This window comes from Pteropus alecto, unplaced genomic scaffold (assembly GCF_000325575.1).
Source record: "Pteropus alecto unplaced genomic scaffold, ASM32557v1 scaffold131, whole genome shotgun sequence".
NCBI classification, from domain to species: Eukaryota; Metazoa; Chordata; class Mammalia; order Chiroptera; family Pteropodidae; genus Pteropus; species Pteropus alecto.
In genome coordinates, this window is record NW_006434709.1 from 2,974,603 (window position 1) to 3,046,691 (window position 72,089).

The following is a 72,089-nucleotide window of genomic DNA, read 5'->3' on the forward strand; positions in this document are numbered from 1 at the left end:
TCTCATTCTCTGCCTCTGTGAGGAGACCACACTCTGTAGAGTGTTATCCCTTTTCCAATAAACTTTTCTTTTGACTCTAACTTTGACGTGCATGTTGAATTCTTTCTAGACTCCCCGCCAAAAGACCCTTTTCTCGGTGCAGGGCTTGGTCTCCCTCCCACTCGGGGAAAATTGCCCTGTCCTGCATCACTCCAGTGAGGATACTGGATCGTCAGAGGTGGCTCAGGGAATTGTGAGCTTCCGAGTTTATTCAGTCATGCTCTCTTTCTACCCCACCCCCACCCAGCCTTTCGTTCTCAAAAGTGCTTAATAAAATGTATCCATTTGGACTTATTCTGGGGTGTGTATTTTTCCTTCAGAGGTCCCACTGGGTTTGAATAAAGAACAAAGTCTCCTTATTCAGACCAGGAAAGTTTTTCATTTGCTTCTCAGCAATGGCTCACCAGGTATAAAACCTTTTACTCATTTTCTCATATTGAAAAATAATTAACAGCAAATCACCATGCTCAGAAAATGCAATGCCCCAGTTAAGCACAAGTGCTATAGAAGATTCAAAGACCTAAAACAACCAGTGCTCATACTCCAAGATCCTGAAATCTATATGAGAGACAGGCCTCTGTGACCAGCGTAGCCACATGGGGCTTCCCCTTAGAAGAGAGTCCCATACTGGACGAGTTTAATGCTTTGTGGGAGCCATCTTGAAATTCTTAATAATTTTATTGTTAAATTTGTGTTTTTGAAGTGAAGTTCAATGGGATAATAGAACATGAACTGGGGGCTTGCTGTTATGGCTCATGTGAGGCCCCACCTCCTGCCTCTCCCCACCTCCCCGGATGGGCTCTTGAAGACCCACCCTCTACCTCCACTGGTGGGGCCTAGGTACAGGTGCAGGAAGGCTCAAGGTCAGGCACCTACACCTGTGTACAGAGTCACAGGGTGGGGCCTCAGGTGACTTTAAGGATCTGCACTTACCTTGTAAGTATCTCCATACCCAAGGGAGTATGATAGTAAATAGCAAATCAAAAATACTATCATAAGTTGAGAGAAAGAGAAATTATAGAAGAAAAGAAAGAGTTTTTCCTGCTTTTTGAAGAAGGGGTTTCATATTTTTATTTTACACTGGGCTTTGCTTATTTGTGGTTGGCTCTGATGGGAAGCAAGACACATACGTAGTATAGATACACCAAAATAAAGTAAGAAGAAGGTGAGGTTCTAAGGGGCTTTGCAACTTGTCTAAGGTCACATGGTGAGAATGGAATCGTTTTCATGTAATCCTGAAGCCTGTGTTCTTTCTCTTATGCCTTGCAACTTCTCCAAATGAGCAGTGGAGACAGAACATTTAGAGGAGTGTGAGCTCTTTAAGCTGGAGTAGCTACAGAGGCTTCATGCAGAAAATGGAGCTTTAGTTATGCCCTATGGGACAGCCTGGACATAGACATATAGGGGTAAAGGGTAAAGCTACTTTCACCTAGGGGAGCAGCAGAGCTAGGTGGTATAACTGGAGGTTCAGTGACTGTGAGAAAACCAGTTTATAACATTCATAACACTCTCAGATTCACTTTTATGGTTCCAAAATATCTCATTTAATCTCTATTGGATAGAGAAAAATTGAGTCAGAATTTTTTCACCTATCAAGAACCTACATTTTGCTATACACTGAGCTTGAGATATTATATGGATTCAATCCTCACCGATAGCCATTGAAACTACTCTTTTGCCCTGGCCTTTATGCTCAGGTTATATCCCTGCATGTCTGAGGTTCCTTTCTCCTTCTCACACCTATAAATTCCAACACCCTGAGCTCCTCCCAGTAAATTAATATTTTAGTTAGTGGCCATGGGCGTTTCTCTAAAAAAAGCAATCACTTGATTATTATTATTATTATTTTGTAATTGACACACCTTTAAATTTGATTTGGTCTCTTCATAAAGGGATATAAGGCACATATAAAAGGAGATATCCAAACAAACATGTATATTTAAGAAATGTAGATACCATTTATTGTTTAGGATTTCATGACTCACCTTCAAATAGATTGAAGGTATATATGGATGATGTGTAATGACATCTTGCGTATCTGTCAGGCTATGAATCTTTTATGATAGAACTTATATTCCTTGTGTCTAGCATAGTTCCTGCCACATGATTAGGGCTCAATTGAGGATATCTCAACTGAAATTCAGGTACAAAATAGATTCCACTAATTTTGGCCACTTTCTTCAAATTTGGATAAAGCCAAACGATTTCCTTTCTCTTCTTGAACGGGAGATTAAAAAAAGAAAAAGAATTTAAATGCAAAAACAATCCCCCTTGGACTTGTGACAGTATCAATGGAATTCAGCTTTCATTGTCTGTAGCAAGGTTCTTTCCTCTTTCAGTAACTGTTCAAAACTTTTGGCAGTCTACCCAAGTCCTCTTTGTCAGCTCTACTGTTAACCTAACTGCCTACTATACCCAGAAAATAGAAAGTATCAGGCTTCTTGAACTGTTATCCTCCATTGCTCAATCTCTATCTTCACACATTCTTCATTCTGTCTTATCTTGGAAGAATGTTCTCTTAACAGATTCCAAGACTGAAATTTCCATGTCTGATGATCACCTTCCTTCATCAGATGGTTGTTCTTTTCTCAAAACTCAATGTCTTCCTGTTAATTTGATACTTCTTTTTGGCTCGCATGGGCAAATCTCTCCAATGCTAAAAACAAAACAAAACAAAACAAACGAGCAACTCAAAACAAACATAAAAACCTTTCCTTAACTCTACCTTCTTCATACAGAGAGCTTATAACTCTCCTTCCCTTTACATCTCTCAAAAGTATCATGTAGATTTTCTGATTCTACTTCACCTCCCAGTCATATCTCAACCCACTGTAGTTTGGCTTCATGTTCAAAGGATAACTGGTGATGCTGAGACTCAAAGTGACCAAGGCAAGGAGCCTAACCTTGCAGTACTCCTGACTTGGCTCTGTGCTTTTTAACCCTGATAATCTCTTCTTTAACTTCTGTTTATTTCAGTGGCATTTTTAACAAGTAGTCAATCAAGATAGGCACTTGAGTCATTCTCAGCTCTGATTCCTCACCCCTTCTTCCTCTCTTACACAAGTGGTTACCACAGCCAGTACATTGTACCTTTTAAATATTTCTTTAAAAAATATCCTAATTCTTTTTCTGATCAGAAAAGTAACTCATAGGAAATTGTAGAAAACATGGAAAATAACCAAATAAATTGATTGACACATTATTCTACTAAATAGAAATAATCACTGTTAACTTTTTAGTACATTTCCTTTTCATTTCTTTTGAGATTTCTTTGATTTATATGTTATGTAAAAACATATTATTTCGTCTCCAGATATTTTGGCATTTCCAGTTATCTTTCTGTTATTGATTTCTAATTTAATTACATTGTAGTCTGAAAACATACTTTGTATGATTTCTATTCTTTTAAATTGTTAAGGTATGTTTGATGGCCTAGAATGTGGTTTATTGGTGAATGTTTCACATGAGCTTGAGAAGTATGTATATTCTGCCATTGCCGACTGAAGTGTCCTATGCACTGATCAGGTCCAATTGATTAATGGTGCTGTTCAGTTCAACTATGCCCTTACTGATTTTATGCCTACTTGATCTATTAATTACTGTTCAGGGGTATTGAAGTCTTCAGCTAAAATAGTAGGTTTAGCTATTTCTCTTTGTAGTTCTATCAGTTTTTGCCTCATATTTTATGATATTCTGTTGTTAGGTGCATATATGTTAAAATAGTTATATCTCCTGGAGGATTGGTACCTTTATCACGATGTGATGCCTCTCTTTATCCTGATAATTTTTCTTGTCCTAAAGTTTGTTTTGTCTGAAATTTATATAGGTACTCCAGCTTTTTAAAAAATTTATGTTAGGTGACATATCTTTTTTACATCTTTACTTTGAACCTATCTGTGTCTCTATATTTACTATTTATTTATGTATTTATTTATTTATTTATTTTGTGTGTGTGTGTGTATGTGTGTCTATATTTAAAGTGGGTTTCTTGTATAATATGTCCCTCAGTTTTCAATTTGTTTTTACATTTTGCTTATTTTTTTATATTTAATGAATATTATTTTCCTAATCAGGTTTATTAAAATATAATTTAGAAACAGCAAAGTTTATCCTTATGACTCTGCAGTTCTATGAATTTTGAAAATGTATACAGTCATAAAACCACCAGCAAAAGCAATATAGAACATTGCCATTCCTCCCCAAAAGTTCTCTGTGTCCCTTTATGGGCAACCTTACCCCTCATCCCTAGGCCCTGCCAAACACTAAACTGTTTTCTGTCCTTTTAGTTTTATATTTCTAAAATGTCATGTAAATGGAATTATACAGTAGGCAATCTTTTGATTCTGGCTGCTTTCACTCAGTGTAATAGATTTGAGATTCACCTGTGTTGTGTGTCAGTGGGTCGATCCTTTCTTCTTGCTAAGTAGTATTTCATTACATAAATGTATCACAATTTATGTATTCAATCATCATTGAAATGCATTTGGGTCTATGGCTATGCTACCCTGAACAAGGCCGATCCCGTCTGATCTCGAAAGCTAAGCAGGGTTGGGCCTGGTTAGTACTTGGATGAGAGACCACCTAGGAAGACCAGGTGCTGTAGGTGTAAAAAATAAAAAAATTAGGGATTGTAAACTGACAAGGTCCTTGCAATCTGTGAGGTCAACCAAGGGTTGCCTCGCCTAAAAAAAAAAAAATAAAAAGGCATTTGGGTTAATTTCCTATTTCTGGTGATTACAAATAAAACCATTATAAATATTCACATACAGGTTCTAATGTACACATATACTTTTATTTCCCTTGAGTAAATACCTAGGAGTGGGATTTCTGGATCACATGATAATTACAATGAACTTTTATGAAAAATTGCCAAACTGTTTTCCAAAGTGAGTGTAGCATCTTGAATTCCCACCAGCAATGTATGATTGTTCCAGTTGCCCCATGTCTTTGACAACAATTGGAATTTTCAGTTGTGTTTGCTTGTTGTTTTTAGCCTTTCTAATATGTGTGTAGTGGTTTTAATTTGCATATTCCTAACTACCAAAGAGGTTCAACATCTTTTTATAGACTTATTCATCATCTGCATATCTTCTTTAGTAAGCCACCTTTTCAAATATTTTGCCTATTTTTAAAACTGAAATGTACGTTTTCTTATTTTTAGTATGAAAGTTCTTTATGTATTTTAGCTATAAGTTCTTTATTAAAATACATCTTTTGTAAATATTTTCTCTCAGTCTGTCTTTTATTTTCATAAACTTTTCATAAATAAAGTTTCTTTCGAAGAGAGAAACTTTTAACTTTATTGAAGTCTAATTTATTAATTTTTCTTTTATGAATTTTTAATTATGATGTTAGCTGAAGGTTTTTTATAAATGACTTTTATCAGAATGAAGAAATTCCTTTTTATTCCTAGTTTGCTTAGAGTTATTGTGAGTATATAAATTTAGAGAGAAATGTATAGCATTAAATACTCAGAGAAAAGAAATGCTTTTCTATCAAGATGATCATATGGCTTTTTATTTTTACAGTAAATATGTTGAATGATATTGATTGATTTTTCACATATTAAAGGAATTTTGAATTCCCAGGAAAACCTTCACTTGGTCATGATGCATTATTATTTTTATATATTGCTGTGTTTAATATGCTAATGTTTTTGAAGATTGTTTTCATCCATGTTCATGAGAAATATTGGTCTGTACTTTCTTTTCTCATAATATCTTTGTTTTTGGTATCAGTGCAATATTGGCCTCATAAAATAAGCTGGTATGTGTTAGTTTCTCTCCTATTTTCTGGGAGAATTTGTATAGAATTGATATTAATTTCCTCAAATATTGGGTTGAATTTGCCCATGAAACCATCTGGACCTTGAATTTTCTTTGTGAGAAAGTTTTAAAATACAAATTTAGTTTCTTTCATTGATATAAGGCCATTCAAGGTATTTCTTTCTTCTTGAGTGAACTTGTGTAGTTTGTCTTTTTTAAGAATTTTGCCCATTTCATTTAGGTTGTTGAATATAAAGTTGTTTCTAATATTTCCTTATTCTTTTAATGGGTGTAAAATCAGTGAGGTGGTGATATCCTCTTTTTATTGGTGACATTAACAATTCATGTCTTTTTTTTTCTTGAACAGTCTGGAGATTTATCGATTTGACTGAATATTTAAAAGAAACCATTGGTGCTTTTCATTAATTTTTTTCTGTTTTTTCTATATCCAATTTCATTGATTTTTGCTCTTTATTATTTCTTTTTTTGTGCTTGCTTTGAGTTTAATTCAATATTAAACCCAAATCTGTTTTCAGCTTTCTTAAGATGAATACTTAGATCATTTATTTGAGACCTTTCTTTTTTCTATTATAAGTATTTAATGTTACAAATTTTTCTGTAAGCACTGCTTAAGGAACTTCATCCCACAAATTTCTATATGTTGTATTTTTAATTCTATTCAATTAAAATTATTTTCCAATTTCTTTGACTTCCTTTTTAATCTATGGCTTATTTAGAGGTGGTTTTTTTTAAAAAAAAAAACATTCAAATAATTAGGGACTTTCCAAATACCTTAGTTTCATTTACATTTGATTTAATAACGCTGATTGAATTTGCAATTCTCTAAAAATTTACAAGGTTGAAATGTTTCATTTACAATAAATAATCATAATAATATTAGGTAAATTTTATTGAGAGCTTACTCTGTGACAGTGACTGTTGAATTTTATGTATGTGAGCCCATCAGTGTTCACAAGGATGCTTTGAGGGGGCACTTTGTTATCATTTTTTTCACATGAAGATTTTGTATGAGAAAGTATGTGTGAGAAATTGGAGACGTTGAATTTCAAATACAGGTGGGATGTTTCTGAAGCTTCAACCATTCACCATCTTTTGTTATCACTTCATCTTTCTCTAATCAGGTTTTTTGCCCATTAAAAAGATGTGTGTGTTCATTATTTTCCTGTGGATTTATGAAAACTTTTTGTAAGTTAAAAATATTACCCTTTGGAGATTTTTAATAAGCACTTGACTGTCTATTAATTATAAAAATAAAGAATTCATTCTTAAGGAAAAACATAGAAAATATTGTCATTTGTTTCTCATAAGTGTTAAAAGTATTTTTCTGAGTTTTAAATTTGCCTTTAAATTTTGCCAGTTTAAAAACAATTATCTTTTATATTTTATGCAGTTAAGCTTATATATATATCTTTCTTCTTGTAATTTATTCTATACCGTTAGGCTTAGAAAATCTTTTGCATTACTAAAATCAGATCAAAGTTTACTTATATTTTTTCCTTGTGTTTTTCTTATTTGCTTCTTTTACATCATGTACATAGTTTACATGTATTTTTTAAATTGAAATTAATATTTTCAAATGATAGAACCTACATTAGCTTGCCCAAATAACTATACCCTCATCCCAGGGCCATTTAGATTGAATTTTTTCCCCTCCTAACAGCAAGTTTGAGCTCTTTCTTGGGTATGGCAAAAAATGACATGAAAATGAATTCATAGGCTGACTGTACCATATCAAAGTGGAACTTTGGGAGAGTTGGGGAACAGAGGAGGGAATATGTTATGACCTCAGTATGTGAATTTAGGGTCATTAAATAAAAGACATTAGCTAAATTTAGGACCATTAAAGGAAAGGAATGATTAGTTACATAATGAAGAAAACGATGAAGAATATAAATAAATTTTTTGCTTATCATTGACAGGTATGGCCAATACAATTTGTACTTTGGATCATTATATTCTACTCATGCCTCTCCTCTGATACTTAACATTTATTATATTTTAATAGTTATTTGTGTTTTATAATAGACAGCAAGTTCTCTGAGAGCAGAGACTCTTTGTGTCTAGTTCATCCTTCTATCCCTTTCAGAAGGTTCTTCCAGTGATTTCCATAAGGTAGAAAGTCAATAAGAATAGAAGGAAGAAGAGAAGGAGGAAGAAAAACAAAATGGATAAAGGTAGTATAAAAGGAATAAAAAATGGGGAGTTTAGGATACAAAATGAGGAGTTTAGAAGACAGGGAAATTATAGTCAAATGGATTGAGTGTCTTTTGTGACAATTGTGTACATGAACCTCTTTCTACTTTTATGATCACATCTTTTTTCCTTCATTTATAATATTTTCTCACTCGTACCACTTGGGGACGTTGGTTTAGAAGAACACTGTAGAGTGAGTTAAAACCCAAGCTAAGAGTCTTCAACTTTGTCCTAGAGTTGATGGAGAATTTTAAAAAGTTTTTGAACACAAGAGCAATGAAGGCAAAGTAGTGCTTTAAAGCCATAGATGTTGCATAGTGATGTTGAGGATGGAAGAATGGGCAGCCTGGAAGAAGAAAGAAAATTTTGGTCTTTTGGCATAGACAGGCTTCCTCTTCTTGGCTTCATTTCCCTCGCATCTAGATATGGTCACATGACTGCTCCTTACCATGGATAACAAACAGATGTGGTCATTTTCTATCTGAAGAAGTGAAAGCAGATGTGTCTTCTCATGCTGTTGATCTAAACTCCCATTTGCTAGCTCGATGATTTCGGAATAACCATGAAGCTACATAGGGAAGACAGGGAAGCTACATAAGGAAAAAGCTGGAATCCATAAATCAGCACTTGGCCAGCCACTCACCATGAAGTTATCTGTATTGGACTTTATGTGAGTGAGAAATAAAAGTTCCTTTTGTCAAATCACTGAGCTTTAGGTGTTGCTTGTTACAGCAGCTCGTGCCAATTATTCTGACTATTAAAGTCATTATAACAGGGACAGTGTGTAGTGGTGAGGACAAGGAATCGAGTATGAGTCGACAGATGAAAAGAAAGGTACAAATAGGAGAGGCATTATAGAGGGAAAATGGCAGAAGAAGCAAGGATGACTTTAAAGTGAACCTGAAGATGTGGAGAAATTGTCAAAGGAAATAACAAAGTAAAAAAAACCCCAAAACTGCTTTTGGGAAAAAAAATGCAACTTTTATTTTAGACATGTTGAGTCTGATATATTATGGCACATTGTGATATATCCAGATGTAATGGAAATGCCTGCAAAATAAAAAAGAAGAGTTAAAAAAATAAATTGTGTATAAGAGAGAGAAAAGAAAGGGAAGAGGGGCGAAAGAGAGGAAACAGAAAAATAGAGAATTTAGGTCTCATAATAAAAAAGGTAGCAGTTAAAATAGGTTTAAACGTATGTGAATAAAGGCAACAAACCAAGTGAATTTACTATTTTGTTTGAGCACTAGAGTAGCAAGCAAAAGTCTTATCTTTGCCGCTAACTATATATATGACCTTGGCCACATTTTTTAACCTGCTCGAGTCTTAGTTTCATCATGAGGGGTTTGAACAGGTTCTGAAACAGCTCTTTCAATCAGAACCACCCGTGGAGGTTTAAAAGTCCACATGTCTGTGCCCTTTCTCAGACCGTCTGCATCAGTGTCCAAGGTGCAGGTACAGCCAGCATGAGGCCCTTCCGTGTTAGCGATTTCACCCCCTCAGTGGGAGCTGGGCAGCTGAGCCATGAATTTCACTTACAACAACTTTTACAAACGGTGTCTCTTTCTCTCTGTTTAAAAGTGTTCACCACTAAGTTATGGGTAGGCATGATTTTTCCAAGCCAGTATTTCAGTCAAGAAACATTCTAGTAGCAGAAGCCTCCTTACTAATGCCCCCACACCCTATCTCAGCAAGGCAAGAAGTTACACTTACCAGCAACTGCAGAGGGAGGTCACGCAGTACTAGTAGTTAAGAGTGTGGACTATGGAGTCAGATTGGCTCAGATTCCCACTTGCTCTGAGAAGCTGTGTAACGCTGAGGAATCATTTAACTTAGTTTTCTTGTCTGTAAAATGAGATGTACAAAAGGTAACCTATAGCATTGTTATGAGAATCAAATGAATCGATATATGCAAAGTGCTTAAAAAGTGCTAGAGCATATCGAGTGCTCCATAAATGCTAACTATCATCATGATCAAACCTATAGACTCAGAACTCCTGGGAACAGGCAGGGAACAAAGTAGAGGGGAGAGGATAATACCTCCATCTGCCCTCATGTCTATAGGTGAGGGAATTTGGGGGGACTTTGGAGTCAGATATGAGAGAAAATTGGCAGAGGTACCACAAAACTGTAATCCTTCTGGCTACTGCTATCTCAGAAAGATTTTTGAAAGCAGAACATTTTACACCCACCGCAACCGAATAGCCAGTGTAGTGGAATTCCAGTGAACTAGGTAAGCCCCAAACTGCCCAAACGACTGCTTTTTAAAAGCCCCGTTTAAAAAAAGCTGCAGTTAGGAAGTCACTGTAGTTGTAGATCAAGGACTTCATTTATGTTATTTCTTTGCTTGCTGTAGTGATTCTCAATATTTAACAATTTTGCAATTTCTTATTCGTTTTTGTATTTCCCCACCTGAGTTCGCGATCCCCTCCTAAAACTGGCTAGCCTTTTCTGATTGTGGCATTATAAAGATTACACAAATTAAACTTTATTCTCTCTCTCTTTTTTAATCTGAGAATTTCTTGATGTACTTCAAGATAAGCAGAGATATATAAATCGTAGTTTTCACAGTGTTTTGAGTAAGGTTTACTGTAAAAATTTGATTAAGCCTGGTAATTAGGCAGGGAAATCTCTGAGCCTCGTTCCTCATAAAGCCCTGAAAATTGGCACCAACTCTAAAGGGAAGGAGAAATAAAGTCACAAGGCTATTTGTTTCGAAGCAGGCTCCCTCAGCCACTGTTCTTGCCTCCAGTCTCAGGTCCATTCCTTGAGAGCAGGGCAGGGATGAAAAGATACTGAATGAAGATCCAGCTCAGGTCTAAAGGGAGGACTTTACCATCAGGGGAGATATTAGGAATATGTTCTTATACGTCTATAAGATGTTTGTGTAAAATAAGCGTCTTGCAATGTTTTTAAAGGGTGGAAATTGAACTCTCAAGTGTAACATGGAGCAGATAAGCGAGGAATATTTACAGAATGACCAAGTGGTGAAATTTCATTACTGACTAATGAACTTCATTGATATTAGGTTATGTGGCTGGGTCTCGATTCTGATAAAGGAGTTTGCTGGGGTGTGTCGGAGATATGACATGGTCTTTTTCAAAGAGATCAGTCTGAGAAGATTTCCACACCTGAAAGCCAATATAAAGGGTACAAGCTGCACCGAGCAGCCTCACTCGCTCCAGCACCTCCTTCCCATCAGACAAAATGAAAATCCTTGTGAGTATTTGTTTGTGTTTCTTTATACTCTTGTGGTGGTTTCTTGCAGAGAGTGTTCATATCCAATATGCGCTGTATTTCAGGGTTCTTAGACAAACATTGTGTATGCGTTTAAGTTTCTGTGATTGAATTAATGATGTTTTGGGCAGGAACAATGTTGAATATTAAGTAGGATAGTTATATGTCCATTGTGTATTTTTTGAGATGTTTACTAAAATATTATAAAGAAAAAAATTGGAAATATTTAAGAATGTTAATTTGGAGGATTTTTAATAATAATTCTTATGGTGAGCTTCGGAGGGGATTTAGGCATTTTAGTACAAATGCATTTACTATCCAAAAGGGAAGTGAATTTTAAAATAATATTAGTAACATCAATAATAATAATAATAATAACAGTAGCAGCAGTCATTTCCCAAGTGCATTCTAGGCCCTATGATAAACACCTTACATGAATAATTTCATCTATTCACATCAACAGCTCTATGAGTAGTATTACTCCATTCCACGGATGAGGAGCCTGAGGCCCAGAGAAATGTGATTTTCCCAAGGTAGTAAATGTGGGATTTAGACTTGACATTTACCCATTTTAGGCCCCACTTACAGGAGCAGTAGTAGCAAAACATCCCTGCCATGATCTCCCTTTTCCCTCCATCTGACCCCAGCCCTGATCCCAGTCTCCCGTGCCGCCCTGCAGTGCTGCATGGGCTGTAGGCCATGTTCTGAGGCAGAGTGGCACTCCTTCCCCCAGCCTCTGTTTCTTATTCTCATTTAGCTGCTGGCGGAGAAAGCAAATGACAAGTACCTCCCCATAAGGTGTTCAAGAGTCAGCTTAAAGAGTTCCGTGCCCTAAGAGTCTCTTGATTTTCCAAGAAGAGACCTAACCCGGTAACACAAACCTATACCATTGTGTATTCATCACGATGTTGGTGGGTGGTTGTTTGGGGGCGGGAACACCTCCCTAGTTCTTTCTAATCATATCACTAAGGTGATCAGTTCTCCAGTCATCTGTAAAAACCTCTATATTAGATCCATAAAATAGAATACATAGACGTGTCAGAGATTACTAGAAGCCTGAAGTCAAGCTGACACATCCCTAGGTAAGTAGGCAGATTAGATATCTGCATACAGGTTTTTGTTGGACGTTCCACACGCAGTCACCAGGAGAGAAATGTTATTGGCTATATGGAAAATGAAGGAGAAAATCCTACTGATGGTTCTTCAAAATGTCTGCCTTCCTGCAGACCCCCGCCACCAGCAGTTTTCAATGACAGTGCGGCACACTGTGATGTTCAGAAGAGACAGCACGAAACCAGGATCGGCTCGTTGGATCAGACTTTACATAACTACAGAAAACTGTCAGAACTGCCTCAGTGCCTCAGTGTCAGTCTCACGGCCTGCTGGCCTAACACGTGTCTGATGGTGTCGCTAAGGCATGGGTTAGTAGGAGAATAGGGAGATTTCCTTGGTGTCAGCCTCAAAAGTCAATCATGCCCCCAAGCATCTTATTTTCATAGTTTCCTTTAGGAATCCATTGTGTCTGTTGCCCGTGAATCATTTTCAATCTGTTTAACCTTCTCACTCTCAAGGAATTAAATAATTCTTTTCTTTTTACGAGTAAATGCAAATTAATCTCTTGTAATTCAAAACCAGTGTGAGTCTTACCAAGGTATTCTCAGAGTAAAATCAGTCCTTCCTCACTGCCCACCTGCCCTAAGTTCTTCCCGGCATAGGAGCACATGCTGTGTAGGTTTTGATGTTGGGAAGGGCTGGGAATTGGTTGACAAAAGTAGAAACCTGTGTCTGAAAAATATCACGAACTCAATAAATACCTTTCAAAAGGGTGAATGTGTGTGTTTCATACTTTAGAAATGGATCGGTGACCACCCATGATGACTCACCATTGTCCCTCAGTGTGCATTTTCTGAGATATTTACACTTTTCCTGTCTAGTGTCCCCTTCAGTGATTACCCTACAAGGAATGGAAGTGACTGCTCTGTTTTTCAGGTGATATTTCTGGTGGCGCTGGCCATCTTTGGAACACAATCTCATGGATACGATGTGAGTCGATTCATTATGGACTTTATAGCTTGATAGTGTGGGGAGAGGAAAAGGAAGATACAAGATAATTTGAAGGACAGTAGAGTGTCCATGTGGTCTATTTTGGAGAGAATCCCGGAAATGGCCAATAATGGAAACAATGCCATAATTTATTTCCAATTGCAATACCTTAAAAAATGTAACCTATTGCTTTCAAATGTCACCAGTCTCATTTCTCCTGTGTTGTCGTTGATTCTCCCATACAATATGTAGTAAACTATGAGGAAGAGTTTTGCATCTTTATTTTAGTACGTACTTTTGGTCTGGGATCCCAGCGGAAAGGTTTCAGGCTTCAATTTCTTGGTCATAGCAGGTGGACGGCTTTATTTTGCTGGGAGGGATCCTTTCAAATGCATGTGATTAATGGAAAAACCATTATGTCTTTGTTCTCAATCTAGGTTTATAACATCATTAGCCCAAACAACAAAGGTGGCAATGTGCAAGAGACAATGACAATTGACAATGAAAAAAATACCGCTATCATTAACATTCATTCAGGATCGTGCTCCTCTACGACGATTTTTGACTATAAGCATGTAAGCAGCGAGGAAATTTTTATATTCTATAAGACTGGGTTTCTGAAGGGCAGAAGGTAGTCATTTAGTACATATTTGAATTCCAAAATCTACTCTTTCGATTTCATCAGAATTTTCTTACTTCTATTTTTTCCCTTTAAATAATCAAACTACTGATTAAAAACCAAAACAAAACAAAATCACTTCTAAGAAAAAAACATAACAAGAAACATACACGTTTACTTGACCTCTGCAAGCAGAAACTGGGCATGTGACGATGTCTCATTACAGGCTCAGAGAGAGTGACCGAAGCCCTAAATAGTGTCTGGCACACAGACTCTTAAAAATATTTGTTGAATGAGTAAGTTAATGAATTAGGGCTTCTCATACAAAAAAATTATGCAGAAAAAAATCATGAAAAGTTGCAAAATAGCAGAAATCTAGAACAGCTATACACGTTTAACTATGTATGTGGTATATGCAATAAGTCATTCTTCTTCTGTAAGAAGGAAAGTGTGTTACTTAAAAAATACCAAACTATCTCCAAGATTTAGTTACTATTATTAACAATAAGTCTCAGAAACCTGCTCAGAAAACTTATTCTGTCCTTTATCTATTTATTTATTTGTTTGTTTTCCATTTGTTTCACCGATAATAGTTATAAACCTGCTTTAACTTAGGGGCAGAGGATATGAGCACTGTGGATATAAGTAGGTCATCTGAATGTGCTTTTCTTCTTCTTTTCGTCTAGAAACCTCCTCACAAGCTTCCTCCTCATGGGTATTGGGAGTTCCAGAACACAGTTGAAAGTAGAGAGTCTTTGAAAGATACAGGTTAAAAGGAAGTTATTGTGAAACGGTTTTTAAGCAGTTGTCAGGAAAATCCCACAACTATCTTTTAAAAATTGAAGTGGTGAAGATTTAGTTCATGCATTTTCCACTATCATCAGGCTTGGTCTCTGTCTATTTTTGAATTTTAGGAACTTGCAATTTGAAAGAATTGAAAAACAGGAAGTAGAAGGGTTTATGTTATATACAGTCTTATAGGCTACCTGAGTATTTGGAATTCTGTAGAGAAAAGTCTACTCTAGATGAAAATGAGGTGGAGATAATCTCCTTCTGGCTCCAACGTCCTCACCCTCCACTGCTCTTCCAATCTCAACTTCCTTCAACCCATCCCTATCCAGTCAGCTTGAATTTGAGGCAGAGAAAAGATGGAGAGAAGATGGTAAAGGAGGGAAGAATAGATGAAGCATGTATGTGTGTGTTGGGGTGGGCGTGGGGATGTTAAGGAGAGTTTCTGAAGTAACACTGTCCAATAGAACTTTCTGAAACTGTGTTTTCCAGAAAGAAGCAGCCACTGTGTATACTGAGCACTTGAAATGTGTGACAGAGGAAGTACATTTTAAATTTTATTTAGTTTGAGTTTAAATTTAAATAGCTACATGTGGCTAATAACTAACATATTGGAAAGCATGGTTCTAAAGATTATGGAATTTACTCTAAATTGAGGAAGAGGCTGGACAAAGTCTATAGAAAGCAACAGAGACCTGCTGCTTCTCAGTCTTTCAAATCGCAAACTGCAAACCCTGGTTCTGTCACATAAAACGTAGGGCACAGTCATGGGTTTTCAAAATTTCAGAGATAGACATGACAAATGAAAAAATAAAAATACTATGAAAAAGAAGTCAGATGGATAGAACTGATTGCAGATTGAAAAGCAATCACATGTCCTCACTGTGCATACTCAAGGCTTCTCAAGGTTCAGATGTCATCCTCACCAAGTGCAGAACCCAGGGAATCGGGAGAGGCAATAACTGTACTTTTGGTGCCTCAGGGTTACATCGTATCTAGGGTGCTGTCCCGAAGAGCCTGCTACGTCCTGAAAATGAACCATAAAGCCATCCCTGCTCTGGACCAACTCAAACGGTACATCTATGAGAGGAAGGTAATTCTGGAGTACGCTTAACTACTCCCTGTTCTTGAGGCAGCGAATACTGGTGCCTATAAAGAAATGAAGAGGGTGAGGGGGAAGATAATATTACACCTTATAGTAGATGTGATACCCTCCACTTATTAAAGTGTTTTCACATGTATTGTTTTTGAGGCAGGAGTACATCTCTTAGCTTGATTTCCACCATGCAGTCCCAAATACAAAAACTTATAATAAGTTCCAGTGTCTCTGTAGAAAGAATTGAACAGCCTCTGTTCTCAGAGCAGGGCTCTAAGAAATACTGACTGGCAGGAAAATGAGTGGTTATAATATCTGAGGACACAAGGTGCAAAGAAACTATACAGTGTAGTGAAGATAAACACTGTATGAAGCTAGAAATTTGGGATTTAATTCTCCCTCTGTAATTTTCCATTTTTGCCACCTTTGGCATGAGTTTCACCCTCTCTGGGTTTCATTGTCACCAGAGCAGACTAACACTGGAAATAATGGCGCTTCTCTGATGACCTAGTGGTCAGAAGGAGATGACATCTTGAGATCCCTGACTGCCTTCGATGTAATAATCTGAAAGAGGAAAAGTCACAATTTAGAATAAGATATGCCAGCTCATGTCACTTTATTTTATCCAATTCCATTCTAACATCTGATCTAGGTTTTGAACAAAATGTTCTCTGACAAATATACCTGGGTCAAGTACAACCCTCTGCAGTCTCTGATCATAGATGTGGACTGGTTCCTGTTCGGGTCACCCATTGAGCAGCTCTGCAGACATGTCCCTTTGTATAAAGGGGAAGTGGTTGAAAAGACAGGTGAGTACCAACAAATCTTTTCTTCACCAAATATTTTCTGAAAGCTCCGATATGCTTACCTGACACTGCGAGGTGTTGTGTGAAACACACACACACACACACACACACAAAAGTGAAACAAGACTCAGTTTGGTTTACTTTGGGAATTAGATACTGACCATGTATGGAAATTTTGCTAAATGTTAGGGGGATAGAGAAATGAATAAAACTCTGCCCCCAAGGAACACATAATCTGGTGGAGAAATAATCTGGGTGCCAAGAAAAAACTATTGGGTTCTTTAATGTACAGCATGATGACTAGTTAATAATACATATTGCATATTTGCAAATTGCTGAGAGCAAATTTTAAGCATTCTCACCACGTATGCAAAAAAGTTACCTATGTTAACTATGTGAGGTGATGGTTGTATTTTCTTGATCTTGGTAATCATTCTACAATGTATATGTATGTGAAATCATCATGTCATATACTTTAAATATATACAAATATATTTGTTAATTATTCCTCAAAGATGTTTAAAAAAGATATATTCTCAGAATCTAGGATAAAGTTGGTCCAAGAAAAGAGCAGGCAAGTGCACTAACAGAGAAGGAATAAAAGGCCTGGTTTATCCAGGTAACATATGTCACTGCAGTCATCACTGGTATTTTTACATAGAGTTTCTAAATATGGCAAAGAGGCCAGAGTAAAAGACAGGTGGAGCCACTAATGTTGAACGCAACAACGACAAACAACGGCAACAACAACAACAACAAAAATTCCTCAGAGTAGTGGAGAGTAGATGAAGATGAAAAAAATTAGCGTTCGACACATTTCTACTGCCCAGAAAAAATTTTTACTTAAGACTTTTTGGTATAAGATCATTATTACTTATAAGTTAAGACACATAGGCGTGGCATCAATGCAGAGTGTCATAGGATCAACTAGATTGAGACGTACAGTATTCACAGGAATTGTCATTCTATTTAAGCTAATACATCATTATCCTTTGCAAAACAAGTACAGCTAAAATCTTAGGCAACATGAAATTACATGTACAACCCCTAGTCAAGATATTTACAAAAATAAATTGGTTTGCTGCATTCTAATAATATATTCCTTAACGCTCTTTCTTTGAAACTGTTCCTCTTTTTCAGATAATGTCGGTGCTAAAGGCTGTGCAAAGGCTGGACTCCTGGGTATCTTTGGGATTTCCATCTGTGCAGACATTCGTGTTTAGGCATCAGCCCACTGGTTTCATCTTTTCAAAGAAATACACCCTTTGGTTTCCACTCAGCAGCCAAATTAAATTCTTTCTAAATATCCCAACTAGTTTTGAGATTCAGTAGTAAAACTTAAATACTATATTTACAGACTGGGTGTTTGCTGTTTGTTTTATAAGTAGCAAAGCGATGCCAAATGTTGTTTATGTCAATTGCCAGGATATCAAGTAAAGTACATAAAGTGTAAAAATTCCCAGATAAGGGGTCATCCCACTTTCGGGTACCCCCTCTCGCAAGAGAACTGTAGCTCTGCACTTCAATAAACCTATTACTCTACCTCTTAAAAAAAAATTCCAGATAATATAGCTGGGTCACACACAGGCTGATCAGTTGGAGGGAGGAACACTACCCATCACCTAGAAAAAGAGGCACCTCACTGAAGATCTTAACAGGAGGGAGGACCTATCTAGGAAACCCAAATCAACAGATAGATGGAAAACAATTTCTAATATTTCAAATAAATTGCATAATATGGGCAAATTCCTAGGTCAATGGCTGATTCTCACGTGAACTAGTTAGCTGGGTGCAGGTTCGGAGCAAAGAGAAACTACTGTAACAAGCTCAGCCCTGGGGTGGGTACGCTGCAGGAAGGGGCCCCAGGATGAACTACCACAGTCAAGAAAGTTATTTTCTTGTTGAGGAAATGAGATATTTGTATAAAAACACTTGTGATAATAGTAAAAGAGTGTACAATAAAGTGCCAAATGAATGATAGACCTTGGTGTTTGCAAGCAATGGAACCCAATCTAATTAACGAAGGCTAAGATGGGGAGGATTATTCTCTCAGCTTACCATAGAAGGTTATGAATACTCTAGTTGAGTGGCCGGAACTTGGTACTCGAAGGTGACCAGACTCTCTTCCTCCTGTCCCAAGCCTCCTCTCACCATGCCAGCCTCAGCATCTTACATCGGCTTTCTCCATGAAAGTTTTCACCAGCTTCCCAGTATCATCGTTGGAGAGGAAGCCATGTTTTAGTTTTAATTTTAAATAAGTCTTAACTTAAAAAAATCTCTGGAAAAGACCCTAATTGAATCACTTGGGGCACTCTTGTGGCCAGGACTGCTGGGAATAGGAATGGGGGCAGCGAGAAGCGATGTTATGATTGGCAGTCTCTTTTGGAATCTACTCCTCAGAGATGTGTTATGACGATTAATTTTTATAAAGTTATTCCCATTTTAAAGGTAGAACTTTGAGTTCTGCTTTTCCCTAACTCTACTTTCTTTAAGTCAGTTATCCCTGCTGAGTGCTGGTGTCATATCGAATACCTGTGAGGAGCAATATGTGGAGTGGGCCACGGCTGTAGGTAGCCCACAGCAGCACTGAAAGACTTGTGCTCCAGCCATGCACACACGGTGCCTGGAGGAGGCCAGAGGGCCAAGTGCTGTGGGGGAATGTGGACCCAGGATAGCAACGACCCTGCTCAAGGAGGCTGCCTGGGGGACTGCCTGTGTGAGGAGCCTCGCTGGGGGGCTGCCAGGGTAGAAAGCACTACAGAAACTGACATGGACCAATGAAAAGCCTCCACAGAAACCATTGCCACGGTACAGAATAAACTCCACCCCATGCAGGCAGCAGAGTAAGGAGAAACAGCATATTCTAGGCAGGCTAAAGGTCCCTGCTCCTGATCCTTTGGGAAACTGAGAACGTGGACTGGGCAGGGAGCAAGACGATAAGCACCGGGAAGCTACTACCCTTGGCCGGTGAGCCAGCCCACCTGTCCCCACAGACCCAGGCTCAGGAGCAGTTGGTTCCTCCCTGAGGCTGCAGAGAAGCAGGAGTGATGGGGAGAGTTAGGAATGCTCCTATCTAGTGAGGAAGGAACTAGAGAAGGGAGCATGACTTTCCCCTCAAAGGAAAGTCTGTCAATGGAATGTCATTCTCTGAACAAGGAGGCTGGGGAACTTGACCTCTATCTTGGATCTCCTTTCTCTTAGAAGATCCTCTTGGGCAAGGGTAAAATTTTTGCAGGAGTCTCAGAGGGAGGGTTTTGTGTGAGTCCAAGCTGGGATTTAGACCTGATGAAGGACTGATGGTGATGTCCTTGAGTGTATGTTTGCAGGAGGATAAGGACAAAGCCGAAGGAGATCTGGGGCATGTCCCTAACCCAACAAGAAATCCTGGAAGGGAGGAACAATACCAAGCACATTGTGACATCTCATGGTTGGATTTGACCTGTTTAGCTCTCAGTGAGTGGGCTCATGCTTCAGGCCTCAGAGTGGTGGGTGGGGACTCTGCTTTAAGAAACCAGGGCATATGTTGCAGCAATGTGTATGATTGACACCATAGGAGGAGACACAGTTTCCTATTTCTGCACTGAGTCCAGAGGGCCGTGCTCCTCTGATCCCCTGAGGCTCCCCAATCAGTAGCAGAGATAATGGCAGTCTCTGACCCGAGCCCATTGTCAGCAGAGGGGCAGTAGGCAGTGAAGACTGCTCAGCTGTAGGTTCTCAGTCCTCTTCTCCCGTCTCTAAGAGGCAGCATTGGAGATGTCATCAGAGGTCAATGACAGTAGCTGCCCCAAGGAAGAAAAAAAATAAGAAAAGAAAATAGAAGATTTCCCTCCTAGGAAGATCATGGGCTAATTTTTCATCACTTCTTAGGCACTTTCAGGGAGACTCAAAAATTAGTACAATAGACTCAGCAAGAAGCTTAAACTCTTCAATTAGGGGTGGAGGACAGTCTGTTATTAGTATTAGTGTGATTGTATTTTAAACAGAAGGCTCGTGGCCCTGACAAACATGGAATATGTTTGGGTTGGGATCAGGAGCACTGGTTTGAGGTTCAAATATGGTAAACTGTTTTATGAGCCCTGGATTAGGTAAACTTGGTGAATTAACGTTAGCAGTGGTCATCCATAGGGATGTGCTAGAGACTGGATGTTTGTGTCCCCTCCAAATTCACATTTGAAACCTAATCTCAAATGTGAAGGAATTGGTGCCGTCATTAAAAAGGCCCCAGAGAGTTCCTTTTTCCCTTCTGCCATATGAGGGGGCAGGGAGAAGATGGCCAGGCCATCTACGAACCAGGAAGAGAGCTCTCACCAGACACAGAACCTCCTGGTGCTTTGATCTTGGACTTCCCAGCCTCCAGAACTATGAGAAATAAGTGTTGTTTATGAGCCATCCAGTCTACGGAATTTTAAAATTTTGCCCTCCCAATCTCAATTCCTAAAGGACCTAAATCCTGATGCATGGGTGGAAGATTCTTTATAAGGTCAAGATTGAACTTGTAACCTGAAGGAACAAAATCTACCTCAACAATCTCTGTGAGGTCTAGAGGACTGTGCTTGCTGTTTCTCAGGACAGCTATTACAGCCCAACTGGGGACAGCCAGGAGTGATGAAGCATGGAGGCAATAGGCCTTGAACCCAAACTTTTTGAGAGGAAACTGACCTAGCCAGCAGAGTATCTGCAGGGATGGTAACAGATAAAGACAAACATGGTGGGTACATGGGGGTCTTGAAATCTCCAGAAGTAACAAAGATGTTATAATAGCCAGGTGGAGCCTTGAGGTGATGGGAAATTCAGGAACAGCCGAAGCTCAGAAATTGGGGATGGGGAAAGGGGAAGATCTTGTAAGAGCAGTCAGTAGGCAACAGCTCTAGTACCTTCACAGAGGGCTAGGAAGCAGGGGTCCAGGCAGTCATAACAGGGACTTGGGAACATGGGACAAGACAGGGGCTGGCTCCCAGAGCTGTGATGAAGATGAAGTGTCAGGGACAAGGTGTATACAGGTTGGGGTGGACTGACAGCTGTGATAATTTAACTCTGGGGGTTCATGGAGCCAGGTCCTGCTTCGTGGTCCTCTCAGGGTCTCTGACCCACCAAGCCTTGGCCTGTCACATCAGATACTTCCTCCCTGAGTGTGTTTATGCACATATCTCCACTATCCTTGTCCTTGGTAAGCCATATGTGACCAAATCCACAGGTTCTGAGCCTTTGGCCTGCCCATCATACCTTATTTAAGCCCAGCTAAAGGTTTATCTTGGGCCTTTGCCATATAATCGTCTTTCCATTCACGACTGTAGGTAGCCACGCCACATCGTGACTCTACAGAGCTGGTGCTCAGCTCCGTTTCCTGCAGATTGGCGCCGAGGTAACCTGAGTCCTCCCACTCCATGCACATGCGCTATTGAGCACTCCCCTCTTGCACCCTGCTCCAGCCCCGCCCCGCTTAAAGTTCTTCAAACTCCAACACGGCCTTCCTTGGACATCTGTGTTGGTATCTCCAGTACTCCCTCCTGTTTATTCTTGCTTCTAAGGTAAGACAAGTCAGAGATGTTCCATGTGGCATGGGTAGGGCTGTCTCTGCCCCTCCTAACTATAGGAATGGACAGTTAAGAACCAGAGCTAAGAGGCCAGGCTCCTTATTCATTTGTAGCAGAGAGAAAGGACTGGAAGTTAACACTAAGGCCTTCAGACCAGTTCCAGAGAGAGGTCTGGGAGGCCCAATTTCACTTGGATCTCTCAGGGATTTTCATGGGCCACCACACTGAATGGCTTCCATAGAATCTCAGCACCAATTTGCAGGAGACAGAGATGTGGCCTCAGACCTGACAGCTTGTCTGTGCCATGGCTGGTGTCTTTTGTTACTTATTGCCAAAATCTTCAAGGGATTCTTCAAGGGACATCCCAAAGAGGAGCCCTTAGAAATAAGATGCTCTAGGAGAGGCCCTTCTTCCTTTTCACCATGCAGGTATGAGATACTGTAGACTGCACGTGGATGGAAATACCAGTACCTAGAGAGGACGGTGCGGGCAGGGAGGGCAGGACCATCATCTGCTAGACCAGGGAGGCAAGAAACTTTTATTGCTCTAAGCCAGAAGGAGAAATTGTATCCAATTTTCTAGATTACAAAGCTGGATCTTGTGTTGAAAGGTAGAGCGTAGAAATGAGGAGCTGGGCCCTAAGTGCTGGTTTCAGGCCAGTAGCTCTGTCTAAGCGAGTTCATCTTCCACATGGCCGGCATGGAGCTTCAGAGCCCAGGGATCTCACCACAGATGGAGAGACCCATTAAGGACAGGAGTTGGACTTCAGAACATGAATGAGGGTCAACTGCCAGTGCAGTACCTTTAAGAAGAAAGAGAAAAACTTTACAAAAATATTACGTAATTGCTTTAAGACCCCAAAGTAGAGTGGATTTCTTATGACGTGCACCTAAATCAGATGTGATGCTCGGGAGAGACCGTGGGACTAAAATGTGAGGTCTCCCCAGTGCTGCAATAATTGGCTTCACATCCTCTCTTTCTATTTCTTTTACTGACCTTTAATCATCCTCCTTAACCACCAGCCCCTCAAGTTCTCCCTGCTGGATCCTCTTGTTATGAAGAAGCTTCGTTTATTGGATTAATTTATACTAAGATATAAGTGACAGGTAACAGCCTAATAGGAAGAAATTACTGACTATATCTATAATAGCAGGCAGATTCTGAAGTCTTATCTGGATCACCACTGATACTCCACCATGTCCCCAGCAGGGGTGCCAGCCACTGAGATGTTCCTTCCCCAGTGCGGTCTATAACTACGAAGTCTCTATTTTCTAACTGCTGTACAGCCTGAGAAACAGGAGGACTGAGAATCCCAAAACAATGGACCTCTAACACTGGGATGCCAGGCACTGTGCTGCTTGGACTGGGGCGATGAAGCTTTGGGTCAGGTGAAGGTATCCATTGACTGTTAAATCCCATTGATCTATCTTCAATCCTCTGGTAAAACTAAGTTAGTTCTGCTCTCAGCGAGCTCTGATGTCAGGAAATCATCTCTGCCACCCCCAGGTAATAGATCTCAGGCAACATTATTTTCATACCCAGTAGCAAAGAAATGGAATAGATCTGAAAATTGTCATTAGAATTATTAGCCAATGACCTAAAAATCATATTGCACTTTTGTCTCACTCATGGTCTTAGGTTTCTAGCTAAGTTATCGTTAGAATTAGCCAATGACCTAAAAATCATATTACACTTTTGTCTCACTCATGGTCTTAGGTTTCTAGTTAAGTTATTCACACATGGTTTTTTTTTTTTTCCTGCTGGGCAAATTAGGTGGGGACTTCTCGGCACATGTCCTTGATGGGCATTCTATACTGGACTAAGTTCTTGAGGCGGCTGGGGAAAATAACGTAGATAAGGCCATGAATGAGTGGATAATGCTTTAAAGCCAGGAAAGGACGACATTTCAAAATGATGAGACAGCATCGAGAGGTAGTACAGCAAGAAGGAGGCAGGGAGAAACATATTCCAGTGAGCCTGGGCAATTCAATTTACAAAAAAAATTGTGAACCCAAACTTGTCCTCATTTGGTCTCTGGCTGCAATATCCTGTCTGGCCACAAGGTGATGACATTACTCCAGAAAACCCTGTGCGTGAGCCTATGTGTCTTCTAACAGTCTATATTCCTTTAATCTCTCTTAATTTCTCAACTCTTTCATCCTCCAGTGCTTTTTCCCCACCATCTCTGATGATAATATAGAATAGTTTTAAAATTATTTATTGCATTTATATTTTGTTTTTGCTTGTTATAAATCAGATGAATGTAATATTGTATATTTCTATTGAAAAAATTTAATAAATTGTTTTATTTTTATGTGACCTGAAGTGCATTCTTTTTCCCCCAAGAATCAGTGACCCTCTGGCAATGGACATTAATATTGCCCAAATGTCCTGGGCAGGTTATGTAAGTAAATGACAGCAGATTTCAACAGCTTGCCAAGGACTTCATGCTGATTTTTAATTTATTTGACTCTCCTCATCATTTAAGAGCCTGAAGGGAAGAGCATTTCAGCAGTTCTGGGCTTATTTTTAACTAAAGATAATATGTGTCTATGTGTTTGGGGGATGTGCAAGGGAGGAGAGAAGGCATGGGGTTGCTAGTACTCTTACTAGTTCACTCAATAGATTCAACAATTATACATTCAGTACGTTCAGCAATTAATATTCATTAACATGTAGCTCACACTCTTTTGGAATACATAAAAACTATGTCATCACATGGAATTTTCATTGATCTAATTATTATTTGACTTAAATGAGCCTTGGGGTCCTTTGCATGACAGAGGGATTTCATGGGCATTAAGAACAAGCATGAACTGAATTCCCCCTGTGTGTATAGCATCATCCTAGAAGGGTGCAGTGCAGAGTTGGAAAACACTAGACTAGGAGGGGACCACAGTGAGCTGGTCTCACTTACCTGATGATCTAGGGCCTTGTTAATGTCATCTAAAGTGGGAAGGAAGTTTGGTTCATCTTGGTCAAGACACAGGCCATCTTGCTATACAGCTTAGCCACCAAGAGGGCCTTAAAGCAACACAGTGGAACCATGTCATTCATTTAGTCATGATATTAGTGGGCTCCTAATTGCCATCAGTGCTGGCAAGTAGCTGTTCTTTATTCTGAGAAGTAGAGCACCCAGGAAAAGTGCAGCTCTGGGCACTGGAGTGAAGGGCCAGCAGCAGGACTGGCAATGCACTGTAGAGCCCTGCTAGCCCTGAGGGCCTTGTGGCACTGTCCACTGCTGCAGGCCCAGGAAGAAATCCCCCCGGGTGCTCTGCACACCACTGATGGACTGGTGGGACAGGAGGCAAGCTAGGCAATGAAGCTGACTTTAAGGTTCTATTCTGGCACTTAGCAGCCATCATGGTCTTCGGCTGCCTCCATGATCCTCAGCTTCCCAATCTGTGAAGAAGGAATGATAGGCCCTCTCCCTTAGGGTTGTCATGAGGATGAGAAGATGAGATGAGATACTTACCACTTGTGAAAGTATCTTCCAAGTTACAGAGAGCTCTCTGAATAGATAGGGTGATTAGGATCCTTGTGTCCGGCTCTCTAGACTCAGATTCTAGGCCTGGGTCTGCCACTGACCTCCCCTCTGTATGGCCTTGGGCCTGTCACACGGCCTCTCTCGGCTGTGGATCAGAGTAGCGGTTCTTCAGCTGTGCCTGACTTAGCCAAAGGACCCTTCACCCACATCTCCCTCCTCCAGCTAGAACAGTTCCGACTTCTGTTCTATATGGTGGAATTCTGTGGAATATTTTGTTTAAAGAAAGTTTCTATGGATTGAAACAAAGTTGGAAACCACTAGACTTCATGCTGTCCAGGAAGATTCGAGAGATGTCGCCTTGAGGAAGTCAGGGAGAAGTTATTTGGGGAAGAGAACATGGCAGGTACAAGTGGAAGCAGAGACAAAGCCTGTGTTTGAGGCGTCTGTCCTAAGATATCCAGGGTTGAGGTGGACAGAATGGCTTCCAACCAGCAGGAGCTGGATGGCCAAGAATCTTCTGGGCCAGAGTGAGGAGTGTGGGCTTTTATACTTCATTTAATCCTCAGTCTTTTCAGGTGAGAAGAGCAGCTATTGATGCTGTTTTGTGGATGAGGAAACTGAGGCACAGAAAGCTTGAGTGATGTCTCTATGGTTATAGAGCTCTTCTATCAATGAGCCAGGCCAAAGATATAGGCAGTTGTTCCCCAGTCCTGCATCTTTCTGCTAGGTCTTACTATCTAAGGATATGAAAAAGTTGAGGCAAGATTTCTCAAAATGAAAAGAAATCATCCTTCTTTGGTAATAAACTGGTTAAAATCTGAGATCAAGACAAAATAACTTCTTTAGCACACACCAGTTATAAGAAATAGGTTTCTTTAAACGGCTCTCTTATATCGGAGACCGCAGGAACCATGTGAAATCAACGCCTCACAGGGACTCAAAGCGATGTGGGATCCTTACAGACCACAGAAGTTCCTCCGACAGTCGCTGGTTCGAAAATAAATCAGGCAACTACAGGAAAGTTGGTCCCTTACCTAGAGATAAGGATTCCCATTGAGAGCCCAAACCTAGAGAAGACAAATGTCACAGTATCCTTTTCTCTCTGGAAAAGCATAAAACTAAATTTTGGAACAGACCAGCCTTCTTCTTCTTCTTTTTTTTTGGCATCCGTAATGAAAGTGTTCCACATCTTCCATTCTTGTAGTCCAAGATTCCATCCCATTTACTCAAAGCATCGTTGTCACGATGCTGACCATACCTTGGAAGGCATTGACGTGGATGCCCTGGGTTCCAACAGATCCATCCAGAGGATGGATGTCGCTGAGGTTCTGGAGAAAACCAAGCAACAGGGATAAAAGTTCAAAGTCCAGAGTTTCTGCTTTGCCCATATCTGGCAGGTTTAAAGGGGTGCTCACAGAAATTTGAGGAAAATCATCCTGGATTATCGCCTATGAAGTACTTCTGCTAAAGGAAGACTAGACAGGTTGGATGCCCTCCATCCTCACTCATCATCAGAGCCAGAGAGGGAATTAGGGAGAAGACCACAAGGATAGAAGACGCAGTCTGAAATGAAAACAAATGTCAGTGCACCTTGTCTCCTTTAGTCTCAGATGAGCCCAGAGTCTGGAAACAAATGAGGCTTCCTCATTTATTAAAAGGCTCTCTTGGGATTGGAGCCTTCTTAAGATGATCTATAACTTCACAGTCTCTTGTGCCCCTGGGCCCCCAAATGTGTCAGGAGACTGTTTGGTGTGATTGGTAGGGAGTGTGCTGGCTGCTCAGAAGGCAAAGCTCTATCATTTGCTCAAGAACGTCTTTTGTTTTGCTCTACATCTACTGTCAATCACTGGGTTGAAAATTAGGCAACCTGACCAATCACTTGATCTGCCCATTGGGCTGGACCATCTGAAATCAGATTATAAAATAAGTGCCAATTAAGGTTCTCAGTCTTCTCTTTCTTCACCTTCCTCTCTCCTCCCAATCACAGGGACCTCTCTGTCCCCTCTGGAACCTCATATCCTCTTGCTTTCCTTTCCTCTAGATTTTCCCACCTTGCCTGGGAAACGTGGCACTTATTCACACCTTATTTGGAAATAGAGTTTGCCTAAATGTTACTTGTTCTTGATATATTTTCAGTGAATTATTTTCTTGGTGTAACCTGCCTTTCCTGTTGAGGGAATTTCAGGCATCAGAGAGTAAATGAAAGAGGATTAGTGGGGCAGGAACAGGCTAGGATAAGAAAGTGTGACAGTTAGCCTTTCCCTTCACCCCATAGTTCATTATCTGGTCTACTTAAGGCTCCCTCAGCTCAAGTGCACTTACAACATAAGCAAAAATTGACAGGCCACCTCCCTCTCCCCCATCCCTATGATATCCTATGCAATATTCCACGTACGATGACACCATAAAAGTGAGATTCATCTTCCATGGAAACTAGCTATTATCTGAACAATAATCATAATGTAATGAGATTAATCAAGGAGATACATGAGATGCAGATAGTGATAATATTTTATTAAACTATTCTGAGAGTTGATGCCATATATTAAACATATCTGAAACTTTCCTTCACTGGTTATTTGTAAATAAGATGAATCAAGGAAGCGAGAATCCTAAAATATGACTGTCTCCTCAATACTCAGAGATTCTTGACCTTTTAAGAAATCCATCATTCAGATGTTCTAAAACAGAGAGGTTACATATCAAATTAATATTCGGAAATTCTATTTGGGTTTAATTTGAAGAGTTCATGGGGGCAGGAAAAAGAACTGTTCCCTGGCAATTTTGGCTCAGATAACATAATCACATTTGAAATCAGAAAATATACTTACAAGGTGTTTCATATTGCCTGTCTCTCAGACACCATGCAACTGCATGCACAATAGAATTTTCCATGTCTCATTTATTTTCTAAATCTGGTTTGTATAGTCTTAGACCTAGACCTTTCAACTACTGCCTTGATAAAGTACTCTGGGGCAGTTAATCCAGATACCATTCAGGGGAAAGAAAGGCAAGTTTATGTAATCACAGTTATCACTTTTTTTAAAACTACTTCTAAATATTTTCCCTTTACTGTGATACCTCTGCTGGTTCCAAGGAAAACATGGCAAATGAACAAGCCTTTGTGGGCCGGCATGCTCATGACCTTAACGACTAAGGTAAGGATTGCAAAAAGCAAATCCTGCAAAAAGGTCCTGACACAAAATCAATGAGTTAATTGTTTCTACTTCTCAATTCCAGAAAAGTTCTTTACTAACAGTGCAGGGTTGAGAAAAACCTTATGAAGCCAAAAGAGAGGGATTGGAATTACAAGATGAGATTGAAAATCAATATGATTAGCTCTTCATCCGAACCCCAAATCGCATAAATGGTCCTTCAATGCCTCTGCCTAACCACCAAGCTGGCCTCATTTTGCCTCTTCAAACATCCGGATATTCCGACTTTTCTGATATTCTGATATTTTGCTTTTACTGTATGGTTTGTCTTTCTCCTGCTAGCTTCATTTCAGGGTGCTTTTTTTTCATAAAGGACGGTTTGACCAGCCCCGGAACTCCTGAGACAATGACAACACCTTCTTGCGATGAACCAAGCACTAATTCAAGCCTTTTCATACATTATCTTATTTTTTCTCAAACCCTTGGCTGGTAGTGACCCAGATTTTTTTTTTTTTCGTCAAGCACTAATTCAAGCCTTTTCTCAAACCCTTGGCTGGTAGTGACTCAGATTTTTTTTTTTCCTCAGAGAAGATGAAACATATGGATGAGTTTAGGCACTGAAATCATCAAAGAGGAAAGACAGACAGCCAAGTCCTTACAGTCCTTAATGTAAATTGGCTGTGGGAAACTGAAGTAGACAGGCTCTGGGGATAATAAGCTCAGACAATATTATATTCATATTTCCATTATTGTCAGTACTTTGAAAAAAACCATTCATAGTGCACAAATTCAATTTATTGACTGAATAAGCAAAATGTATTAGAAGAATGACTTTCCTTCTTTTGCATGTGGATATCCAGTTTTCCCAACATTATTTATTGAGGAGACTTTTTTTTTATCCATTGTGTGTTCCTGGCACCATTGTCGACAATATATATTTGGGCTTTCTATTCTGTTCCACAGGTCCATGTGCCTGTTTTTATGCTGGTACCACACTGTTTTGATTACTATAGCTTTGTAATATAGTTTGAAACAGGAAGTGTGATGCTTCCATCTTTGTTCTTTTTTCTCAGGATTGTTTTGGCTGTTCGGATCAAAAATTTAAATGTAAGACTTGAAACTGTAAAAGTCCTAGAAGAAAACATAGGGAAACATATCCTTGACATTGATCTTGGCAATGATTTCTTGGATAAGACATCAAAAGCATAGGCAAAAAGTTAAAATAAACAAGTAGGACTTTATCAAACTAAAGAGCTTTTGCAGAGCAAAGAAAACAATCAATAAATTGAAAAGGCAACCTACAGATTGAGAGAAAAATTCACAAACAATATGTTTCTAATAAGAGGTTATTATTTAAAATATATAAAGAACACATACAACTCAAGAGCAAAAGAGCAAATAATCCAATCAAAAAGTGAGCAAAGGACCTGAATAGACATTTTTCCAAAGAAGACATACAAGTAGCCAATAAGTATATAAAAATATGCTCGACATCATTAATCATCAGATAAATACAAATTAAAACTACAATGAGATATCACCTCACACCTATTAGAATGGTTATTATAAAAAAAGACAAGAGACAACAAATGCTGTGAGAAACCCTTGTACACTGTTGGTGGGAATGTAATTGGGATAGCCAGTACGGAAAATAGAATGGTGGTTCTTCAAAAAATTAAAAATTGAACTACCATATGATCCAGCAATCCTACTCCTGAGGATATATCCAAAGGAATTGAAAACTGTATCTTGGAGAGATATCTGTACAACTATATTTATTAAAACACTATTCACAATAGTTAAGATATGGAAACAAACTCAGTGTCATTTCACAGATGAAGCAATAAGATGTAATTACACATACACACACAGAGGAATATTATTCAGTCATAGAAAAAAAAGTCCTGACATTTGCAATAACATGAATGAATCTGGAGAGCATTATATTAAGTGAAATAAGCCATATGCAGAAAGACAAATCTTGTTTGGTAACACTTATATGTGGAATCTTAAAAAAAAAAAAAAAGTCAGTTTCATAGAAACAGAGAATAAAATGGTAAATGGTGGTTCCAGAAGCTGAAAGAGGGGAAAATGGGGTGATGTAAGTCAAAGGGTATAAATTTTCCAAGGTAAGAATAAGTTCGGAGGATCTCGTATACAGTGTGGTGGCTATAGTTAATAATACAGTATTGCATATTTGGAAGTTTCTGAGAATAGATAAGTATTCTCATGACACACAAAAAAGTTAACTGTATTAACTATGTGAGGTGATGAATATGTTGATTACCTTGATCTTGGTAATCATTCTACAATGTACATGTATATCAAATCATCACATTGTACACTTTGAATACATATAGTTATATTTGTCAATTATTCCTTGGTAGAGTTAAAAATAAGAGTAACTTTCAAGGACAAATGAAATGTCAAGCTTTGTCTCTAAGTAGGTGGTGAAAATGAGGAAGAACTAAAAGTTAAACCTTTTGTTTTGAGGGCCAGGGAGTTTGTGAGAAGCTTCATGGAAGCAATTGAATTTGCAGCCAGAAGAGATCTTAAAATCCAATGTGAATTCTCTAATGAAAATATAGAAATCAGGAGAGAAAACAGGAAGGACTATGAGTTGTAGAATATCAAAAGGAAACATAATTGTATATATTAGTAAGACACTATCACCTCATTGTTAGAAATTCGTTTGCTTCTTATTATCAACTATGAGGTAGAAGCAGCAACAATTGTCAACTCATTTTATAGATGAGGACGTGGAGTCCATAGATTCTCACTGAGCAAGGCCAAATCCTAGCTCTAGTAACCATGTCTCTCAGTGTAATGTTAAAATTTGAACCCGAGACTATGGACTTCAAAGGCTCCTACTACACGCATTTTCCTCAACAGTGCGCTGCCTTCTGGGACGCATTAACTTCAAGCTAGGGATTAACAGAGCAAGGGGCCCGAGGAATAAATGTTCTCCTTTCATTCCCTCATCTATAGTTGCTTGCTTTTCGGATAACCATGCTGAGCAAATAATTTTTTTGGAGTCTCTCCCCAGGCAAACAGGGGCCAGGAGTCATTCAAGTCCCAGATAGCCGAGCACCACTCCTCCTATCCCTATGTCCAGGTTTGAGGAGCTTGGGGACCAAAAACAAAGGCAACGGTGTCATAGAGGCAGAGGCAGAACCAGAGATGATTCCAAATGTGTTTCTAATCATGGACCTATCAGAAAAAGAAGGGGCACTTAAATAGGAATGCAAACAGATAAAAGATTGGAGGCAGAAAGAGACAGAAGCTAAAGATCAGGCCCCAACAAATCACAAAGCCAGGAGGTGGACAAACTCTGTCACTTCTAAGTTCCCCACCCATCAGCATCTGGCAGGAAAGAAGGTGTGGATGTCTGGAGTACAGTCGCCCAATCCCCACCCCCACCCCAATCCAACCCAATATTCTGTAGAACTAGGCTCTAGGGTCAAACTCCTCGATTTGTTTTATTCTCTTCTAGCTCTACTATCTCATATTTAGAACAGTACCTGATAAAGCAGGTACTCAAAAAATATGTTAAGTGAGTGAATGAATGATTGCACTGATGGTGTATTATCCATCCCTGTGTCTCCTGGGATACTTAGCAGTGTCTGGTACATAGTGAGTGCACAGTAAATAATTGTTGAATTTAATAACAAATCATGGAATCAAATATTTAATAATAATGTGAAGGAGGCAGACAATTAAAATCTGAACAGAATAGCACGTACAGCAAGGAAAAATGGCCCTCTTTATAAACTCCAATTATAGTGCAATTATAAGGTTAGCAGAGAGACTTTAATATGTTTGTCCCTGAGCTTGAGGGTAAGAGTGGAGAAAAAGGAAATTGAAAGCCAGGCATCTGGCAAAAGTTGTTTGTCTTTTACCTTATATCCTGGAAACTCTCACAAGAGCAAGACTCCTTTGCCCAGATTCCTTGTCCTGCTTGGTGTTTGCTAAACACCCTTTGATTTCTCTGTAATGTACCTACCACCTGCCGTAAACAGAAACTTCCTCATCTTTATTTTATTTTCTAGTTTTGTCTTGGAATGCAGACTTCTCTATTCATCCCTATAAAGGTGTTGATGATATTTAACTAATCTTTCCAACTTTGCAGAACTCAGTGGACGTCACAACTAAGGTATTTCTTTTTTTAATTTGTAAAACTTTGCTCATGCCCTCAATACTTGTCTTTATTCTTAATCTCTAAGAAAATGAAAAATATAAATCAATAATCAATCATGTAATTTTGGCCGCAAACCAACTCTCCTTCTGCTATTCTTGTTTTGCTTGGCTTGGTTGTTGTTGTTGTTAATTGTTCTTTCTAGAGTTCAATACACCATGTATCTGGACTTCGTTTGGGTGCCATTTGTTTTATATACCTATATTCAATTAGGATTATATTTATTTGTTTCCTATGGCCCACACCCTCTCTTTTCTTTCTCTGCCCTGCAGGTTTTCTCCCTTCTCCCTTCAGTCCCCTTTACTTCCTGTATTTCTTGAAACTTAGGTCTGGCCTTCTAGGACATTGACTGTCTAACTCCAATCTGTTCCTGTTATCTCTTTCCTTTCTGCCTCAGTTCCCCAAATGTTCTCTCTGCCACTTCTTTTGTCTTCCCTGAATCCCAGACCTAAATATTTTCTCCAAAGCAGGCACCCTTGAGTTTGCATTTCCTGAGCAGGCAAACGTTATCTTGCTGCATCTTGTATCTACCTTGAGTTACTTATCTCTGTGTCTACCCAACTTGCAATTGCTTGATTGCTCCCACTTCTTCTTAAAGTTCATTTCAGATAAATTGGCAGCAAGGGTCCAGTGTACTCTACCTTGAGAGGCAGCTGACATTGTCTTTTACAAAGTTAAATTTTACAATAGAGCTTTTCTTAAAGCAAGGATTTTTATCTAGGCCCACGATTTGTAGATGGTACTAAATTAAGCCTCCTGAAATTTCATGTAAAACTTTATATGTGGATACATATAAGGTTTGTTCCTCCTAGGGAGAAGAGCCATACTCTTCTCAATTTTTTCAAGGAGACTTATTTTAAAATGTTTAAGAATCACTGCCTTGAAGATCTTCTTTTCTCCATAGAAAATACATATTTCTTTAATTTATTTTCTTATCTCCTAGTTTAGTTCACTTGAGAAAACTTCAGAAGTGGAGAATAGTAAGGAAGGTTGATGTTAGGTGGTAAAATCATTTTGGAGGTGGAGATAGTAGAGTCTGCCTATCTTATAGATGTGGAAACTGAGACCCAGAGAAGTAAGGAGAATGTTTGGCTTAAGGTCTTACAACAAATTAGTGACAGAATTGGGACCTGTGTGCATTGGCTGCTGGTCCCAGGCCCTTTCTACTAGGCTCACATCTTCCTTCCAGGTTCTGCATTATCCCTGTTGAAGATTTCCCTTCTCTTTAACCCTAAGACAGATCTTGTTATTTTATGATCAAAACCGGTTATGGCTTCCATTTCATTCAATGTAAAAGCCTCACGAGTGACAGGAACCTACCAGGACCTATAGGGTCAGTCTTCCATTACCTTTGTGCCTTCACCTCTTGCTGTTGCTTCTCTCACCCCTCAGCTCAAGCCACTCTGGCTTCTTTGCCTTGGGGCCTTTGCATAGTCTGTTCCATCTGTCTGGAACTTTCTCTCCCAGGAATCCTTGTTTTCTCCCTCATCGTTTAGGATCAAGATGTAACATCAATTAGGCCTTCCCCAGGTGCCCTTTCTACAACTGCACTCTGCATTTCCACTCCTGGCACTCTCAATCCCCTCCTGCTTTATCTTTCTCTACATGCTGATCACACCTTAACATACTCTGTAGTTTACCTGTGTAATCAGACCCTGTTCTTCCACTTGAAAGTAAGCTCTGTGAAGTTAGAGACTATTGTCTGCTTCATTTAGAGTTCTATCCCCAGCCCATAACACAATGCATAGCATCCAGGAGGGACTCAATCACTGATTGTGAATGAAGTAGTAAATCATTCATATAAGTGCCTCAGCAAAGAAAACAGTTTCATGAGAGAAAATAGCAATGAAGACCCACTTTAGATGCAGGGGGAATAGGAGGTAAGGAGTCAGGCCACTTTGAGATGTGACTTTTGGGCTAAGACCTACCAGAAGCATGACCAGGTTAGGAGTGTGGGTTGGGTGGGGAAGGAGCCTGGTCAACTGTTTTGGTTTGCTCAAAACTGAGAGATCTCCTTAGTGTTAAAAAGAAAGTGCCATATAAATTGAGACTGGTTGGTCAATCTAGAGAAAGAGGAAGAGGCTGTCCCCAGCAGAAGCTGGGACAAGTGCATATGCTCTGCCAGAGGTGCCAGCAGAGCCAGGCTGGGCAGGGCCTTATAGGCTGGGCCAGGGAGTGTTTTTTATTGTGTGTCTGAAGGAAAGTCATCAGAGAGTCTTCTAAAAGACCTTTCTAGCTCTGGGTGGAGAATGAGCTAGAGGCCGATAAGAGTGAAATATGATTTATCTCCAGGGTTATGAAAGGAGGTCTGGGTTTTATGTGTTTCAGCTCAGATTCATTTCAGGCCCTTGGAGTGGGGTTGGGGACAAGCTTAAGTTATTGCTACCTAGACTATTGAGATTGAACACAGTGAGCAGATTGGGGCCTACCTAATTTCAGTTAATATAGGCACTTACTGTGAATTGTTAAGTGGGTGAGATCGGAGTGAATTCTTGATAAAGAGAGAGCTTGTCAAGGGGGATTTCTGAGCCATTTTCTATATCAAATCAATAGAGGTGTTAATCCTCAATCTCGATAACAGAATAATTCAATTGCAGACTTTGGCTTTAAACCCCACTGAAGATTAACCAACTGTCAAGGACCTCAGCCGCCAGCTGACAGGCCTTGATGATGAAGAATGCCAGATTCACATGGCAGGGTCCGTGGACTTTCTAGGCCTGACTTCTGCCATGGGCACAGGGGCAGTGTCCAAGAGCTCCTGGAGGGCCCGGGGTGCTTTGTGGCCTTCTGTCTTCACATCCCAGGGGCAGGAAGAAACCTATTCTGTGCCAGGCTGTAGGGTGGGATCTCTGGCCCAGAATCTTTAAGACAGGAACTAGAATCTAGGAAAAGTGACTGGCAGACAGGCAAGCATCATAAAACAGTTTTGCCCTTTTAAAAATAAATTTTTAAACAGGATGAGAACATTACTAAGCATCTTGAAAACAAAGTTGACCCTAACACTCTCTCAAAGTTATGATTATTCTTGCATAAGCCCTCCTAATATTTTTCATGGAAATTTATCTATTACCATAATTTCTATAAATAAATGTGTGGCCCGAATTTTTTTATAATTATATATTTCAATTAATCATTCAAAGAGGCTAACAAAGTTGGGGGTATACAAATCCAGGATAAACAAAGAGTTTTTTAAAAAAAATTATATGCTTAATGTTGCAATGAACATGTTTGTGTGCAAACATTTCATAATATAAGATAAACTCACAGAAGTAAACCAAAATCAAAACATTTGAAACACATTATGATTCATGGTCTGAACTGCCAAATTGCTTTCCAAAGTATTGTGTTAATTTGTACTTCCACTCATAATGTATGAGTATACAAATTTTATAGCAAGAAATATTATCCTTTAGTTTTTTTTACTTTTGTGGTTTAATAAGTATGACATGTCTTTGTTTTAATTTAATTTTATTGATTATTAATGAGATAATCGAATATTTTTCCGTAAGATATTTTTTCTTTTACTTTTTTCCCTAGCTGCATGCTATTTATAATTTCTGTATGATCTTAGCTTCTTCTTCTATAAACTGATGATATCAGCAGTATTACCTCATAAGATTGTTGTAAGGATTAATTAATCAGAGCAGTGTTGGATAGTGATTATAGGCTTAGCTTGGATGTCATTAGACTGTCTGGCTTTGGATGCTGACTCTGATATTTAAAAGTTGATGGTGGTAAGTGCACATTGCCAAGAGCAAGGAGGATTGGGGATATTGTAGCCATCTTTGGAAAATTCATCTGTTGCATTAATCATTTTTTTAAAAAAATACATCTCTAATTACACAAATAAAACATGAAAGGCAAGGCTAAAGTCCCTTTTTGGTCAGCACCTCAATTTTAATTTCCTCTCCCAAGGTGACCACCATATTCTGTTTGGTGGGCATCTAACAGAATCTTTTGTATGTAAAGACATACATCCACATACACACATCCATAGAAAATTTTCTGTTTCTATTTTCACACATATAGTATCATATTATATGTATTTTATTTTGATGTGTTTTTTACTCAATATATCCAGAGATTGTACTATGCTATGCACTGAGATCTCTTTTCTTTTGCATTGTGCATAATATAGATATAACATAGTTTATTGAACAATTCCCCTATTCACCAGCAGAGAATGAGTGTCCTTAGCCCAGACTCTTTCTGACAGATATAGAAAATGCTTTCAATTTTTGCCAATCAGATTGGTTAACATGATGTGATAATTGTTTTACTTTGAATTTCTTTAGCTAATGAATATTATATCTTTTCATACATTCATGGACCATTTGATTTTCTTCTGTGAATTGATTATTTTTATACTTTGCTCCTATTCAGTAGGGTCATTTAAAAATTAATTTATGGGAGTTTCTTTATATATTGTTTTTTTCACTACGAAATTCTTCTCTAAGACTTCGTTATCTTTTTAGCTCTGTTTATGGTCTTTTATTGCACAAAATTTTCTTATTTTGATGTAATATATTTTATCATATGTTTCAGGCTTAGTGTTGTGTTTTTTAAAAAACTTAAAAAAAAATCTTTCCTACCCCCAAGATATTTCCCTTTAACACTATGTAGTTGCATTTTCTAAATTTAGATTAACAATTCGTTTAGGATTTAGTTTTAGGAATGTGTGACTTAGGTTTTAATGAACAGTCAGTTGTTCCAAAACCATTTATTGAATTCTTTCCCCATTGATATGAAATAGTGTCTTTACTGTATGCTAAGTTTCTATATGTATAGATATACTTCTAGATTATCCATTGTGTTACATTGATTCAATGGTTTACTCTTATGACAATATCACAGTTTTTATAACTATAGCTTTCTAATATATTCTCCTCTCCTTCTTTATTCTTTTTTAAAATTTACAACTACTTATTGCATATTGATTTGTGACAGGCATTTTACTAGGTCATAATTACAGCTCTTCCCCCAACCTTATTTTTCCAATTTGTCTGGGCTATTCTTGCTCATTCAGTCTTCTATATGAATTTAGAATCATCCTATCAAGAGGTTTTGATTGGCAATGCATTGATGTCTTAACTAATTTGGGGGAGAATTAACAAATAATTTTCTATTTGTAAATTTGTCATATTTTTCCTTTCCTCCTGCTTACTGTCCCTTAACTGCAGCACGCCATTCCCAATATAGCCACAAGGTGGGTGTAGGAGCAAAGACGGTGAAACAGGCTTAGCGAGGAGAATGAATGTGCCAGACAGAAAGAAGTTGTAATTATCTTTCACTTTAAAACCTTACACTTATTTTGCATAGCTTGCAAGCATTTCATTTACATTATTTCCCTAGGAATGGGCAAAAAAAAAAAAAAAAAAAAGTGATCTTTCCCCACTTTACAGATGAGAAGTGAAGCCCAGAGAGGTGAAATGACTTCTCTAGGATATGCGGCCAGCACGGAAGAAAGCAGAGCACATGTCCTCCTCCCATGTCAAGTCAAACGCTCTTTCCACTACATCCCACTGAAGATTTCAGATTTCGCTTCTCCATGTCACCCAAAAGGAATACAAAGTAAGTAGAAACTGAAATTCAAAGCAATAGCAGAAAAATGCACACAGGAGCATCATCCCTAAATTCAAAATCTTAGCATCGCCTTCTATGGCTCCATCATCTCCATTCAGTAATTTAGATGTCTTTTCCTTTTCTCTTCCCCACATCATCATCTTCATCTCACTTCTGCTGGCAGGCATGACCCTAGGTTTCCCCTTCAATCCATCCCCTTCACCAAGCTAGTAATTTTTGTCAGGCAGAGATGAGGAAACTGGGAACAAACAAGGCTATTGTTTCAAGAATGGGGTAACTGGGATTAAATGGAAGTTGGTGGAGCTTCCAAAGCAGGCAGGACTTTAGGAACATTTGGTGGGTCGATGCATAAGATGTTGAGCCATAGGGAGCTGAAGCATGGTTTAGGTAATCATCTCTATCATCTCTATCTGATTGCCTGGTGGAGCCTGGGGAGAGAGGAAGCAACAGAAGGCAGGTGAGGAGCTATCCAAAGTTAAGCAGGCATGGACCTTATGATATTTTAGGAGATCAATTCACACCTTATGGGATAACAGGACCAGAGCTACACTGAACCATGGCTCTGGCTTGGGATCAGTTATGCTCTGGCCATGCTAATTCCAGCACCTCTGAGCCAGGGACTTGATAGCTCAGGGGCTGTGCTGCTTTGACTCTGTTTCCTGGTCCTGGTTACTGAGCTCTTGTCATATTTCTCATGACTGGGACTTTATTTTAGATCCAGGCACAATACTGGTCTTCTACCTGAGCTCACCCTCCGCGCCACCCCCACACCCCGCGCCCCCACTCCCAAAAAAAAACAGCTCCAGGATCTTTCAGAGCATGCAAACCTGGTCCTAACTCAAACTCGCAGGTCTCCCTGATCCTGGACATCTGCTTTCCTGGAGGTCCATCTGTGTTTTGCCCCAAGCCTCTGATACTGCTCTCTCTTACTAGACCTTCCTGCGGCTGAACACCTGCCTTGACCCTGGTCTCTGTCTGCTTACTCACTTCCTCCCTGCACCTGCTGTGGACCTGCCCATAGCACCTTTCTTGGTTTCTCCTGAGTTGCCCACAAGGAGCTTCTCAAAGTGTCTCCAAGGACAAGACATATTGTCCATTGACCCCAGAATGGGCAGATCAGGCAAATGTGTTGGTTCAAGCACCAGGCAGCACTGGGCAATTCTTCCACCAGGGGGCTGCTGAAAAATGAGCACCCTCACAGGGGTCTGTTTTCCCCGACGACTTGCTGCTTCACTGTGGAAATGTGACTCGGCACCACACCTCTCAGCACCTGCTGTTTCTACTTCCTATAGCCTTAAGAAGATAAATTAGAAGCTTTAATTTTGCCTTATAAGGTAGCGTGGGGCAATTCTACTGTAAGATGAGGATATGACTCAAGGAGGCCTGCAAGGGGCCGTGAGAGGTTTCTGTACAAGCACAATGTCAGATGTTCACACACACACACACACACACACACACACACACAGTGCCATGGCTTCATCATTTGGAAAAGAGGACATATTCCTTCAGCCATCACACACACACACAGGACTATAGCTCTTCGTCATCTTCTGTAAATTCTTTTCCTCTAAATTCACAGAAGCTGGATTCATAACTGCAAGAATGGGGGTTAGGAGTTTTTATTCGTTCTACCTAGGAAGCAGGCCTATGTAAATTGTGCCTCTAAAGGAAAACATCAGATCGAAGAACCCATTAAGGGGCAGGGGCAGGAAAAACATCGAAACCTTAGCTAACTTGGTGAAGAGAATCGGAAATTATGTTAAATTTTAAAAAGATTTAACCACATAGTAAACATTTCTTAAGCTAGCATTGTGAGTCTACATCTTAAAAAAACAAAAACAAAAACAAAAACTTATTTAAGAGGTAGCCATAAAAACGAAAACATCCTCACTCGATTCTTCTCTTATCTATAACCCAACCCTACACCCCAAGTAAATGCAAGTAGAACCTTAAGCAAGGGGGATAAAATATAGAGAATTGAATTGAAAATGTCTTTCTCTTTCTCTCTCTTGGGCCCCAGTTTACCCTGCAACAGTAGGTGCTGAATAATCTGAGTGAATTGGGGAAGGTCTGGCCCCTGGAGAAGGACAGGAGGTTTGGAGCTATTAGGGCGGTTTGGGGAGGGCCAAACCCAAATGCTTCTCCTTAGTTTCCCTTTCATGCCACTGAGGGTGGCCTATGGATATTTTTGCTGTCTGTGGCCTAACACCTCGACTTGTGTTCTTAATCAAGGGTCAAGGACCAAACATCTCAGACACTCTGGACAATTGCTGAATGCCTCACCCATCTCCAAGCTCCTGACATATATCTTCACTTCATACCATATATCCAACTTATCCACTCAACATTTAATAATCTCCTTATAAAGAAGGCCCACTTTTTCTCCTTGCCACTGCCCCCGCTCGCCCCTAATGTAACTCTTTCTTGTCAGTGAAGGGCTCAAGGTTTGCCACCCAAAAACATGCCTTTTGGAGAAATTGATTATTTTAAGCTGGTTATTCTTAAGAAACAAAAGATTCAGGAAAAATCTTTGATATTCCCTGTAACTGCCTAAAAGAATTTAGATAGAGCCCTACTCTAAGAAGAGAGTTATCATCATATGTAACTATGGTTTAATATGAGCTATGTGTGATAGACAGGGAGGAACCTAGCAAAGCCGGTTTGGTCAAGGCCTGTTTTGCATTGTTTGGCCCAGGAAACATTTATTTACCAAACGTTCACTTTTCCATCTTCGTGTGAATTGCCTTCCTCCTTTTTGAAGTCCAAACCACTATCCTTCGTTCTCATTAGCTCAAGGTGGCATATAAGCATCAACTGCCTGATTTGTCCTTGGGTCTCATTTTTTTATGGAACCCCAGATACACACAGGTAATAAATTTGGCTATTTTTCCTATCAATCTATCTCATGTCAATTTGATTATTATACCAGCTTGAAGAACTTGGAAGGGTAAAAAGAAAATTATTTGTTCTGCTCCTACATTAGTATGACATTGCTTTGCCCCTGTCCCCTATACCCACCCCACAGGACTCTCAAGTTACCTGATAGCCAAGCTTTGTCCCAAGTTAGTGCCTTGGTTTTGGAAAGTGCTGTTCAAGGCCCTTCACAATTACCTATTTACTGTGCGTGACCTATAGACTCATTACCAAGTGGAGCAGTTTATAAGATAGTAGACATACATTCACAGTAGACCACTAGCTATTTCCTTGTTATCATATAAGTGTTTCGTTAATCTCAGCAGAATTTATTTATGTCATCTCCTTGTGCTCACTAGCCATATCCTCTCCTTACGCAGCATAAGTAGTTGTAGGAGACAATTATTGTTCCAAATATTGATTACCCCTCCTTGAGAGGGAGGGACACATTTTATCTCCCTCCCCATTGACATCAGACTTGCCTGTGTGACTTGTTTTGGCCATCGAATGTGAACAAAAGTGGAATGTGTCACTTCCTGGGTAAAAGTTTAAGGAGCCAGAATTTGCTCTACCATATTCCCTTTCTTTCTGCCAGAAGCAATGGCAATGTTCCACATAGAGGCTACTCTGCCTCCCTGAGTCCCAGACTGAAGATGACAAGGAGTAAATCTGCAACTGACATATAATGGACATGTACTATGAACAAGAAGTACACTTCTGTTATTGTCAGCTTTGGGGGTTGTTTATTACCGTAGCATGATGTGCAGGTGGAAACACTACACCCCAACTCCTTGTGTTTCCATAAAGGGGGAGGGCAGGTATTCTATTCTTCAGGAAGAAAATAATGTGGTAAAAATACTTCCAGTTGCTCCATTCTTCCTAGAAGAAGAGATGTACCTCATTGATCTGTGGTGTGGAGAGGGAGGTGGCATAGGGAGCTCTCTCCTTCCAGTCTCCCATCAGGATCTGTCTGTCTGCAGAGAGCTGGCATCTTCTGCAAGTCGCTGTGGGGTAAGCTCCCAGAGGCAGGCCTTGTGGAGATGTGGGGGAGGAGGTGCCAGTGAGTTGGTTGATAAAATAGTAAGAAGTCCATGTGGGCAAACACCTAAACCAATCCAACTTTTATTAGTGATAAAAATGATATTTTGTTCTCCATATATCTGCCCCTGTGTCTAACTAAGTCTCTTGTCTAAACTTGGAAACAAGAGTGTTAGTTATTTGCCCATTAAGTCTCCAAAACACAGCGTCTATGTGGTCCAACTCCATTCCCCTAGCTTATCATATAGCATCAGTGACATCCCCCAAGGTATTCCTAGGGGACCTGTGAGTCATCCAGAAAGACTAACTGGCACAGCCTGGTAAGCCAAAGATGGTATAAGAAAGATGTTACTGTTCTGGTCACAGGAGAGAAGAACCTGCTATGTACAGGGTCAGAGGGCTGCTGTTTGTGATGCATTAAAACTCTGAAGTCATCATGTATCCAACTTTCCATGCCATTCCTCAGCAAACTGCTTCGGCGATCCAAAACAGAGACTCAGAATATGATTGAAGAGGTACTGAACAGCGCCTCTGGTCTACACCTCTTTGACCAGGTCCATTCACTTAGAAAACCCATTTGAGTCATCTGCCTCACTCAGCTCTAACATTTCTCTCCTCTGAGGAACTAGCCCAGGAGGACTGATGATGGGGATAGGCCATGGCACCCTCAGCCCAAGCCACTAAAGCTTTTGGTTTAGCTTGCTCTATCAGGAGAGGACATGGCTTTCAGTAGAACATTAAATATGTATTTCATGTTGAAAAATGAGAATTAGATTATGTGACTTGTTGAAGGCCACGCAGCTACTGTTTCTGTGCCTTCTTTCAAAGTAAATATCTCTTCTCTCAGGCCCTCTCATCAGTCAGAGTTAGGGAATATATGTATGCATATACATACATACATTCACACATACTTAGAATAGATCAAGACATAGATATAGATGTACGTGTGCCACATTTTATATACAGGTAATTTATCAATTTATCATTTATATCAATCTATGTCTGTATGTATTAAAAAAACATAATTCACACTAATACCTACAATTTAAATTTAACACCACAGGGTTCGTTTTAGTTTCCCACTTTCCTTATTTGTAACTCTCTTCTCTGACAGTAAGAAACCCGGCTTTCATTATCATTAAATATTTACTTATCTAATCAATAAACCTGCAAGTGATCAATCCCCCATAGCCTGCAGCACTCCGTCCCCCGTGTGGACACCCCCCTCATCCCACTCAGGCTCTGGCTACTATGCTTCCTACTCTCACCCCACCCTACCCAGCATAGATGTTTACTACATTATGCCCACCTAATGGATTTAGGAAGAAATTGTCACTAAGTTGTTTAAGAAGGGACAGAAAAGACTAGCAAGAGGGTAATTTATTTTTTTGCAAGATAAAGGAGAGGAAAGCACCTCCACTATATCACTGTATTCGTTGAATGACCTTAATGTGAGTATTTGAACTGGCTTCGATTTTGAAAAGAATAAATCTGGAAATAATATCCTGAAAGTTTTATACCAAAAGGTGTCCCCAAGTAATCTTTGTTCGAATAACAACCTCAACGAGCTGTGATGACCTAAGCCAGAAATGACAAAAGCAACTTGTGAATAAAGAAAGACCCTGTGAAAATTTCTTTGTGGTTTGTCCTTCAGAGGAAGAGGGTGGGGGTGTGGGTGAGGAGTGTGCTGAACCAGGAGTCAGCCCTGGGTTCTAATTTTAGCGGCACAACTCATGCAAGGAGAACCAGGAGACAGATTCTTAACCAGCTGAGTATCAGTCTTCTTAGTAAAACCTGATATTCTCCAGGTCCTCATACAGTCAGCGCAGCATCCCCACAGCTCTCTGTGCATCTATAATATTGCCTCCTCTCCTTCCCCGAGGGCAAAGACCAGGCTTTACTGATCACCCCCACTGTGCCCAGCCTTTGTGGGTAAGTGAGCACAGTACTGAACAGCCCGGGCTGGCCGGCGGCCCGCTTTAGAAGCACCCACTGTGAGGACAGTTGAGAGCTCCCTTCCAGTTTGCACTGCGGAGAAGTCCTGCTTATTAGGACAGCTGGTGCCCTGGAGGGACTTACATCCACCCCACCCTGGCCCTCCTCGGAAAAAGCCCTGATTCCCCGATAAGCAGAGGAAGTGACTGCCGCAGGAATTTGATCTGTGATAACCTGTTCCGCCACTCTTGGTGGATTGTGCAGTGCGTCTGCAATGTGCGGCCGCTTGTCCCACGAGGCAGCAGCCGTCACAGCCTCTGAGGAATGTGTGTCCAATATTTGGTGCTGAAAAGCTGGAAGGAGAAGCAGAGCCCAGGACGTGTCAGGGCGGATGAGTCCCCTGATGGAAAGGGCGTGATCCTCATGTGGACAGCAAGTGAGGGCCAGTCCGTGGAGAAGAATGTAGAGAGGATTAGGAAGTCTTGCTTTTCTGTACCTAATTAAAGGAAATATAAAATCTATGCTTTTAACATTTCGTATCTGTTTCCCTTTCATCTTTCAACCTGGACTCTCCGAAAGCTGAGTTTTAAATGAGCTGGAAGTTATCAGCGCCTGGTGCTCATAAAGTTCAAGAACTTTATGAAGAGTGTCCTCCCTTTGGAGATGAAGAGATTGTCTATCATTTTAATCTGTAAGACAGCAAAGGATCCCAGATTTTTCAGTTTGTGGGGGTGAGGGGAGGTGAGGAGGGAGCAAATTTTCAGAAGTAAAGAACCAAGTGATTGACACATTCCTAGAGGAAGAAGGGAAAACCTTCACTGTTCAAAACACCCTGACAGGTAGCCCACCCATTCATTAGGGTCATTTGTTAGTGGAAAGAGCCCTGGATTAAGTGAGTGAATTGTCTGCCCCAGCTTTGTCCTTTCTGTCCAGAGAAAGGAAGACACACTCCTGAGCCTCGCATTCTCCACCAGTACAATAAATATCCTGCTCTTAGGCAACTCCAATATGAAGGTGCTGTGTAAAAGGCCAAGGCAACAAATGGGCGAGAAGCACTGGTAACTTCTCTTAAAGCATACGTGTTCCCTGGACGGTTAAACCTATTGTTATTCACTTCTTAGTGTTAATTGTATTAGCAGACAGCATTCTCCTAATCCTCAACTATAATTAGCAGTGGAAAAAAGAGAACTTTGTTTCAGAACAGGCTTCTATTCCCATAGCACAAGTTGATGGGGAGAAGGGTTTTAGTGCTGGGCGGTTGCGGGGATGGTAGAGAGGGGATCAGCTACGGGATGCCAGCTTGCAATGGTGCAAATGCTCTGGACTCATAGAGAGTTGGGTTCGGATCCCGATTTTGTTAGAGACCAAGTCATCTGGGAAAAGTCATTACATATCTTTAGGCCTAAATGTTCACATCTATGATATAATGATGGGGAACTTCAATAGATGATCTGCGGGCACTGATATTCTTGGATTCTGTGGTTTTAGTTGTGATAGTAGAATACACCTTAGAAAACAAACTACTGTCTAGTATCGGAAATGTTATCTTGAATTAGTACTTAAAAAAGAATTAGGAATGATAATTCAGGCCCTGAACTAAGAACAGATAATTAGTGTCATTTGTAGAATCCCCAGTATAAAGCCAGTGGTTGGCATAGTAGGTGTTTATGTTTTATGTTTATACAATGCAAGCCTTCATTTTAATTCAAGGAACAAGTGTTGCGGAGACGGTTTGGAAGAAGAGTCGGAGTCTGGAAATGTGTAACTTACATGGATAAAGGAGAGGAGGATGGACAATACTGGCCACCTAACCCCTATCTCCATGGCCTTTTATTAAGTTTCACAACGATGCTGGCTTTGTAATTTAGTAATAGTTACTATTAGGTTAGTAGATACAAGCTACAGCCAACTCCCAGATTCAGCCTCAAAGCCACTTCCGTGTTCTCAGCTACTTCCTCTCAAGTATCTTTTTCTTATCCTCTTAAGTATCTTTTTCTAGTCCCTAGAGCAAGAAGTCTCAGAATCGGTCAGGCGTATGCGCCCTCCCTGCAATGTGTTCTTGTGTGCAAGTTCACGTCTTCTTCCATTGTTCTTGTTGCTCCAAGCACCAGACATCCTGCCAGGAACATTCTGTACCGCAGGTGTCTCTTACAACAAACAAATCAACTTTTCCACTTATACCACTATGTTATTATTTTATATAGTCTGCTTATCAGAGATTTTTCATTTATTTATTTTTTTTAGGTATAAAAAAGTATATAAATAGTTAAAAAAAAGGAAATAAGCTAAATATTTAATAATAAGAGATTGGCTATTCAAATTTAGATATATACAAATAAATGATGTGTTATTCAGTCATTAAATAAAGATCGCATAAATGTACATTGGTATAAAAGATATTCTAGTTATATTGTTAAGTTTGAAACAGTAGTTTACTAAGCAGCTCTCACAGCATGGAAAAAAGTCTAGAACACTTACACATCAAGGTCTGCAAGATACATGTTTCTTCCTTTCCTTTTTTTTTTTTTTTTAAGCTTAATTGACATTTAACTCACATGTCATATAACTCACCCATTTTAAGTCTGTAATTCAATGACTTGTAGTATATTCAAAGTTGTGCAACCATCACCACAGTCAATTTTAGAATTTTTTTTTACCGTGAAATGAAACCTCACACTCCTTAACCGTCACACCTGAGTCTCCCACCTCTAATTTCCTTGACCCACTAATTAATTATTTTGTCTCTATAGATTTGCAAACATTCTCCTGATTTATGTTTTAAATTCACATGTATATGTATTGTTTGCTTTTTTTCAGTGGAACTTGTGGGAAAGTATATCCAATGATCATGCGACAAAACAATGATCACTTAACTGTTTGTTCTGGAGCAAAACTAGCAACCAAAGTTGCCTCCGTTATTATGGGTGATTTTAGACTTGGCAGTAATGCTGCTTAGTGTGCGGGATGAGGTGTGCAGATCCCAGGCTTCCTTTGACTTCTTAGGATGCTCTTATCCCTGGCCAGAGAGAGAACTTTTAACATCCAGCTCCTTTTATTCCTGATCTGGGATTTCTTTTCATTTTTTGAAGAAGGGAAGAGGTATGACCAAAGCCCTTACCCTTAACACCAATTTCCATGCTATGGTTCGCACAGCCTTTTTTTCATCAAGAATCACTGGTTTGAAGTGAAATGTTTTCTGTGTGATAGATCTAGTTCCCAAACTCAACTAGGTCAACTCAAGTCATACATATTTGCTATTCATATTTTTGAAATGATTATGCTACTAGATCTCAGGTATCAGAAAGAAAGTTTTATAAGCAAGGGAAATAGAGTGATTTTTAAAGAAGTAGTTGCCTATTTCCTAAAGTTCATATATTTCATATATCTGAATTCATTGCTCTAATATTTATTAATCATCTATGCAGAGAGCTCCTAATAAAGTGTTCAGCTATGCAAAGAAGCATAATCCTGACTTAAATAAACTTTTAATTTGTAAGCCTGCACCTCCAGTCTTTGGACACCATGCTCCTTTCTTTATTTTCACTATTAAGGAGATCAGTCTCCTTACCTTCAAAGGCAACTAACATAAGTCCATCTAGAAAACAATGTACGTGAATTTGAGCCATATGTAGTTACCAATATTCTACCATCTTTGGTGTACAAAAAAGGCAATTTCAAATGGCTCAATATAGTAGAAAAACTTGCATTAAATCATGACAGTGAATGTTTAAGATGTACTGAGTTGAGCTTAAAATATTTTATAGACATTATCTCATTTAGTCTCACGACAGCCTTATGATATATGTAGTACTTAGATCTCCATTTTTTAGATGAGAAAACAGTATCAGAAAGATTCATAATCAACTCAAGTTCGAATGGTCAATAAACAATCGTATGGTATGCTACACAAAAAGATCTGTGTGAAATGAAAAAGACTATGTTCTTAAATATTGTATTAAGAAAACATTAAAGGAATTGGAGAGAAAGTAATGGCTATGAAGAGATTCTTATCCAAGTGTCTAGCATATAGTGTGTGCTGAATGAAGTTAGAGAGTAGAAACAAGAATGATTAATGCTAATAAAGAAGCTAAAATATGGAATAATTCCCACATCTTACTTTTTTATTTCAAAAGGTACAGAATAATCTCCCCTAAAGCTGTATCAAGAGCTCCATTGAGTTCTGTCCTTGTCTGTTTTTTGTTTTTTTTTCCCAGAGGTTCTGAAAAACGGAGCCTTTACTCAATTCCCCTTTAGTTAGTAATCTGATCACTACCAAGAATGTTGAACAGGAATCTTGTTTTCACACTAAATTCTTCTCTTCCCAATGGAGCCTCAAACACTCCCAGTATCTAACCATAAACTGGTTAAGAGATGAGATATATACTCAGGAAAATTGAATGGTTATATGAAACGTCAGTAGAAGAGGTATATAAACTATGAATGGGTCCTGTCCTAACTAATACACTCCAGCAGAATTCTATTGCTTCTATGATTGAGGCAGTCTTTGGACAGAAGCAATCTGCCTGGTAGGATACCTCTGAGTTTATTAACAACAATCAACAACTGATAAAACAGCAATGTGTGAACCACTTAGCTCCTTCTTGTGATGAATATGGTTTCCCAAAATTCTGTCATTGTAATCCACCACTCTATAAGTTTTGTTTGCAAATTGTGTGCTAGCAACTGCTTCTGCAGCTATTTCAGAATCCTTGACATCAATCAATGTTTTTTGGGCAATGGAATAATACAAGTCATTCTCATAAGTCGTTGGTACCAAAGGGCAATGATAAATTCTTCCAAAGCATTCTGGGAAGAGCATCACAAAGATGGCCATAAATGCTATCAGGCACTGCCTGCCACATGAGAGAACCATTCAGAGCGAGGAGAGATATAAAGGAGTGTGACAAAGGATGAGCATGTGCAGGATAACTAAAATTAGTTTCCAATCTGAGATCCTCATTTCTGCCTTCTCTGGAATGGCTGTCATTATCCACATTTTTCCCCATACATGGTTCATTCTGAAATAATCGCTATTCAGAGGTCTAAATGTCAACTGCTCTGAAAAAGCTACTGAAATTCTGATGATGAATGAATGTATAACGTTTCAAACAGATGCTCTGTGGAATCTTATCACTCTGCCAGAAAAGCAGCCAGGGAGAGAACCATGGTCTTATATTGATGAAAGCTCTCATTTCTGGCCTTATAAAGTGATGTAAAGTGATCTCAAATATACAAATGCATAGTTGAAGGTTGATGCTTCATCCCAATAACAAATACCATTTGACCCGCAGTTCTTCAGCCTTTTCAGTGTGGCCTGTAGGCAGCCCCATTTCCCAGGGAGGTCAGAAGTGGGACTGTCAATAGGCAAAACGGAAGGCCCTCTCCCAGAGTCACAGCACAGAACACTTCAGAGACCATCTGTTATATAGGTCCAAGTGAAAGGCAAGGATTTCCTCTAAAGTTCTCCCTCAGAGAAGAGGTCTCCTTTTATTTGAGGCCTTACAAAGTCTCATCCCACAATTACTGTCTCAATTACTTTCTTTTGACCAATGAAGTATTGCTCGGAGAAAACATCAACCTTACAAACTTAGTTGAATATTTACTGACATCTATCTGTTTGTACTGACAAAATTTAAAAAAAGAAGCAAAGAAATTAAACCCATATTTTATAATTATTACTGGAAGTATGCTTCTCAATAGCAATCACTGAATGGTACAAGAAATAAAAAGAGCCTTTCAAAGATCAGCCTAAAAACAAAACAATAAATGGTTACCTTGGACAGGTCATACATATACACCTCAAGACAATGGAAAAACTAACAGCTAATGTTATCCAAATGCATGTTTATGCTTAGGATTAGTTTTCTAGTGAAAGGCTGATATTAGAGTTGACTTAGAAGTGAGATAATGAGGTCTAAAAGCTGTGCTAAATGACTCAAAAAATTGTTCAAGTGATGGCACTGATTTTGAACATTCATGTGAAGATGTTTCCTAAAACGGAGCTTTACCTAGCTTCAAAGCCTACGTGCATGATAACGAGAATTAAACAAAGCCTCATTGCATCAAGCACCGTTCTACCTGCTTTGTAGATGGTAAAAGTAAGGCTTTGAGGAGTTAAGAAAACTGCCTAATCAGAGCAAGGACCAAAGTTCTCTGACTATAGGTCATACTCTCAATAGCAGGAAACCCTAAACTAGACTGTATTTGATTCTGGGCAATACATTTTGAGTTATATTTTCAAGCCACGGAATAGAAAAGAAGATACTCAAGTTTTTGTTTTTGTTTTTGTTTTTTTTTTAATTTCCTGTAAATAAAAAGAATAGAAAGTTATCTACAGATTCAATTCACAGCTGAAGTGGGAATAGCGCTTGGCTACAGGTTAACGAACACTGAAGATGCTGTAAAGGAGAACCCCAGGTTTGACTGCTGGTTGAAAGTTTTGTGGATGAAATCCCTGCAGAAGTTTTCTTCTGCGGAATATGAAACAAGTGTGCCATGTGTGCACAGAGCAAGAGGGTTTGTGGGGTTGGCCGAGGGATATGGGAAAGAATTGATTGAGGGTCATGGGAAGGAACTGATGGAAAAAGTCTGAGAAACATTGGTGATACTGGCAAAAAAAAAGAAAAAGATAAAGTTGTGTTAAAAAATTTTACTAAGTTACTTAGGATGTTCATTAGTTTAGTAAAACACTTGAGTGAGTGACACTGGATCCTGACATCTTCAACAGCAACAAATTAGCAATGAAAGAGGAACTTCTTCCTTTGGAGAAATTAATCTATCATTGGTACTGTACCAAGAAAAGAATAGCAAAGTAGAAAAGGAAATAAAGCAGAAGACAATCTTTATCTTCTCTCTGGAAAACCCCTTATTTCTCCAAGGCCCTCTCCCTCTGGTCCTTGGCAGCCTCCTTTATAGATGTCTTCCCCCTCTCCTCACGGTTGAATCACTGACTATTTCCACTGAGGACTTCATCATACTATAACATGACTACTTCTGGTGCTGCAGACCATTTATTCATTTTCTTTACCTGGATGCTCACCTTATGCACTGTCTCAGAGCAGCTCACAATATTTGTCACCATCCCTGTGGTTCTGTGTACCCAGCTGACTTTACTACTGAAGTTTACAATATTACTTCAAAATTGCTGGACTTCAATGTAGAGCTGACTTAAATAACTATGAAATGCGTTTAGTCTCATTTGTATTGACTGGTTAAGATTCTTTAGGGATTGCTTAAAATTTATGTTATATTTTACTGAATTTTATGGAGGGAACAAGATATGTTTTAGTGACATTTATAGATGCTGGGATTTATATATGGCTTGAGTTGTATTGCTCACTAAGCCAAAATTTTGGCATGTATAATATTGTCAAACCTATATGATGTATTGTTACCATTAAAACTCTCCATCTAATTTCTCTCTTAAATTTCAGTTTCAGTATGTCCATTTACCTCTTTGACATGTTGACCTTGCTGGTCCGTTTTAGTTCAAAGGTGCTAAGCTAAAAATTTCTCCTACAAACCACCTCTAAGACCATTAATTTTACAATTTTTATCTTTTAAATGAACAAGTAAGTTAGAAGTCATTTTCTATATGTCCCTGAGCAGTCTTTTCACTTTTCCCTCAGCTGCTTGGGCTTTGGAGTCAGACTTCCTGGATTGAAATTTTAGCTCCACTACTTAGTACGTGCTCTGTAGAGACGTATTATTTCATTTCTTTGAGCCTCAGTTTCCTGGAGAGCAAAATAATGCCTACCTCATGGAATTGCGAGAATTAAAATGGATAACTCATGTAAATCAAGTACTGCATCGTCAAACACCAAGTAAACTCAGTATTTGCTGTAGTTACTGTTATTATTATCATAATTATTATTATTGCCCCTACCTCGTCCTTGTACTCGGTTTACTCATTAAATGATTTTGCCTCATACTTCCCAGAGGAACTTGAGGATATTAGGTATGAAGTTCCTCAATTTCTCCTACCACCTTAAAAATGGCTGTTTCTTCACCCATCTTTTCCTCCTTCCTCCATATAGACAAAGGCGTTCTCCTTTCTATGCCTTATCCTTTTCTTCTCAGCTGTGGTTTCTCTGCTACCCTCTCACTTCATCAAATCAATTCCTCTCGAGAATGTGTAGTAGTGTTGAAGTGAATGACTGGACTTTGGAATTGAACAGAGCTGGTGTCAATCCCGGATCTTCCTCTTCCTGGCTCTCTGTCCAGCATCCTCATCTGTAGAATGAAGATGATGACAGCACCTAGGTCATAGGTTTAGGGGAGAATTAGATGGCATAATAAACAGAAATCGTGGATCTCAGTGCCTGGCACAAAGTAAGATGTGAATAAATGGTAGCTTTTTATTGTTATGTCTATTAGCATTGTCAGAGCAGAGCCTTTCCTTGCCAGCCTAGTGCCACTGTGCATTACACAGTGTAGGTGCTTAATAAACATTTGTTCTAGTGGTGGTGGTGAATGATGAATTATTAGCCATGATAAGTTGCCTCTGGCTGTGGCTCAAGATTCCTGACTCCTTCAAAGAGCTGCCTGATATCACCACCACGAGTTCCAGAGAGCAAAAGTTATGTAGCAGGGGGGATGCTCCAGGCAGAATAATTTTTTTCCTGTGAGGATTTTGCCCCAAACCTGATGTAGTTTCTTAATGAGCTGGACTGGATCTGGTAGAGGAACACTTTTTCTCTGGCCATAAGCAGTTCATAGTTTAGAAACCAAGGGCAGCAGCGGTCTTCTTGTTTCTTTCCCCAAGGACCACAGTTAAACCTATTTGAGAAGAAAAACAACCCTATAGAAAACACAGTTAAAAAATAAAAAGAATGGGTCCAGAGACCTTCATTCAGAAGGCCTAGGGAAGTGGGTGGTGGGTTAGGATGGAAATGCTCTCTTATTTGAAAAATGCCCAGACCCTTCTTGTCTCATCAGCCACTTGGAGGACCAGGATTCTCATGAGATAAGCCCTGGCAAGTATTCCTAACACAATCCAAAAGAAATGGTCAGAAAGAATTCTGAGAAAGGAGAGTAGGTGGCTGTGATATGGGACAGAAGACGGATGGCAAGAGGCAAGAGATGTAAGTGTTTTAGGGATTAGAATTCATCAGCAGTTTTGAGGAAGATTGAGACATTTAGAAAAGTTAGTATCCTTAATTTATATGTAAGTTTCTTTATGCTTAATTCTCTGCACAGTACTATATAAAACTCAAAGCAGATAAATATGTGAAAACATCTGTCACAAATGTGCTTCTTTGTTTATTGATTCATTGAGTATGTACTATGTGCCAAGTTTCATACTAGGTCCCAGGGATAAATGAATGGAATACGGCCTCTTCTGTCAAGTCGTCCATGGTATTCAAGAAGAAAGGCATTCTAACCTTATCTCAGGGAAGCTGATACAACTCACAAGTATGTCAACCATTCAGCAGAGAATGACCCTTCCTGTGCCTGGAATAACAGCTTGGGGATACATATTTTGGAATTCTTTTGACCACAGATTTGGTCGTTTGGCTTTATTACAGAGTTCACTTAGGTGTATCATTTTAGCTAAGCCAATGATTGCTGTGTGACGAGAGGGACAGAATCAGGCGACTACAGAAATCTCCTTAAAAACAAGTCTTATGTTTTTCTATTATTCAGCTATCCAAACTCCATTTGGTTGGCTATTTAAAGAATTCTAATGTTGTCCTCCATTAGAATTCCTTTTAGGTTCTGTTATCAATCCCAACTGCATAAAATCCCTGGAGGTGATTAACCAATGAGTCCTAAACACAAAGCCTTGATAGATAATTCACTAACAATAATTTTGGAGGGCATGTAAAGGACCATATGAATGCTTTTGGTCCCCTGGACTTCCACATAATGTAAATGGCATCAGAACAAGCTTAACTGAAGACACTTATCTAAAATTTACTTAATCATTTTTTTGTCATATATTCACATTTCTTTGTAAGGATTGCTTAAGCAGAATTGATGTCTTATGATATCATATGATTAGATTTAAATTTGACTCTGTAACCAGACCTTTTTCCATTGAAGGGAAGGAAAAAAAAAATTTTTTTTTCTTGGGAATAACTGAGCCTTTTAAGGCAGAAGTGGCCATTCCTTTCTGTTTAGAAGCTGGAAGGCTGATTCTGTAAATAGATCTGCCATTTCCACATTACCTAAAACCAAAGATTTTTCATGGTTTCAGGTTTCCTTTTCCCTTTGTTCTATGCGTGGCATTTAATCAAGATGGGTTACAAGTAAACTCTGATTTCACAAAGAAATGTACGATGTTCAGCAACAATTCTGTCACACTTTAGCTATCATCCTGATACGGAAGACTTTCTCCAAGAAGCCCTTCTGGCATGCAACCTTCTGAACTTATCAAGTGAAAGTAGTCAGAAAAGTGGCTGCCCACTGATAAGGCGGGTCTCAGTTATTTCTCTCTCCTCTCTTCTTTCTTCTTGCAGATCTGAGGACAGCAGAGCTGACCTCTGATGTTCCTTCCAACTTTGAGAGTTAATGATTCTAGGTTCTATAGGATTTACCTCAGTGGATCATGAAACTGGGAAGCAAGGGGTTACTTTTGTAACATTCTATATAGTTATACATTTTCAAGCTGTGACCCTGACATTCACAGACTGATTTGGCTGAAATGAATCCTTTTTATTGATTTATTTTTTGAAATAAAACTGTATTTCTTTTTCTTCCAGGTATTCATCACCTAGTAATAGTCACTTTCTAAGTTTAATAATGTCATGGTGTGCTTTGACCTCGCAGCTCTAGGGAAGGTCCTGACGGTGATCACTCAAAGAAGGAACATGTGTTCCTTCAAAGTGTATGTATTCTGAATTCTACAGACAAGGTGACCACATCCTCTTAATGAAAAAAGAAAGGGAACTCATATTTTCCTGTTTTTCTGAGGAAATGGAACAGAACATTTGAAATTGGAATAGTCCTAGGAAATTGGAAAATATTAGATAATTCATTCAGCTTTCAGGGAAACCACATTAACAGCTAGTATAGAGAAGCCCTCTACTCTATTCCTGATTTATGCATATAATCATACAATCAAGTTTTTATGTCGTGCCTTATTCACCTTCTCATAGTCCAACTAAGTAGATTATGAGCCTAACGAAGCCTGTTTAAGCAAATCGGAGGGAGCAGCGGTAAGAGGATGAGTTTGAATCCAAGTTTCCCCATCATGTGACTCAGGGCAATTCATTTAACCTTTTGAACCTGAGTTTCACCTGTAAAATGAGGAAACAAAATGCCATCCTACAGAATGGGGCTGCATGCAAAATGGCTGACACCGAGAGGGACTCAGTATAGGACTCTGGGGTTACTCCCTTTTCCACATGAACGTGCTTGGAAAACCCAGGAGACATGGTCCGAGTGGCTTCTCCTGGAATTACAGTCAAAACAACTTGAAATCTATTAATTTCTTTTGCTGAAATAATACCACTTACTCGCATTTTTTAGTTTTCCCTCTGAGCTGCTTTTCAGATCTGAGTGTCTTGTGAGGCGTGAATGGCAGCTTATCTTGCTGAGAGTGTGGAATAAACCCTTAGCAGCCTCTGGTGTTAAAGGGCTTGACTTATCTCAGGGTGTGGTGGCAGAGCGCCCTGGCTGAATTTATGTCTTTGTCTTTGCACTCTGCACGGTTGCTTAGCACAGCTGTCAAACACCTCTAGTGATTCTAAGAGCACATTGATGGACGGTCCATTCCAATCCTAGGATATCCTAGGTCAGCGGGCATTTTAATTTTTAGCGTTTACTGTTCAGAAGCACATGCCAAAAAACTTTTTGTTAGATTTAAATAACTATGAAAATGTTACTTAAGATACAGGTAATGTAATCTTCTATAACACGTAAAGCTTGCCTCGCTCTATGAACAAATGTGTTTCTAAAAGAAGGGTAAGTGTAACAAACTCCATTTAAAATGTAATTTGGGAACTCACTATTCCGTGAAACTCTTGGTGAATCCTTTTCTAAAGTTAACAATAATGATATTCTGCTGCTAAGAAATTTGATAGATACTATCAATTTATATACTTTTCCTAAACGTGGGCTATCTTTTTCTCTTTTTATGATCAAAGGAGGATAGAATAATCATTTATTTCATTGTTATCTTCCAGGGTTGGAGATAGCATATGCGGTACTAGTTCTTAGTATGAAAGGAGCCCTTCTCTCAGGACTTCTCCCAAAGGCCTTTATATGACCAAGATAAAGATTCGAGATTGTTCCTTCATATTAATCCTTTATTTATCTGAATTTAATTTTTGTCTAAAGAGTGAAGTAGGCAATCAATATTCCCCATACATGATCCCAACACCATTTATCAGATCATCTGTCTTTTTCCCAGTTATCTGTAATGCCAGGTATTATATATAATTTTTCCCATATTTGTGAGTCTTTTTCCAGGCTCTTTTCTGTTCTATAGATCTATTTTTACAACAACATCACACTGTCCTGATGATTACTGATTTTTAATGAGTCTTAATATTTGGTAAGAAAAGTCTCCCATCTAATTCACCAAGAGTGCCTTAGCTATTCTTAAGATTTGCTCTTCAAAATTTAGAATAATCTTTTCAAGTTCTATTAAAAGTCTTGTTAAGATTATGATAAAAATTTATTGAATCTATATATTGATTTGGGGATTATTGGCATCATTATCATATTGTCTTCATGCTCACACATTCGGAATGTTGTTACATTTGAGTAGGTCTCTTTTCTTGTCCTTCGATAAAACTTTTTTGCTCCTGGGTCTGGTACTGCTCCATGCCTTACATGGGTTGCATCATTTATTATAGAATGTGGGAGCCAACACAATACTTTAAAACAGTGCTTGCTTTCCAACCCAAAATATGCCTTTTGTCCAGAAGACTATCTCATGCTGTGTTGCAGATCCCAAGAATGAATGGGGAGAGCAGCAGAAGAAAGAGACTCCGGACTCAGAGTAAACAAAGTCAACAAACATAAGTGTTGACAAGGATACAGAACAATAAGAACTCTTTCTGGGAGAAACAGAATTAAGAAAACCATTTGGGAAAACAATTTAGCAATAAGATTATTCATGGTAGCCCTCTATATAATGGGGGAAAAGAAAGAATCCAAGTGTCTATCAACAGTGTAATGAACAAATAAATTTTTATATGTTTATAGAACTGGTAATTATGCATTAATGAAAATCAATAAAGCATAGCTACATGCACCAACATGTGTGCATCAAAAAACATTCTGTTGAGTGCAAAAAAAGAGTCATGCAAGAAAACATACCGCATGATCTAATTTATATATAAGTAAAATAGGCAAAACTAAACTATATATATTTTAAGAATTTGTTCATTTGTTAAATCATAAAAATGTAGCAGATTGATTAGCAGAAAATTCAGTCTATTAGCCACCTCTATTGGGGAGCAGGAGATGAATGGGGAAGGATTACCTTAGAGGTTTTAAAGGTATAGGCCTTTTCGACTTTTTAAACTGAGTGGTGGGTATGTGGTTGTGTTTATTTTATTATCGTCTTCAAACATTCTTTATATATTTTATATAAACATTTTGTGTGTATAGTACATTGCATAATAAATTTTAGAAGAATTATAAATTAATTATTTGCAAATTTGTAGATGAATAGTGTACAATGGTATATAAACTAATCTAGATATATAGTTGGCCTCAAGAAAATGCATGAATTCTTTAATAATGGACATTTAAGTGGCATTTATGCTTACTGTAAGAAATCTAAGTATGAAAATATTTGATTGTTATCAGTTATTCCTTTATACTATTTATTAGCTACTATGTGCCAAGTAAAGCTCTAGGCACTTATGATATATCAGTGAACAAAACTAAGATCTCTGCCACCATGTAACACATATTCTAGCTAAGGAGTGAGGGGATGACAGAGAGACAGATAGAAAACAAGGTTCGTACTATACTAATAAATTGTATCTTATGTTGGGAGGTGATAAGTAAATCTAAAGCAGAGCAAATAGTTTCACGGTAGGTTGATGAGGAAAAGAAACAGTTTTAATAGGGTGTCAGGGCAGGTTTTATTGAGGATATTAATTCTGAGCAAAGACTTGAAGAGGTTGGGAGAGTGGCCGTGTGGACTACCTGGGGAAGACTACTTCAGGAGGAGGGAACAATTGAAGCAAAGGTTGAAGGTGGGTATTTAAGAACTAGTAAGGAAGCCATGGGGCTGGACTAGAGTTAACAAGTGGCAATGACATCACAGAGGTCATAGAGGTCCATGAGGCTTTTGCAGGATTTTCTTTTCCTCCACGTGAGGAAAGGAGTGATGATCTGATATCTTATCAGGATCTGGCTGCCATGTTGAAAATAGATGTTAGGAGGTTGCGGGCAGAGGCGGGAGGCCCGGTTAATAGCCTGTTACCTCAATCCAGGCAAAAGGAGATGTGTCACAGACTATTGGTTTCCATTTATCTCTGAAACTGGCGGTATTCTACAGAGAATAGACATTATTTGATTGTTATCAGTTATTGTACAGAAAATAGACGTTATTTGATTGTTATCAGTCCACTCTGCATTTTCTCTTTCTCTGACCAACATTTCAAGTAAGCAAGTATATTAAGTGCTCTCAATCTTAGAATATGCTGGCAATCATATGTCAAGTCTAGAAGTCCAATGTCTTTACATTTCAATAGAATTGTAAGTTCTTCTTTGCTGCTTTAAAAATCCTCTTACAAGGTTATGGAACGTCCACCCAACAATTACTATAATTAATGGTTGTGAAGACTATGTGGCAATATGAAAAACTTTTAAGATGGAATGTTCAGTGGAAAAAGACAAAACAAAACCAAACCCAAGAAGCAAAGTTGTGTATTTGTATAGTATAACCTAAAAAAAAAGAAAAAGACCCATGACCTCCTAATTGGTCCAGCCCCCACTTACTCTTGGACCGCATTTCCTGTAACTGCTCCCTTGCTCGATATCCTATAACCACCCTGACTTGACTGATGCCAAAGCTTCCCAAGGATGCTCCCACATCAGAGTCTTCATGTAGCCTGTTCTCTCTGTCTGCAGCACTCTTCCTGCGTGGGCATTCGTGGGCCTCCCTCACCTCCTCCAGGGAGGACTTCCCAGGCCTTCGCAGTGAAATAGCAACCCCTCCACCTGGCACTTTCTCTCTTCTTAACTTTGGTTTGTTTTTTACATTGTATTTATTACCACCCAACAGGCACTTCATTTTATTTATATATTCGTTTATTGTCTCTCTTCTTCCAACTGGAAAGTAAACTCCACAGTGTCAGGGGTTTGGTCAGATTTCTTCATTTTTTTTTTTTGTTTTTGCTTTTTGTTTTTTAACAATACCTGACACATAGCAGACACACACAAGATATCTTGTTAAATGGAAGACTCTAACAAAGACCTGAACTTCTTTATTGCTAACTTAATTACTGATGATAAATCACTTTACAGGCCTTATTGGACAGTGACGAGATGATGTGGAAGATTATAGAAGGAGGGAGCTCAGGGTCTATTTAAATTACATCATTGGAGGAGTTGAGATAAGGGAATGGCCTCTGTGTGTTGGTGTGTGATCTACTTGGCAGGCTGATAGGCCTTGGGTAAGCAGCAACCTAAAGGCTGAAGGGTCACTAGAGGCAAGGGAACATTTCCCCAGCTGAAAATGTGGACTCTGGAATGTGGAGCTGATGAGAAATGTCACTGTCAAGGCAACTTCTAGCTCTAGAGCGAGGTGCTAGGGCAGATGGGATCAGAGAAGAGCAGAGAAGGATGTCCCTGACCCATCCTATGTACAAAGGCATGCCAAATGTTTTTCAAAGTCTGGGTACAGTGGACAAGGTCTGGACTGAAGAATGAGAGGGCAGCCAGAGAGCAGATTTTAGTACCAGGTCAGGGAATAATCTGTCTTCATCTTGAATTTGCAAATTCCAGCAGCATGAGGTTTGCAGAGCTCCAGCTTGGGAATTTTAGGCAGAACTTATTGTCACCTGTTATACATAGTACAACAAACAGTATTACATAGTGCTAAAATGTCAAAATATTGCCATACAGATTGGTAACTAGCTTCTGCCCAAGCCCTTTCCCCAGCATCCCATTTCCCCAGGATCCAGAGCTCAAGAGATGAAGCTTGGGGCCTCGGGATCCTGCTCTGCACTGCAGCTAGGATCTGTTTTGATTGGCTGGGACTTGTTATAAAGATTGCTAAATATTTTTATCACACTTTGTTTGAGAAGGTATACCTTAAAGTGCTGAAAATTTCTAAGTAGGTAACAAGGATAGTATAATGCTTCTCTAGTGGAGTCCAAGGTGGAAGGGGTTCCAAGAACTTGGAGTCATGTTCAGAGTCCTCCTAACTTCATTGACCTCTTGTCAGTCAGGAGAACTTTATCAATTACGTTGATCTGGGGTCTGGGCACGACTCACAGGGAACAACAGAATTCATAAGTCTGTTGTCCAAGGTGTCTCATCTTGTCTGATTTACAGATCTCTTTGAAAGTCCAAAAAGGTTAAGTCTTAGATTTTTCAAATTTGTACAGTTATTGGAACCAGTCTTGAAAGTTGGCACAAAACTTTGTAAAGCAGAGACTCTGGAACATGTTGCAGTGAGATTAAAAAGCATGATGTGTAAATGATTATTTTGCTTTCCACTTGTGGGGGTTCTCTGCACATCTGGACACACCTTTTATATCTTTAGCTCAGCAAAATAGTGATCTTCAGTCAACTCTAAACAAACTGTAACACCTTCCAAATGATTGGGACACAAAATAATGAGATCATTGCAAAGTAGTAGAATAGACAGTGTCCACAAAAATCAGCACAGGGGAACGAATGTGAAGGAGATATTTGGACCATTTAGAGTCAAATAAGAGTCATCAGGGAAAGTTCCTAGAGAAAATCATGGAGATACTGAGATTCTATAGCTAAAATGTAAAGTAACTTAGGCCTAGAAAAGGGAAGAAGCTCGTGTCCCCTTCCACCATGCATGAAGTCTGATCTCTTTCCTCGTCCACGCCAGCAGAGATCTGGGGCTTAATGAACTTACATTTTAACAAGCCACAAGTATTGATATGTGGTTATAGACATTTTCTTCTTCTAGCTTTAAATCAGTGAAAAATATGAACATTTTTGTGATGGAGAAACTGGCCCAAATATTTAACCCCATAGTTACTCTGACACCCAGTACATGGCAGCTAGCGACATCTCAGTTGCACGTGTCTTACCCCGGAGAATGTAAAGAACTAGAACTCTGAACGGTGGGGTGCTCATCCGTCTGACCTTTGAAAACAGTACGCCCGGATTACAAGTACCGCCACTTACTCTGCTGTCCTGTGGCCGTTACATGCACATGCCTGCCATTCAGAGATTTGGAGTGTGCGTTGACATCTGTGTGTGTGTGAAGATAAACGGGGGCTTGTTTTGATGCAGGATGTGATACAGGAGTCCTGCTGGCATGCTGTCAGAAACCTCACGCTAAAGTGTACCACCCACGAGGTGTGGTCTGGCCCCTGCACTCACTCACTTGTGGACCTGTTCAGGGTATAATCTATTTTCGGTTTACAGTTGTCTTTTTAATGTAGGAGCAGAAACTTCAACCAAAATAGAACAATGAATCAAAATCAACAACTGCTAAACAAATCGACAATTTTGAGGAGAGATTTTTCCTTCAAAATTATGTTCTTTCTATGATAATTCAAAAATTGGGGTAAAATATTTTATACTGTAGGAGAGCAAAGATGACTATAAACCTTAGGGAGCCTAGAGAAAAAAGTAAAGTGGAGATACTATAGCTAACCTATTGGGGTAAATGCAAGAACTTTAACTCAGAAACTAAGAGAGTATTCCAGTGTACCAACTATATCAGACACAGCCCTCTGAACACAGTGCCAGAGTGCCTGAGTAATCACACAGGGAGCATGGTGAGAAAGTCAGGGAGACACCAGTCCCACCTTGTCAATGGCAAAAGCACTCCCCAAAGTTGTCCACAGGGTCATCCTGACTGCATCATGCTGCTACCACCACTAATTATGGTTGGAAAGTGAAATGAATTTGATTGTCTTTCCTAAACCAGACACACAATCAATTCCACCATTGTTTTTCAAGTCAAGACATTTGGCATTTTTCATTTGCCTAATAATGTCATTCACCAAGCTTTGACTGGAGCCACTTGATGATCAATTTGATTTAGCCATAAAGATAGATTTGGGAGAGATTTTGCCAATTGTTTCCTGCCTTGAGCTTCCTGGGGAAGGGCTGGGCTGGGGATTAGTTAGCCTTTCAGCATCACTGCTCGTGCCCCAGTCTACTGGAACACTAAAAGGTATGTCTGATTTTCTTTCTTTCTTTCTTTCTTTCTTTCTTTCTTTCTTTCTTTCTTTCTTTCTTTCTTTCTTTCTTTCTTTCTTTCTTTCCTATCTTTTCTCTCTCTCTCTCTCTCTTTCTTTCTTTCTGAATCAGACTGCCTAGGTTCAAATCCTGGCTCTATTACTTTATAGTTTTGTGACCTTTGGCAAGCTATTGAAACTTAGTGACCCATGCATGCAATGGGGATAATAACATGGTTATTACATGGAACACATTAGGTGATTGTTATACATATGTATGTATACAAAGCACTTTTAGCACAATGCCTGTTTGTAGAAAAGCACCCAATACAATTTAAGTTGCTTTTATAATGTAGCTCTCTCCCTAATTTTCAAAAGCCATTTTTGCCAGATCAAATCTATACAAGAAAAAAAAAACGCTATTGACCATGAAATTTATACTTTCCTATTGCTAAAAATGTTAGATTCTAAAAATTTATAAAATTTTTTTTTTTAATCTATTGACTTAACTTGAAGTTATTGGAAATCTGGTCTTTTTTTCAGAAGTGTTTACGTAAGGATGTAAGCCCCATTACTCGAATTAATACATTATCGCCATTGATGTGTATTGTGTTGATTCTTAATATCTGTTCTATGCATGTGTGAAAGTGAACCACATAAATAAAAAATCCTGCCAAAGAAGTGAATTGAAAGGAAGAGAAGCAGAGCCTTTGCAAAGAGAAAATTGTGCTATCTCTCAGCCAGTGTCAGAATGTGGAAATGTTTACAAAATGCTCATTAAAAGAAAAAAGGATTGCAAGATAGAAACAAAATCTGGTGCACAAGTTTACACTAGAGAGATAAGAAAGGCTAGGCCCCTATAGGGGATTTTGTTATCCAATTACTGCAACCTGACTTTTGGGGGAAGAGGAAGAATGGTGGGGGAAGGGAGAGAGAGGGGAAGGGTTTCCAAACTTGTCTCCAGTGACACGAGACATTTACGCTCCACAAGATAAAACTGCCACTACAGCCCAGGAAAGCTAAACCTTCCTGGGTTGGCCTGGGGGCTTGAGCAGAGTCATGGGTTCTCTGGCCCTGCAGCTGTGTGCTCTCCTCTGCCTGGTGGCTCACTCTGTTACTGGCAACCCCATCATGAGCCTAGACCAGTCGCCTCTGGAAGAAGATATGCCCCTCTTTGATGATGTCTTCTCAGAGCAAGATGGTGTTGACTTTGACACGCTGCTGCAGAGCATGAAGAATGAGTTTCTCAAGACGTTGAACCTGTCTGACATCCCCATGCAGGATTCAGTCAAGGTTGACCCACCAGAGTACATGTTGGAACTCTACAACAAATTCGCAACAGACCGGACCTCCATGCCGTCTGCCAACATCATTAGGAGTTTCAAGAATGAAGGTAAGTTTACATTTTATTGATGGAATTTGGCTTGGATTTTTTTCAAGAAGTGACAAGTAAATTTACAATGCAAGGGAATAATATAGATAATAAGGATAAACACATCTATATAAGGGTGTGCGTACACAGATACACAAAACAACACACATTATGGTCTATACCACATTTAAGCTTATTTTCCAAATGGTATTAAAAGGTATTAAAGAATATCTTTTAATCCAAAGCCATAAACTGTCTACCATTTTGATATTATAATTGGGCCTTTAAAACGTTTAAAATTTGGACAGCAAGTCATATAAAAAATTAACGTCGATCTACTTCTATACCTTTGTTATTTTTCAGTTAGGCCTCAGTTTTCACTTGGCTTTTAATCAATTACAAAATTTTCCAACTTCTACTTAAAATAAAAATGACAAAAACAGACAAAAACCAGAATGTTGTGATTTGTATTTTGTACTTTGGAAGAGTTTCTATTTTGTGACCTTATTTAAGAAATGTACTAAGAGGATGGAAACTTATATTTTAGACATTCTTCCTAAAGTTTTGTTACATTTGATGTGACATGTATATCCCCAAAGCACTGTTTATAGTTTCCAAGAAGGATGCATGGCCTAGTTAGTGATCCAACTTAATTTTTTTGTCTTTAAAAAGAGTGATATACAAGCTTTAACTATCAGTGGGAAAAGTGTATTTTCTCTTCCCAGATCTTTATTCAATAACAAAATCTAATTATCCAGAAAGTTAATCCTTCAGTTACCATGGTGTCAGGAGGCAAAAATAAGTAAATAGATGATAGATAGATAGATGATAGATAGATAGATGATAGATAGATAGATAGATAGATAGATAGATAGATAGATAGATAGATAGATAATAAAACACTACCAACAAAATCCCCCAAAACTATTGAATATCTATGGTAAAAGCTATGAGTCCAGAAAAACTAATTCTTTAATATTTATTAATTATGTTTTTATATCATTAACCAGGTACAAAAAAAGGGGATTTAGGTTGATATTGGCCAGATATCCTTAAAAGGAGAAATGTTGTGTCAAAGAAATAGCTCAGGATTTGGAATTTTGATAGCAGGTTGACTTAGTAGTTGTGGATAATTAATTTCTTTGAACCTCAATTTCCTCATCTGTAAATGGGGGATAATATACCTACATAACATAAGTGAGTGACTTAAAAGAGGTTATGAGTAAGAAACATGCCATTTGCTAGGAGGTGTTGAACAAACAATAGTTATTACTAGTGAATTGCCTAAATTCTGGGAATTAGAGAAAATGTTAAAGAGATATTGCTCAGTCTTGGAGATACCATTGGCCTTAAAAATTTTGTTGAGGATCAAAATTTCTAATACTTACTAACATATTAGATATGTTATTTGGTAACATTTAGTACGATAGTGGACATGGCAAGCTGAAATTACAGATCCTTTTGGAAGTGAGTCTGAATTGAAAATGAACAGCCTCCTCCTTTCCCTCTTGTTTCCAAGTGCTGAGCCTCATGCCTGGCTCAGGGTGTGAGGGGAAAAACGCTCGCGTCCCCGGGGAAAATAGGAGTTTTTCAGTTCTCACTTCTCCCGTGGAGGATTTGGATGATTCAGGTCAGGAAGTGGAGTTTGCAGAGCTTCTCTGTACTAGAGATCAAGAAGGGCAGGGGCATCTCTCTGTGGCCTGACCCCCCACCCCACCCCTCTACGTGCCTCTGTCAGTCTGCGGTTGGAAGTGTTCAGCCCCTAGGACGTAAATCCTGCACAGAGCTCACCCTGTTGGCGGCTGTTCTCTCTCTTGGGACTCTTTGGGTCTGCTCAGTGTAGCTTCCTAGGAGACTGAGACCAACAAAACAAAACACAACAAAACAAACCCCCCAAACCCTCCAAATCTAACTAATCTGGAGGAAACACTCACCACCTCCAAGGTGGAAAAAGTATGACTTCTATTCCTACCACTGCTCTGACCTAACCTTGTCATCTGGGGGACCTCAGTTCTCTGCATTGAGGTTCAATTTCTTCTGGTGTAAAATGAACAGAGTAGCAATTCCTGCATTGTAGGGACATTGTAAGAGCTAAATAAAACAATGTTTGCAGAGCACCTGGCATATGAAATTTGCTTAGCAATGTAACTCCTTCGCCTATTAGGAACTATATTTGCACGCATGCAAAGTGAACTTATTTTTAACAGCTTTATTGAAGTACAATTAACATGCAATAAATTGCATACATTTATAGTGTATAATTTGGTAGGTTTTGACATATGTAAACAGCCATTGAAATCATCACTAGAATCAAAGTAGTGAACATACTAATCCCCACTAAAAGTTTCCTTGTGCTCCTTTTAATTGCTTCTTCTCACTACAGTGAACTTTTGTTCTATACTTTTCTCATGTAAAGAGCTACCAGTCTACCCCCTTAATTTTGGTCTTCACATGTTCCTTGTCCAAGGGGAGTCAGCTCTCCCCAACTCTTATGAAGGAAGACAACTACCAAGTTATTTGATGTAATAAGAACATATGTCATACCGATGAATCACTTTGGTCGGATGCCCAGAATCATCAGCTAATCAATATGTTTAAAGTGCTGTCTCTGTTTAAGACATCGTGGTAGATTGAAGGAATAGAAGGGAGTTTAAGCTGCAGCACCTGCCAGCATGATGACAGTCTAGTTGGGAAGATCTAGTCATAAAAAGACAACTGAAACACAAAGATGTAAGTGGCAAAGGTCAAAGGAGAGATAGGGTGTAAGCACTCGAGTGACTCAGAGGGGAGTGAATTTTCAAGGAGGTGAGGAAGGGAAGGTCCTCCAGGGAGGGATCACAGCTAGATAGGTGGAGATGAGGGAATAAGGCTTTCCAAGGATCAGAAGAACCTAACCAAAGAAGCAATAAACAGTAAAGCAAAGGTGTGTCTTGGTAAGTGGTGAAGATATCAGTCTACTTTAAACAGGAAGGCTTACAATTTATTTAATCTTTCAATAAATACCATTGAGCAATTGAAACATTCCCTGCATTGTAGATGGTGAATGGGAGTAACGGCTGGATTGAGAGGTGAAGACCTCGTTAGAGTCGGTCTGAAGAGCCACACCAGAAAGTTTAAACCTACTCTGTTGACCAATACTTCCTACTGGCAATGTATGAGATGATTTTAGGCTGTACTTAGAGGAAGCTGTGAATCATGTGAAATTATCATACATTTTTATTAATATGAATTAGATAAAAATTCACATAATATCACTTCAATCCTCTCATTTTATATATGTTGTTGCTTAGAACAAATCTAAAAGAGTTAGTAAGTATAAAAATAATCAGATCAAGTTAAAGAAATACGTTAGAGTATAATCTGGGACCCCAATGAAATAATGAATTGGGTAAACAGTTGAGAAAATGCTGTGAAAGATGACATGAGGACCCTCAATTGCTGGTCCTTAGCATCTCTGGTGTCATTCGACTGATGACAGATTCCCTCAGGAATTCCTTGTAGGCATGTGTTACCTGGGGCAAGAGTGCAGGAGGTTTGGGGTCCTATAAAAGTCTCAGATAGTAATTCAACATGATAATATTTGGAGGTGTTCTTCTAAGACTGAAAGGTCTTTAAATTTTTGTTTCATAAATATTCTCAAGCAATTAGTATGTGCCAAACTCCATGTCAGGTGCTAACGGTGTAAAACTAAGATGGTCCGTCTCTCCCCAAATTTCATTTCCCTCATTCCTCCTTGTCAAAGACCACACGCCCAAAATCAACTGCAGTGACCCCCTTAGTTTATAGCTATTTTCTTGACCTTGTCAAGCTTTGGTGTCTGGAGCAAGAGTCAGCAAACTTTTTCTGAAAATGGCCAGAGAGATAGTACATAGTCTAGGTTCTATAGGCCATGTATTTCCTGTTACAACTATTTAACTCTGTCATCATGGTGCACAGTCATCATAGACAATACAGAAATGAATGAGTCAGGCTATGTTCCAATAATGCTTTATTTCCAAAAATGGGTGGCCTGTGGGCTATAATTTACCATCCCCTGGTCTAGAGGAATGTCTTCAGGAAGACCAGTGCCCAGCCAGTTATGCAAATTCGACAAGCCCTGAAGCTCTCATCCCTGAAAGCTTCAAGAAGAGAACCACCACCACGCATTTCCTTTTGTAGCTCTTCACTAGTTAGAAAAATTGGGGGCTTGCTCACACAATCTCCAAGGTGCCTCCCAGTTCTATAACTCTGTGGCTGATAAGCTACACAAGCAAGGCTGGGTGAGTTTTCTTCCATTCGTTAGGCTGCCATTTTCCATTTTAGTCTTGGCAGTTTAACTCGATTTAGCATCCTACCACTGACCTTTCAATATTTTCTGTGTCAAAGAATGCTAACACTGTGTTTGTTTTCATTACTATCCCTCATTCTCTCTGTATCAAGCTTTCTTCATGAACGGGCCTTCTTAAGACATAAATAAACACCTGTTTTTCCTTGTGACATACTGCAAATCTGATTTGGGGTTTGTTTATTTATTTATTTTTTTAGATCTGTTTTCCCAACCAGCCAGTTTTAATGGGCTCCGAAAATACCCTCTCCTCTTCAATGTGTCCATCCCTCACCATGAAGAGGTCATCCTGGCTGAACTCAGGTTGTACACGCTGGTGCAAAGAGACCGCATGATATATGATGGAGTGGACCGAAAAATTACCATTTTTGAACTATTAGAGGGCAATGGGGACAATGAGAGTGAAAGAAACATGTTGGTCTTGATGTCAGGGGACATCTACGGAACCAACAGCGAGTGGGAGACTTTTGATGTGACCAATGCCATCAGACGTTGGCAAAAGTCAGGCTCATCCACCCACCAGCTGGAAGTCCACATTGAGAGCAGACATGGCGAAACCGAGGACACTGGCAGGGGACAACTGGAAATAGATACCAGTGACAGGAATAAGCATGTCCCTTTGCTTGTCGTGTTTTCTGATGACCAAAGCAGTGAGAAGGAACGAAAAGAGGAACTGAGTGAAATGATCACCCATGAGCAGCTTCTGGAACTGGACAACCTGGGCCTGGATGGTTATTCCAGTGGGCCTGGGGAAGAGGCTTTGCTACAGATGAGGTCAAACATCATCTATGACTCCACTGCTCGCATCAGAAGGAATGCCAAAGGAAACTACTGCAAGAGGACCCCTCTCTACATCGACTTCAAAGAGATTGGCTGGGACTCTTGGATCATTGCCCCGCCTGGATATGAAGCCTATGAATGCCGTGGAGTTTGCAACTACCCCCTGGCGGAGCATCTCACACCCACAAAACACGCAATTATCCAAGCCTTAGTCCACCTTAAGAATTCCCAGAAGGCTTCCAAAGCTTGCTGTGTCCCCACGAAGTTAGAGCCCATCTCCATCCTCTATTTAGACAAAGGTGTCGTCACCTACAAGTTTAAATATGAAGGCATGGCCGTCTCTGAGTGTGGCTGTAGATAGAAGAGGAGTCATGTAGCTTATTTAATAACTGTAAATGTGTATATTTTGTGTTCTTATTTAATAAGATTATTTAATAAGGGTGTACAGATCATAGCGGTTGCTGCCTTAGGGAAATGGACAGGTCATTTTGTTGTAGGAAGTGCTTATTTTGCTATACAGTGTCATCCCTTCCAATCTGTTTTTCTTTGGACTTGTCCTTTCCTGGCAATGCCATCTCTAACAGCAAGTGGCAAAACCATACTATTTATTATCTACATCAATTCGAAAACAACAATCCCTAAGCAGAAATAAAGTGTAGAAAGGTAGATATTTGTGTATGTATATGTGTACATAGATAAACTTATACAACTCTTTTGGCTCTATAGAGGTAGATTACACTCATACACATGCATGACTCAATCAAATGTGTGTATATTAAAAGCCATTGATATGTCTTCAGTCGCCTCTTCTCTGAGTAGGATTTATGTCAAGATAATTTGCACCAGGAATTTAACCATCTTGGGAAGTATGACATTTCCTAAACACTGTTGGGAATGTAGGTGTAACTTTTGTCAATTTAGTTTTTGCCATTGCTCAAGGCAGCAAGGCCTGGTAAAGGTTGCTGCACGTTTGAGAAGAGGGGTCATTTGATATGGAAATTAAATGGCTTCAAGAGGCAGAGAATGAACCAATGGGGCAACAGTGTGCTCTAGAGGGCAGGGCCTGCTCAAGAAAGGAAAACAGTGAGAACTTCAGGGTGACATCTGTTCTGGAAATAACAGGAAGGCAAGGCCGTGTGTGTTGGCCTTTATTGCTGCAGAGGGTAAAGGAGGGGCAGGCGGGGGATAGGGGAGGAGGGGGAAAGGATCTAGATGCTATCCTAGGATGTGTTTGTAAAATTATAAGCAGTTCTAATTGGAGAATGAAATCTTTGGGACAAAATAAAATTATCAAAGATCAAGAGGAGGAACATCAGAAGGGATCTGCCTGTCGGATTCTTCACTTAGTATTTTTCTTCAATTCTTAATATTTCTCCCTTGTCTCTGCACTTCTGCTTTTGCTTTTTCCACCTTTTTACTTCTCTCTTTCTTCTTTGTCCCAGCGCCTCATGCCCTGCACCCATTCCTGTGTTTCTCGTCTTCACTGGCCTTCACCGCCCCTGCTGTGAGCTGGAGGGGGATACCTGAAAGGATTTCTTTCTGGGTGAATGGAAGAAGTGCTCTGATTTCTAGATTTCTCCCTGATTTTTAATTTGATTTTCTTTTAACAATATCTTTTATGAAATGTTTTGTTCATGAAGAATATTTAAGTATAAGAAAAAGAAAATGAAAGTCCGGTTGGATCTGTCTAAATAAGTGAATTAATAAATAGACACACAAATGACTTGAAAGCTAAGCCTGAATTTTCAAATCGGCTTTGTCCCATGGTAGATGGCCTCTAGCCATCCCGTTCTTCCCATTCTGCAGTCTTCCCATTGTGGAACCGGCCAGGACTAAGGGACTGGGAAGTGTTTCTGACAGGAATGGTCCCGTGTGTCTGCCAGCATTTGGCCGGTTGAAAGGACACTACGACTCTGGCTGTGGTCTAGCCACCCCTCCCCTTCCAGCATCATGGGCTTTGTGCGGGAACAACCAGAGCAGTGCAGCTCTCAGACTGTACTGAAACCTCCAGGCAGACAACACAGACGGTTGACGCTAGAATCAGGAATGTGATTTCTAGCATATTGTCCCCCGCTCACCTTGTCGAATGCTTCCTTAAGAAGTCTGGCATTATTGTTTTACCCTGGGAAACCATCAGCAGCATCTCTTTCATAAAACTCTTGGGGTTATAAACTCATATTGCGCTAGAAAATACAGGCAGGAGAAACTATTTCGAAGGACATTCTGCCCAATTTGGACCTCACCTCTGTACATCTGGATATATAGATTCTGAGACCGAACAGAGGGCACATCCTGAGGATTTTTGTGGCCCCCCAAAAGTGGTATTCTGACCATCAGTGAGTATGCATTGAGTGACAATTTGAGATGGCCATGCAACTCAGAATCATTCATTTATGGAATAGCCTCCATATACAATGCCGTGTGTGTGTGTGTGTGTGTGTGTGTGTGTGTGTGTGTGTGTGTGTGTGTGTAACTGGCTTTAGATAACCACACTTAGAGCCCTCAGTGGGGTGTGGTGCACTCTTTACACTTATGGTACACACAGTATAGTCACATACTCTACGGTACTTCTATTCCTTTCTAAAGGACACTAATAGACATACAATAAAATCTCGGATGAACAAGGTAGTTCTGGTTAGATAAAAATCAAGCAAAACTTTCTTTATGTCTAAAATATATATAGATAACCACACTTAGAGCCCTCAGTGGGGTGTGGTGCACTCTTTACACTTATGGTACACACAGTATAGTCACATACTCTACGGTACTTCTATTCCTTTCTAAAGGACACTAATAGACATACAATAAAATCTCGGATGAACAAGGTAGTTCTGGTTAGATAAAAATCAAGCAAAACTTT

At 39.3% G+C, this 72,089-nt stretch overlaps 2 protein-coding genes and 2 pseudogenes across 2 annotated transcripts; 3 read left to right on the top strand and 1 right to left on the bottom strand.

The window, feature by feature from the left end:
- Positions 1-4,526: 4,526 nt before the first annotated feature.
- Positions 4,527-4,645, top strand: LOC112477969 (annotated as a pseudogene).
- A 6,558-nt stretch (positions 4,646-11,203) lies between these two features.
- On the top strand, positions 11,204-17,962 carry GKN2 (gastrokine 2). The gene is made up of 6 exons (XM_006909526.1): positions 11,204-11,237; positions 13,245-13,298; positions 13,736-13,873; positions 15,689-15,799; positions 16,455-16,611; positions 17,749-17,962. The coding sequence occupies exons 1-6, from the start codon at positions 11,226-11,228 to the stop codon at positions 17,829-17,831; spliced, it is 555 nt and encodes a 184-aa protein (XP_006909588.1). The 5' UTR covers positions 11,204-11,225; the 3' UTR covers positions 17,832-17,962.
- A 4,887-nt stretch (positions 17,963-22,849) lies between these two features.
- LOC107195499 lies at positions 22,850-28,057 on the bottom strand (annotated as a pseudogene).
- A 35,597-nt stretch (positions 28,058-63,654) lies between these two features.
- BMP10 (bone morphogenetic protein 10) lies at positions 63,655-69,740 on the top strand. The gene is made up of 2 exons (XM_006909527.1): positions 63,655-64,146; positions 68,650-69,740. Exons 1-2 carry the CDS (start codon positions 63,813-63,815, stop codon positions 69,588-69,590), a joined length of 1,275 nt encoding a protein of 424 aa, XP_006909589.1. The 5' UTR covers positions 63,655-63,812; the 3' UTR covers positions 69,591-69,740.
- Positions 69,741-72,089: the final 2,349 nt, after the last annotated feature.

Bases quoted from the DNA above. Each gene is read 5' to 3' on its own strand.
- GKN2 (XM_006909526.1), top strand. The intron at 13,874-15,688 runs GTAAGCAGCGAG...TTGGTGCCTCAG, and splicing joins CGATTTTTGACTATAAGCAT to GGTTACATCGTATCTAGGGT. The intron at 16,612-17,748 runs GTGAGTACCAAC...CCTCTTTTTCAG, and splicing joins GGAAGTGGTTGAAAAGACAG to ATAATGTCGGTGCTAAAGGC.
- BMP10 (XM_006909527.1), top strand. From the start codon at position 63,813: ATGGGTTCTCTGGCCCTGCAGCTGTGTGCTCTCCTCTGCCTGGTGGCT. The intron at 64,147-68,649 runs GTAAGTTTACAT...TTATTTTTTTAG, and splicing joins TAGGAGTTTCAAGAATGAAG to ATCTGTTTTCCCAACCAGCC.